The sequence below is a fragment of the Aegilops tauschii genome, chromosome 7 (genome assembly GCF_002575655.3).
Source record: "Aegilops tauschii subsp. strangulata cultivar AL8/78 chromosome 7, Aet v6.0, whole genome shotgun sequence".
Lineage (NCBI taxonomy): Eukaryota > Viridiplantae > Streptophyta > Magnoliopsida > Poales > Poaceae > Aegilops > Aegilops tauschii.
Window position 1 is genome coordinate 42,844,180 of NC_053041.3, and position 60,948 is coordinate 42,905,127.

The window sequence follows — 60,948 nt, forward strand, 5'->3', positions numbered from 1 at the left end:
CAATGGGTTCTGGCTTATTCAGAGGTTCTATCCATAGAAGTGCAGAGTTTGCCTGAATCCTTCTCGTGGAAGTTGTGCAGAATCCAAGACAATTTCTTCTCCTCATAATCACTTTGGTGCCCTACTATTGAACCAACTATATACACCACTCTGGTACATCCACTGTCCACTTATCTTCTATTCCTACATATTTGTTCGTATCTAGTTCTTAGGTGGCTCGTAACTGGAAAGCACTGACAAGACCCTCTTTCTGATATCTCCAATTTTGACCCACACTCAAGAAAGAATACAGGTAGAGCTACTCTTGACTACCTCTCTCTATATATGTATTGCAGGGGTTAGTACTGTTGGACTTTTTTGTTCAGTTAACAAAAAATGTTAAAACTATGTGTATGGATGTCCAGCAGTGCAAACGATGATATGAGCTATGTATATCTTTAGATATCGCTTTGTGCTTCAGTATAAAGCATAACATCCTGATGTACTAAGTAATATGGGGCGTATATTAGAAGTGGTTTATGGAGCAAAATAATTTCTATGCAAGCATGCTGTATTTATTACATTATCGTGAGATTTTGTTCTGCCCTGCACATGTGTATACAATAAATGGTAAAAAGAAGTGTACACGTGTTGCTAGATATTCTATTGGCATGCATGACCAGCAATTCGAGAATAGCGTCAAAACAACCTATTTATTGTATATTTTTATTAGTGGGATATTTTATATTCTATATTCTAATTGTGTGCCTTCAATAACTAAAGGTGGAACCATTGACCATGATTTGATTGTATTCTCACCGCATTCTTGATTTTCAAAGATGTGCTTATCATTGTAATTTGGGAAATGTATAAACAAAATCCACGTAACTGTTGGCCCAGACGAACTCTGATTGCCACACAGGTAAGTACCGACCTAGCATATAAAATTCAGGCTGTTAGCTTTGGAAATGAATTGTCAGCAATGTGTAATGATCCACATTGGAAAAATATGTTCAGTTGATACGGCAATAAAAAATGTCAAAATTATTGATCATACAGTTGGATTAGCTATCTCATGGGCTTCAACCTTTGTATGTTGCTTCTCTTTAGATTATATTGCTCTATTAACTTCATTTTCTTCTTCTTCTCTAATGATATACTCATGTCAGCATTTTGCTGATGTTCTAGATTGCCGAGATGAATGGATGGTGCATGGCTAAGTTGATTGCAAGGTGGAAAATGGGGCTAGTAGCAGATAGTTGTCCACTAATGTTATATAATTTCGTTGTCATGGTCAATGTATAGAAATCATGTATATATACTTTGGATTGTGTCCATGTAATGCAACCTATTCTATTTAATATATGAGATCTTTCTTTTTACCGGATCTGGGTTCATGTGTACTATCAATTTTCGTGTAGTAATTATTGTTAGTAATATATAAAATAATAATAGAGAACGTTTGTATGAATTTGTTATGTGCATTTCAAAATCTGTGTGTGTAGGTTCCCAGCAACATGTAGGGTATGCACCAACGCATACTAAGTGTTGTTAGGCTACAACTATATACGTTGCTATCTTGCAACGCTTCCTCACATCGATTACCAACGCAACTATATCCGTTGGTGTAGGCCCTTGCAACGCCACCAACGGCAACACATAATAATCCGTTGGTGTAGACCTTAGCAACGACTATATGGGCATACAACAACGCATCGATGCGTTGCTAAAGGGAGGTTCCTGTTGTAGTGAATATATCCTTTCTGAAGCATCTCATCAAGCTGTTTCTTTAAGGAAAAAGTCTAAAACAAACCCTAAAACTCATGGAGAAAAGCTAAATGGAACCCTGAACTCCTAATCCCTGCAACCAGCACACTCAACTCACTAATCCCGGTCTAAATTAAACCCTGAGACCGTTTTAGAGCAAATAAGCTGACGTGGCAGGGATTTCACCAGGATTCTGACTTGTGGGCCACGGAGAGGTTGTGTTGACCGGTGGACCACGCATTTGGATAGAGAGAGGGGAATCTGAGCTGAGTGTAAGGTTTATGGCGCGGGGCGGCGATCTGAGCATGGTGCGGTGCGGCAGCGGGGGGGTGTGATATCGGGGTTCTCAGGGGCATCTTCCGCTCCCGGATTCCGTCGAGCTAGCTAGTGGAAGGGGGGAGGCTGAGTCGAGGTCGCCGGTTCCATACCGCGAGGGCGCCATGGTGTACAAGCCGCCGAAGTACTGCCACTGCAATCCGCCAAGGAAGGCGTCGAGGTGGATATCGTGGAGCCGGCAGAACCCCGGCAGAAGGTACTACGCCCGCGTCCATGCGCTGGTGAGCTCCATTTTCCATCTCCAAGTTCCTTTCTTCTTCCACTGCTCATTTCGTCCTATCTTGTCTCAGTAAATCTGATTCATTTGTGTTCATTTGATAGAATGGTGGTTGTCGGTTTCTTGAATGGCATGATGATCCACTGCCCGAGTTTTTTTTTCTGATTTGATTGGAGATTTGAGAGATGAAGTTTGGAGACTAAAGGGTGCTAGGACTGAAGATGAAGTTGAAGAGCAAACAATGACTGAAAGTGTGATTCTGGCTCTGCAGGAATAGTTGAAAGAGAAAAGTGCTGAGATAGATGTAGTGAAGACCAAATATATGACAGTTGTGGTTGCTGTCTTTGTGCTAGGTTTAGTGTTAAGGAAAATTCTAGTGCACTAAAGATGTGGTCAGGTTGATCCTTGTATGGAGAATGGTTGCTTAGTGTCATGTGTTGCTGGAACTGAATGTTTGCAGATGTGTCAGGTGTCTTTGTAATAAAGATTTGGTATGTTGATCCTAGTAATGATGTATGTGGCCATTGTGGCATTATCATCCAGTTTGTGCATTTACCTTGTTGCTTGATATCTTGAATAATGAACATGATCTAAACTCATCTAAAATGTTGAATAATATTGGCAGGAGCATGGTATGTTGACAAATGACCAAATTTATGAGCATGATATGTTGATAGGAGCATGTTTGCAACAACACAAAAAGCATCGAAATGTTGAATAATGACCAATGACCAAATATTGCAGGCATAATATGTTGACAGGAGCACGATATGTTGACAAATGACCAAATATTTCAGGCATTTTCATTTTAGACATAATCTTCCTGTTTGCAACAACACCAAAAGGATTCAAATGTTTGCAACAGGAAATGATCTATGATCATGACAAGCACATAGTTCAGTGCATAGAACTGATCACCAAAAGCATAGTTTTCATTACATGGTCACTAGCATAGAAGACATGCTCTACTCATTGCCACTAGCATTGAAGTACTTATAGGTAGGTAATGAAGATGCTGGAGCTCTCTTCCTCCTTTTGTTGCCAGCAGATGTTCCAGCTTGTGCATTTGGAGTTGTCTTCCTGGGAGGTTTAAACTTTGAAGCAGTTCCAGAAGTTGGGGCTAATCTTGCTGCTGGTTGAGAAGTAGTTGCACTTCCAGCTTGTGTAGTACTAGCCTACAGTAGAGATTCATGTATAATTATTTGAAGGAAAGTAAAATGACTAGTAAGCAACCATATTAATTCACAGGTACTAAACTCATCTAAAATTACCTCGGTGCTTTTTCTTTTCTTGGCTGCCTTCACAAGATGTGCATTTTTTTTCTTGCCCTTCTCTAGATTCTTCTTGCAACCAGATTTGTTGTGGCCTGCAGTGCCACACATTGAACAAACAATAACAATGCCATGTTTGCTCATTTTTTTGCCAACTGGTTTCTCATGGTCTTCCCTCCTCCTAGCATTTTTCTTGGGTCTACCAGGCATTCTAACTTTAACATAATCAGGAGCTTCTGGCCTAGGTTTTTCAGAAATAGGCCACATCTCCTCACCTTCCACAGGTTCCAAGCAATGCTCATAAATTTTGTTGAATGTGTCAATGCTATAGCAAGGATCAATGTAATCTTCCACTTGTTTCCCACACTTGTATATTGTTGTTATGGCATGAGAACAAGGAAGACCTGAAAGTTGGAAATAACCACAAGAACAAGTTCTTTTTTCAAGACTTACAGTGTATTGCCTTCTTCTCCCAGTTACCAGTCTCACTTCAAACCCATCTTTTCCATTCCAAAGGACCTCCATGAACTGAGTTCTTTCTATGCTGGCTTTCAACTTTCTAAATATGCCAAGGCATATTTTTCCATGAAACTTCACACCTTTGGTCCTCTGTTCTTGAATTCTAGCAAATATTTTCTTCCTTATTTTCTCTAGCATTAATGGATAAAACCTTGCATCCACAATTGCATGATTGAATGATTCACACAAGTTGTTATCCACTGACGCACAGTTGGAACCAACTGCAAAATATGCCCAGTGTACTGGTTCTGTTCTCATGATATCTTTTGCACCCTCTGGTGTTTCTTGTGCAATTGGCTTTATAACAATTGAAATCTTGGATGTTTGCTGCTTTGGCAACAACCCAGAATTTCTTTTGCCACTCGTGTGCCCTGTGTTTCTTCCTCCAGTTGGCATAGATATGCCTAACACACATCCTGTGCTCTGCTTTTGGAAGATAGCCATTCATGGCATTGAGAATTCCCTTTTGTTGGTCAAATATGAACACCCACCATCTGCATTGTTGTTAATGTTCAAATCTTTAATGAACAAACCAATAAACCATTTCCATGTCTCATTTGTTTCCTGCTCAACTACTGCCCAAGCCAGTGGATACATTTGATTATTTGGATCCCTAGCTATAGCACACAACAGCTCCCCCTTCACAACTCCTTTAAAGAAGCAACCATCTAATCCTATCACTTTTCTGCGGCCAGCTTTGAATCCTAGCTTCAATGCATTAGAGCAAACATAAAAGCTCTAAAATATATTGTTCCTCTTGTCAGTTGGATCCAAACAAACTGCCACTGTACTTCTAGGATTACTTCTAAGAAGCTCAAGCTGGTAATCAAACACTCTGGTACATTCATTCTTCATGCCACATAGCAATTTGTCCATCACAAGTTTCTTTGCATGCTTGCACTTTGAGGTGGACACATCTGCAAACATATCTTGCAATACTGTAGCTTTCATACTCTCTATCTTCCACATTGGATTTGCAAGAATGAAGTGCTCATACCTCTGTGCAATAACCTTTGCAGTCACTAGCCTATTCTCTCTGTTTTGGGCCCAATGATGTTCATCATTATATGTGATGACTTGGAATCTGCTTGTCCTGCTAGTTTTTGCTACATATATCATCCAAGGGCATCCAGGCCATCCACACTTGGCTCTAACTCTATTTATCTCTGATTTTTGGAACACAATGCTTCTTTTTGTCACTAGCCCATATCTCTTCAATGCTTTGACTAGCTGGTTCTTGCTTTTGAAGACCATTGACAACTGGAAGTTTGGAATTTCACTGTCATTATTGAATCTAGGAAACTTGCTCTTCATCTTCTCTGGCTCTCCATCAGAATCCTCACCATAGGAGTATTAATCCTCATCAGATGAATCGAAGTTCCAGTCCTTCTCCTCTCCTTCTAGATGCTCCTCCATATTTGCAATCAAATTTATTGGAAGTGCTTCACTTGTATCTCTTCCAATCCGGCTTTTTGTTTCTCTCATCCCGTGGCACCCCGGCTCAGAGAAAACCTGAACGCCCCGTATTCCAGCCCAGAGATCGAGGAGAAGTCTTCTGGAATACGGAACTGCTTAGCATAGAACAAACCAGCTTACTATTATTACACGAATATGATTACAAGGTCTTCGATATTACAATGAATAACATCGGCACGGCGACACTACGCCATCCTCAGTTGCTCTATGCAAGCAGCAGAACAACTCGAAGCAGCGGAAAACTACTGGCAGCGGAACAACGAGGACGGTGGTGAACTCCACTCCGCAGGGACTCTGGCTGGAACGCTTATCCTAGCTCGAAAACAAAGAATCCACGGCAAACCAGCATGCAATCTAGGCACGACCTGCAAGCTGGCATGACACGCCAGGTCAGTACATTGAATGTACTTGCAAGCTCACAATAAACAGAAGCATTCAAGACAAACATCAGCATGGCAATTACAGGTTAAGCAGGAATTATCAGGAGATCATCAGAATAACATGGCATGAACAACATGGACATGATACAGGTAGAACAACATGAGCATGGCATGAACATATAGATCTGACGATACTAGCATGCAACATGATGACACTATATGCACTATTTATTCTGCTCGGGTTACTACGTAACCATCACATGCATCACTTACCAACCTCGGACATCACACAATCATCTCAGGATCATATCAAGCTTGGTATATACAATACCGTAGTAATCATTAAATGACCACAAGGAGCTTGATCTTTACCCATGATTCTCGCACAACATCACGAATATCCAACAACTCGGTATCCTCGATACCACAGTGATCATTCCGGCGATCACAACCATGACCAACACTTGGTCTCAAACGGTGATCTTTCCGACGATCACAACCAACTTATCTAATCATCGAACCGGAGTTGTCATTAATCAAGTTATTATTAATATTGTTGACTCACGGTGGGACCGACACGAACTGGGCCCTTATCCGCGGGCGCGGCTATCGATAGATTTAATATACACTCTGCAGAGGTTAATACACTGTACCCACACCACGGAACCCATGGCCTCGCACTCCCATTCGGGTGGACCAACGGCGTTCCGACAAAACCGATCTACTGCCATGACCCTCTCCCGGCCACTCCGACTCACTCCCCATTGGGCTAGTCCTGGGTGGCCCCGTGTCTACCAAAGACACAACGACCACCGTCGTGGTCCGTCCCAAACAGGGACACAAGCGCTTATCATCCAACCTACGGGCACACAAGGTTATGTCCGCCTACCTGATCAGGGTAAGCACGCCCATAACCTTCCCTAGTTGGAGGCACCGGCGAGAGGCACGACAATAGACCCAGTTAGGACCTTCCCATATCGGCAAGTGTGGTTGCACTGGTCAGTTTTGATATGGTGGCACCATGACTCAGCCAACAGTTGTTCAAGTTCAATTTAATCCGGTTAAACTTGAATGCAATATGCTGAGCCATGATAAAATAACATGATGCATATACAAAGCATGAGCATGATATCAACATAAGCACGGGATGCAACATAACTATCCATCATATCAACTATGAAATAATCTCAAACTGAACATGGCATAATGACGAGCATAAATATTACAAGTGCAACACTACTCATGGTATAACATGACCACTAGCATCAACCATAAATACCATGCAAGAACTCATCAATAACATTACCAAGTAACACTTAACCAACTAACAGCAAAGGAACAACGCACATTAACAGTACTCGATAACCGACGTTAGTCATGCACCGAAGAACATGACCAACCCAACATGTACTACTATAAAGCATGGCAATATAAAGTAATACTAGAAACTAGCAGGGCATGATAACCAGGTGCATAACAACATAGCAAGTAAGTAAGCACTAACCCAGAAGCATTACCGAAACAACGTAACCATGTTTTAAACAAGTAATCATTTAGTAAATATTCAAGTTGAAAACCATGGCTACTGCATGACTATCATGCAAGTGGGTATTGTGGCTTGCCTGGGGGTGAAGAAGGCACCGGGAAGGAGTGCGGTGAAGCCGCGAAAAGATTTGCCGGAAACAGTTCTCTCTCTGAGGGGCTGTTTATGTGCAAGGGCAAAAAAGGTCATTTTCACAGTGTCAAACCATAGTGAAAATGAAACCAACAGAACGGGCTCGACGAAACAAAGACGTGGGCTTTGGAATCACCTCATTTGGAGTTGTGGTTAAAAATATATGAAGGGTTGAAGTTCAGGGACTTTTCTGCAAAAATATCATCACCAACAAGTCTCTGAGTGGATAAGGCAGAAGCGCAAAGTTAGAAATACGCTTTCTGGTTAAGAAAATGCATTCTGGGCTGAAACAGAGAGGAAATACGCTTTCAGAAACAGTAAACGTATTTTGAGCTGAAACAGAACGAAACTATGCTTTCCAGATGGGAAGACGTATTCAGGGGAATACGTCTCCACTTATCAAGCGTGGCAAGGCGGGACCGGGCGGCTGTGAGACTTACAGGCGGGGCCCACTTTATCCTTTCTCTCTCCCCTCGGTCCTTCTTCCTCTTCCCGACGCCGGCTGAACAGGGGCGAGGCAGAGGCGAGGCTCGGGTACTGCCGGCGCCGGCCCTGGCGACTCCGGCCAGCTCCGGCGGAGCTCGGACCACCGGAGGGCTCGCCGCGGGACGCCGCACCCGAGGGGACCAGCAGGGATCGCGGGGAAGGGCCGTGGCACCCGCCACAGCAGAGGACAGAGGCGGGGCTCCGGCCACCGTTCGGAGCGGCCGAACCACCGGCGTGATCAGGGAATCGGAGTGATCTCGCTCAGATAGGTTTCGGCCACCGAAGAGCGCGGGAGAGGGCGGAGCTTCGGCCGCAGAGGACGATGGCTTCGGGCGAACTTGGGCACGCGGCCACGGCGGCTCCAGCGGCCAAAGGAGGGGTGGGGGAGGCTTGTGGTGGAGAAGGGAGGCCTCTGGTGGTGGTGGAAGAGAGAAAAGAGCACTATCCCGCCGGAATCGAGGACGACAGAGGCGGCGGCCATGGCGGCCAAGGGCAGCGAAGAGGGGCTCTGGAGCTCGTTTGAGTAGCTAGGCGGGGCACTGGGAGGTGGGTGAGACGAATGGTGAGCTCTAAGAGGCTCGGGGATGGCTATTTATAGCCGGGCGAGGGAGGCAGTGGCCGAGTGCCGCCGCTCGAGCTAGGACAAAGCTCTGGCGAGGCTCAGCGAGGACGGGAGGGCGCGGGAAGGCGACGAGGAAGGCAACGGACGAGCTACAGAGGCGCACAGGGTGAGGGGGGGCCGAGGGCGCAGAGGAGAAGCGGTCGAACGCCATTAAAGGCTCGGTCGGCCATAGTGCGTCCGTGGGCGCGCGGCGACGAGAGCTGACGGAGGGGCTGACGGAGGGGAAGAAGGCTCCAGGAGGACGGCGACGACGTGGTAAAACAGTGAGACATGCTCAAGAGCGCGAAGACGCCGAGAGGGAGAGGGGCCCGAGCAAGAAGCCATTCTGGACGCGCCCACTGCATGCCAAGTCGGTGGTCACCGCGCGCACTGGTGCACACAGTGCCACAAGTGATGCCAAACAATGTCTGGGTTGGAGCCCTTCCTGGGGAGGTTGCAACTGCAGTGGTAGTTTGGTTAAAAATGACATGGTTAAATGGTAGTTACCACCTGAAGTTTACTGCAGTAAACTTGATCGCGTACTGCTGATCAACAGGGAGGTGATTGGTGACAATGGATTTGTCTGCGAGGTTGAGGTAAAGAAGGACTTACATCCTGGTAACTATGGAGGGGTTTGGATCAAGATTTAACAGAGTTGCTTTGCAACTGCCAAATATGGTCCAGAATCAAGATTTGGATGATGCACTCATATACTTGATCTTTGTGAGATGAAGTTTGGAATAGAGGGGTTATATGATGGTATGAAGCTGCTGTAAAGATTTCATGCCATTTGGAAATACCAAAGTGGCACTTGCTTCACAAAGCTCATTCTGGACAGAAACTTGCAAAAATTCTGGAGGAATAACGGCTCGATAAACCATGCCCAAATTGGGTGGAGGTAGTTATATGGATAATAGAAGGCCTAGAAAAATTGGCAGCCATAATGGAGCAAGATAAAATATACTTGCTTCACAAACTGAAGTTTTGGACAGAATCAAAGAATTGAATATGAGCTCACATGGAGGCATGACATGAGCTCTACTTTGGTGGAGGGCTATGATATGATGATATGAGGGACCATGCAAAATTGCAATTCATTTGGGTATGCCTAGTTTGCACCTCCTTCACAAAGCTTCTTTCTGGATAGAAACTTTGGAAAATCATAATTAAATAATTACTAGGCAAATGAGGTTGCATTTTGGCATGTGGCAATGATATGGACAGGAAACGGTGTCCAAGGAGTTTGAGGTCAATTGGGAAAAGTAAAATAGCACTTGCTTCACAATGTGCCATTTAGGGCAGAATAGGAAATGAATTATTTTAGCATGATGATAAACATGACAAATGAAATATTTTGCCATATTTGAGAAAGATATGACCCAAAAAATTTATGAGAATTATTTGGGAATTTTAGGAGTGATGGAAATAAAGGTTGCTTCACAACCTAGGGCAATTTGAGTTATTCCTTTAATAGAAAAGGAATATTCCCAATAAAAAGAATATTGGGATTTGGGCTAGGATGAAAATGACAGGGTCCAGGGAAGGATTTGGGTATGACAAGCCACTCTGGAAGCAAAGAAGAGTTCATCTTCTTCACTTTCCAGACCACAAAGCCACGGAAAAAGAAAACTCAAGCAAAAACCACAGAAAAACAAAAGAAAAAGAAAGGGCCAAAAATCAGGCTGTCACACATCCTTTTCTTGAATTTTCTTGCATGCCTTCTAAGCTCTACCACTTCTGAATCTTCACCACTGTCCTCTCTGTGTGGCATATATTCAGTGTCAGTGTCATCATCTGAACCTTCACTGAAATCAGTTGCATCTGGATTTGTTTCTGCAGGAGCAGCAATTGCTTGTGAAGTACCAGCCACATGTTGTGAAGTAGCAGGACCAGCTTGACTTGGGTTGCAAATTTGTGACACTGCAAATTCATCTTCATCTAGCTCACTGTCAACTAGATTAGTTCTTCCCCTTTTCTGCTTCACTGGACTGACAATGATTTGGGAGATGACCCCTGTGTCATCAGGAACCATGACATTCTCAACAACTACCACTTCTTCACTGTCAGTAGCTTCAGCAGTGACATTCTCAACGACTCGCACTTCTTCTTCACTGCCAGTAGCTTCAGAAGTGACAATGGCAGGCGGAGCATCACTTAACTGCACGAGTTCATCCTCAAAATCACTACAACTGTTGTTGTCTGCACTGTCCTACTCCCCATGGTACTCAACATAAATATGTGCAACATCACCAACACAAATATAATCCCCCATCTTCACACATTTACTGTCATCATCCAAGAACACCAAACCATCAGCCAATTCAGTCCCAGGAATATGAAAGTAGAATTTCATTGATTCCTTCAGTTGCATATGATCTTTCAAAAACCCTTTGACCTCCTGCAAAGAGAGCTTGTCTCTCTCAATCTCTGACACCTCCTCATCACCCCCAACATAGTCCAATTGTCGACCAATTCGGATGAAATCCCCTCCAAAATGAAACCTAACATTTAGTATCTCTGTTGGGTCCATGGTGTAACTGAAAAAAGAAGAAAAAAGAACACATAGATCACTACCTTGTGCTATTACGAACTAAGATCAGTAACTAATCTAAACAATAGAACCTACTTTTTCCCACTTAAAGATGATCCTTTTCACCCATAAACCCTAACTCATCCATGTTCAGAGAGGTCAAAATGCGGCGCCATAGGAGGAGCTCTTCGGGGACATACCTTAATCTGTTGCTCGTTGTTGCGCGCCGGCCAGATCGTCGCCCCTGGAGTAGATCAGCCGCCTGTCGCCATTGCCATCGCCAGAGCAGAGAGGAAGACAGGGGGCGGCTCCTCGACTCCTACGGTGGATGGGCTGGACTCCTCCTCTCAACTGATAAAGTGGTCGATCTGGCGCATTGGGCCGGCCCAACTTGAACGGACCTAACTGTTGGGGATCGTTGCAGAAATTTAAAATTTTCTACGCATCACCAAGATCCATCTATGGAGTTTACTAGCAACGAGAAGGAAGGAGTGCATCTACATACCCTTGTAGATCGCGAGCGGAAGCGTTCAAGTGAACGGGGTTGATGGAGTCGTACTCGTCGTGATCCATATCACCGATGACCGAGCGCCGAACGGACGGCACCTCCGCGTTCAACACACGTACGGTTGGGGAAGACGTCTCCTCCTTCTTGATCCAGCAAGGGGGAAGGAGAGGTTGATGGAGATCCAGCAGCACGACGGCGTGGTGGTGGAAGTACCGGGGATCTCGGCAGGGCTTCGCCAAGCACAGCGAGAGGGAGAGGGAGGCGCCAGGGGCTGTGGTGCGGCTGCCCTCCCTCCCCCCTCCTATATATAGGCCTCCTGGGGGGGCGCCGGCCCTGGGAGATCTGATCTCCAAGGGGGGCGGCGGCCTAGGGGTGGCTTCCCCCCCAAGCCAAGTGGGGGGTGCCCCCACCCCTAGGGTTTCCAACCCTAGGCGCAGGGGGAGGCCCAAGGGGGGGGCACCAGCCCACCAGGGGCTGGTTCCCCTCCCACTTCAGCCCATGGGGCCCTCCGGGATAGGTGGCCCCACCCGGTGGACCCCTGGGACCCTTCCGGTGGTCCCGGTACAATACCGGTAACCCTCGAAACTTTCCCGGTGGCCGAAACTGGACTTCCTATATATAATTCTTCACCTCCGGACCATTCCGGAACTCTTCGTGACGTCCGGGATCTCATGCGGGACTCCGAACAACTTTCGGGTTACCGCATACTAATATCTCTACAACCCTAGCGTCACCGAACCTTAAGTGTGTAGACCCTACGGGTTCGGGAGACACGTAGACATGACCGAGACGACTCTCCGGTCAATAACCAACAGCGGGATCTGGATACCCATGTTGGCTCCCACATGTTCCACGATGATCTCATCGGATGAACCACGATGTCGAGGATTCAATCAATCCCGTATACAATTCCCTTTATCAATCGGTACGTTACTTGCCCGAGATTCGATCGTCGGTATCCCAATACCTTGTTCAATCTCGTTACCGGCAAGTCACTTTACTCGTACCGTAATGCATGATCCCGTGACCAACCACTTAGTCACTTTGAGCTCATTATGATGATGCATTACCGAGTGGGCCCAGAGATACCTCTCCATCATACGGAGTGACAAATCCCAGTCTCGATTCGTGTCAACCCAACAGACACTTTCAGAGATACCTGTAGTGTACCTTTATAGTCACCCAGTTACGTTGTGACGTTTGGTACACCCAAAGCACTCCTACGGCATCCGGGAGTTACACGATCTCATGGTCTAAGGAAATGATACTTGACATTGGAAAAGCTCTAGCAAACGAACTACACGATCTTTGTGCTATGCTTAGGATTGGGTCTTGTCCATCACATCATTCTCCTAATGATGTGATCCCGTTATCAGTGACATCCAATGTCCATAGTCAGGAAACCATGACTATCTGTTGATCAACGAGCTAGTCAACTAGAGGCTCACTAGGGACATGTTGTGGTCTATGTATTCACACATGTATTACGATTTCCGTATAACACAATTATAGCATGAACAATAGACAATTATCATGAACAAGGAAATATAATAATAACCATTTTATTATTGCCTCTAGGGCATATTTCCAACAGTCTCACACTTGCACTAGAGTCAATAATCTAGTTACATTGTGATGAATCGAACACCCATAGAGTTCTGGTGTTGATCATGTTTTGCTCTAAGGAGAGGTTTAGTCAACGGATCTGCTACATTCAGGTCCGTATGTACTTTACAAATATCTATGTCTCCATTTTGAACACTTTCACGAATGGAGTTGAAGCGACGCTTGATATGCCTGGTCTTCCTGCGAAACCTGGGCTCCTTGGCAAGGGCAATAGCTCCAGTGTTGTCACAGAAGAGAGTCATCGGGCCCGACGCATTGGGAATCACCCCTAGGTCGGTAATGAACTCCTTCATCCAGATTGCTTCTTGTGCTGCCTCTGAGGCCGCCATGTACTCCGCTTCACATGTAGATCCCGCCACGACGCTTTGCTTGCAACTGCACCAGCTTACTGCCCCTCCATTCAAAATATACACGTATCCGGTTTGTGACTTAGAGTCATCCAGATCTGTGTCGAAGCTAGCATCGACGTAACCCTTTACGACGAGCTCTTCGTCACCTCCATAAACGAGAAACATATCCTTAGTTCTCTTCAGGTACTTCAGGATATTCTTGACCGCTGTCCAGTGTTCCATGCCGGGATTACTTTGGTACCTTCCTACCAAACTTACGGCAAGGTTTACATCAGGTCTGGTACACAGCATGGCATACATAATAGACCCTATGGCTGAGGCATAGGGGACGACACTCATCTTATCTTCTGCCGTGGTCGGGCATTGAGCCGTGCTCAATTGCACACCTTGCAATACAGGCAAGAACCCCATATTGAACTTCTTCAATATCTTGTCAAGGTACGTACTCTGTGAAAGACCAATGAGGCGTCTTGATCTATCTCTATAGATCTTGATGCCTAATATATAAGCAGCTTCTCCAAGGTCCTTCATTGAAAAACACTTATTCAAATAGGCCTTTATACTTTCCAAGAATTCTATATCATTTCCCATCAATAGTATGTCATCCACATATAATATGAGAAATGCTACAGAGCTCCCACTCACTTTCTTGTAAACACAGGCTTCTCCATAAGTCTGTGTAAACCCAAACGCTTTGATCATCTCATCAAATCGAATGTTCCAAATCCGAGATGCTTGCACCAGCCCATAGATGGAGCGCTGGAGCTTGCATACCTTGTTAGCATTCTTAGGATCGACAAAACCTTCCGGCTGCATCATATACAATTCTTCCTTAAGAAAGCCGTTAAGGAATGCCGTTTTGACGTCCATTTGCCATATCTCATAATCATAGAATGCGGCAATTGCTAACATGATTCGGACGGACTTCAGCTTCGCTACGGGTGAGAAAGTCTCATCGTAGTCAACCCTTGAACTTGTCGATAACCCTTAGCGACAAGTCGAGCCTTATAGATGGTCACATTACCATCCGCGTCTGTCTTCTTCTTAAAGATCCATTTATTTTCTATGGCTCGCCGATCATCGGGCAAGTCAGTCAAAGTCCATACTTCGTTTTCATACATGGATCCTATCTCGGATTGCATGGCTTCAAGCCATTTGTTGGAATCCGGGCCCGCCATCGCTTCTTCATAGTTCGAAGGTTCACCGTTGTCTAACAACATGATTTCCATGACAGGGTTGCCGTACCACTCTGGTGCGGAACGTGTCCTTGTGGACCTACGAAGTTCAGCAGTAACTTGATCTGAAGCTTCATGATCATCATCATTAACTTCCTCCCCAGTTGGTGCAGGCACCACAGGAACATCTTCCCGCGCTGCGCTACTTTCCGGTTCGGAAGGGGTGACTATCACCTCATCAAGTTCCACTTTCCTCCCACTCACTTCTTTCGAGAGAAACTCTTTCTCTAGAAAGGACCCGTTCTTGGCAACAAAGATTTTGCCTTCGGATCTGAGGTAGAAGGTATACCCAATGGTTTCCTTAGGGTATCCTATGAAGACGCATTTTTCCGACTTGGGTTCGAGCTTTTCAGGTTGAAGTTTCTTGACATAAGCATCGCATCCCCAAACTTTTAGAAACGACAGCTTAGGTTTCTTCCCAAACCATAATTCATACGGTGTCGTCTCAACGGATTTCGACGGAGCCCTATTTAAAGTGAATGCGGCAGTCTCTAAAGCATAGCCCCAAAATGAGAGCGGTAGATCGGTAAGAGACATCATAGATTGCACCATATCCAATAGAGTGCGATTACGATGTTCGGACACACCATTTCGCTGAGGTGTTCCAGGCGGCGTGAGTTGTGAAACTATTCCACATTTCCTTAAGTGTGTGCCAAATTCGTGACTCAAATATTCCCCCCCCCCATGATCTAATCGTAAGAATTTTATTTTCCTGTCACGTTGATTCTCAACCTCACTCTGAAATTCCTTGAACTTTTCAAAGGTCTCGGACTTGTGTTTCATTAGGTAGACATACCCATATCTACTCAAGTCATCAGTGAGAGTGAGAACATAATGATAGCCTCCGCGAGCCTCAACACTCATTGGACCGCGCACATCAGTATGTATGATTTCTAATAAGTTGGTTGCTCGCTCCATTGTTCCGGAGAACGGAGTCTTGGTCATTTTGCCCATGAGGCATGGTTCGCATGTGTCAAATGATTCATAATCGAGAGACTCTAAAAGTCCATCAGCATGGAGCTTCTTCATGCGCTTGACACCAATGTGACCAACGCGGCAGTGCCACAAGTATGTGGGACTATCGTTATCAACTTTACATCTTTTGGTATTCACACTATGAATATGTGTAACATCACGTTCGAGATTCATTAAGAATAAACCATTGACCAGTGGGGCATGACCATAAAACATATCTCTCATATAAATAGAACAACCATTATTCTCGGATTTAAATGAGTAGCCATCTCGCATTAAACGAGATCCAGATACAATGTTCATGCTCAAAGCTGGCACTAAATAACAATTATTGAGGTTTAAAACTAATCCCGTAGGTAAATGTAGAGGCAGCGTGCCGACGGCGATCACATCGACCTTGGAACCATTCCCGACGCGCATCGTCACCTCGTCCTTCGCCAGTCTCCGCTTATTCTGTAGCTCCTGTTTTGAGTTACAAATATGAGCAACCGCACCGATATCAAATACCCAGGAGCTACTACGAGTACTGGTAAGGTACACATCAATTACTTGTATATCACATATACCTTTGGTGTTGCGGGCCTTCTTGTCCGCTAAGTATTTGGGGCAGTTCCGCTTTCAGTGACCACTTCCCTTGCAATAAAAGCACTCAGTCTCAGGCTTGGGTCCATTCTTTGGCTTCTTCCCGGCAACTGGCTTACCGAGTGCGGCAACTCCCTTGCCGTCCTTCTTGAAGTTCTTCTTACCCTTGCCTTTCTTGAACTTAGTGGTTTTATTCACCATCAACACTTGATGTTCCTTTTTGATCTCCACCTCTGCTGATTTCAGCATTGAATATACCTCAGGAATGGTCTTTTCCATCCCCTGCATATTGAAGTTCATCACAAAGCTCTTGTAGCTCGGTGGAAGCGACTGAAGGATTCTGTCAATGACCGCGTCATCCGGGAGATTAACTCCCAGGTGAGTCAAGCGGTTGTGCAACCCAGACATTTTGAGTATGTGCTCACAGACAGAACTGTTTTCCTCCATCTTACAACTGAAGAACTTGTCGGAGACTTCATATCTCTCGACCCGGGCATGAGCTTGGAAAACCATTTTCAGCTCTTCGAACATCTCATATGCTCTGTGTTGCTCAAAACGCTTTTGGAGCCCCGGTTCTAAGCTGTAAAGCATGCCGCACTGAACAAGGGAGTAATCATCAGCACGTGACTGCCAAGCGTTCATAACGTCTTGGTTCTCTGGGATGGGTGCTTCACCTAGCGGTGCTTCTAGGAAATAATCTTTCTTGGCAGCTATGAGGATGATCCTCAGGTTCCGGACCCAGTCCGTATAGTTGCTGCCATCATCTTTCAGCTCGGTTTTCTCTAGGAACGCGTTGAACTTGAGGGCAACGTGGGCCATTTGATCTACAAGACATATTGTAAAGATTTTAGACTAAGTTCATGATAATTAAGTTCATCTAATCAAATTATTCAATGACCTCCCACTCAGATAGACATCCCTCTAGTCATCTAAGTGAAACATGATCCGAGTCAACTAGGCCGTGTCTGATCATCACGTGAGACGGACTAGTCAACATCGGTGAACATCTTCATGTTGATCGTATCTTCTATACGACTCATGCTCGACCTTTCGGTCTTCCGTGTTCCGAGGCCATGTCTGTACATGCTAGGCTCGTCAAGTCAACCTAAGTGTATTGCGTGTGTAAATCTGGCTTACACCCGTTGTATTCGAACGTTAGAATCTATCACACCCGATCATCACGTGGTGCTTCGAAACAACGAACCTTCGCAACGGTGCACAGTTAGGGGGAACACTTTCTTGAAATTATTGCAAGGGATCATCTTATTTAAGCTACCTTCGTTCTAAGCAAATAAGATGTAAAACATGATAAACATCACATGCAATCAAATAGTGACATGATATGGCCAATATCATTTTGCTCCTTTGATCTCCATCTTCGGGGCGCCATGATCATCTTCGTCACCAGCATGACACCATGATCTCCATCATCATGATCTCCATCATCGTGTCTTCATGAAGTTGTCACGCCAACGATTACTTCTACTTCTATGGCTAACGTGTTTAGCAACAAAGTAAAGTAATTTACATGGCGTTATTCAATGGCGCGCAGGTCATACAAAAAATAAAGACAACTCCTATGGCTCCTGCCGGTTGTCATACTCATCGACATGCAAGTCGTGATTCCTATTACAAGAACATGATCAATCTCATACATCACATATATCTCATTCATCACATCCTTTTGGCCATATCACATCACAAGGCACATGCTGCAAAAACAAGTTAGACGTCCTCTAATTGTAGTTGCATGTTTTTACGTGGCTTCTATAGGTTTCTAGCAAGAACGTTTCTTACCTACGTAAAACCACAACGTGATATGCCAATTTCTATTTACCCTTCATAAGGACCCTTTTCATCGAATCCGTTCCGACTAAAGTGGGAGAGACAGACACCCGCTAGCCACCTTATGCAACTAGTGCATGTCAGTCGGTGGAACCTGTCTCACGTAAGCGTACGTGTAAGGTCGGTCCGGGCCGCTTCATCCCACAATGCCGCCGAAACAAGATAAGACTAGTAGTGGCAAGAAAATTGACAACATCTACGCCCACAACAAATTTGTGTTCTACTCGTGCATAGAAACTACGCATAGGCCTGGCTCATGATGCCACTGTTGGGGATCGTTGCAGAAATTTAAAATTTTCTACGCATCACCAAGATCCATCTATGGAGTTTACTAGCAACGAGAAGGAAGGAGTGCATCTACATACCCTTGTAGATCGCGAGCGGAAGCGTTCAAGTGAACGGGGTTGATGGAGTCGTACTCGTCGTGATCCAAATCACCGATGACCGAGCGCCGAACGGACGGCACCTCCGCGTTCAACACACGTACGGTTGGGGAAGACGTCTCCTCCTTCTTGATCCAGCAAGGGGGAAGGAGAGGTTGATGGAGATCCAGCAGCACGAGGGCGTGGTGGTGGAAGTAGCGGGGATCTCGGCAGGGCTTCGCCAAGCACAGCGAGAGGGAGAGGTGTCACGGGAGGGAGAGGGAGGCGCCAGGGGCTGTGGTGCGGCTGCCCTCCCTCCCCCCTCCTATATATAGGCCTCCTGGGGGGGCGCCGGCCCTGGGAGATCTGATCTCCAAGGGGGGCGGCGGCCAAGGGGTGGCTTCCCCCCCAAGCCAAGTGGGGGGCGCCCCCACCCCTAGGGTTTCCAACCCTAGGCGTAGGGGGAGACCCAAAGGGGGGCGCACCAGCCCACCAGGGGCTGGTTCCCCTCCCACTTCAGCCCATGGGGCCCTCCGGGATAGGTGGCCCCACCCGATGGACCCCCGGGACCCTTCCGGTGGTCCCGGTACAATACCGGTAACCCCCGAAACTTTCCCGGTGGCCGAAACTGGACTTCCTATATATAATTCTTCACCTCCGGACCATTCCAGAACTCCTCGTGACGTCCGGGATCTCATCTGGGACTCCGAAAAACTTTTTGGTTACTGCATACTAATATCTCTACAACCCTAGCGTCACCGAACCTTAAGTGTGTAGACCCTACAGGTTCGGGAGACACGCAGACATGACCGAGACGACTCTCCGGTCAATAACCAACAGCGGGATCTGGATACCCATGTTGGCTCCCACATGTTCCACGATGATCTCATCGGATGAACCACGATGTCGAGGATTCAATCAATCCCGTATACAATTCCCTTTGTCAATCGGTACGTTACTTGCCGGAGATTCGATCGTCGGTATCCCAATACCTCGTTCAATCTCGTTACCGGCAAGTCACTTTACTCGTACCGTAATGCATGATCCCGTGACCAACCACTTAGTCACTTTGAGCTCATTATGATGATGCATTACCGAGTGGGCCCAGAGATACCTCTCCGTCATACGGAGTGACAAATCCCAGTCTCGATCCGTGTCAACCCAACAGACACTTTCAGAGATACCTGTAGTGTACCTTTATAGTCACCCAGTTACGTTGTGACGTTTGGTACACCCAAAGCACTCCTACGGCATCCGGGAGTTACACGATCTCATGGTCTAAGGAAATGATACTTGACATTGGAAAAGCTCTAGCAAACGAACTACAGGATCTTTGTGCTATGCTTAGGATTGGGTCTTGTCCATCACATCATTCTCCTAATGATGTGATCCCGTTATCAGTGACATCCAATGTCCATAGTCAGGAAACCATGACTATCTGTTGATCAACGAGCTAGTCAACTAGAGGCTCACTAAGGACATGTTGTGGACTATGTATTCACACATGTATTACGATTTCCGTATAACACAATTATAGCATGAACAATAGACAATTATCATGAACAAGGAAATATAATAATAACCATTTTATTATTGCCTCTAGGGCATATTTCCAACACTAACCGCCAACTCTCTCTGTTTCTAAAAAAATGCAATCCCGGCCAGTCTGTTTGGAACAGTCTCAGGGTTTAATTTAGACCGGGATTAGTGAGTTGAGTGTGCTGATTTCAGGGATTAGGAGTTCAGGGTTCCATTTAGCTTATCTCCAAGAGTTCAGGGTTTGTTTTAGACTTTTTCCAATTTAAAACCAGGTTGGCTTGGTGAAGACACAACAATTTGGTAGACCAGTTCCAGTTGTTGTATCAACTGTACGTCTGGTTGAGGTGGCTGAGACGAACTCAGAGGACACACAGTCCTCATCATATTCCTCTTGAGCCAAGGTCACTTAGACCTCGCCCAATCACTCGTGGTAAGTCTTCAAGGTATACTTCCAAAACCTTCACATACTTATTCAACGGCACGCCACAATTACTACTGGGTGCTCAGAACATGACGCCTAACCGTCTGCAAGAATGACAGTCTTCAAAGGTAATAGGCGCCAGATCACACAGATCAATCTCTTCAGTGATGCTCAATCACTTTGGCTCTGGTTTGAATTTTTCTCACTTGGATTCTCTCAAAGTCGTCGGAGGATGGGTTGCTCTCAAATGACAAGTATCAAATTCTCTCTCGAGCAGCCAACCAACTAGTGGTTGTGTGGGGGGGGGGCTATTTATAACCAGGGGCAACCCGACATGAATTGTCATAAATGCCTTTCTCAGGCATGACCGTTGTCAGGATAAGGATCCACTAGACAGCTGGCATGCGGCGCAGCAACGGTCAGAAATTAAACTCTCAATTTCGTCGGGGCACTCACACTACTGGAATCAGGGATTTTGCCGTCTGCCAGTTCTTTGCCATCCGCTAGCAGACGGCAAAGAAGGTCTTTGCCCTCAGCTACCAAAAAGCAGACGGCAAACAACTGGCAGACGGCAAAGAAGGTCTTTGTCATCTGTCAATTCTTTGCCATCTGCTGGCTGACGGCAAAGAATCTTTGCCGTCAGCTGGCTGACGGCAAAGAGAGAGGTGGCCCCCACTAACGAGCCGATTAGAAAAAACTTAACGGCCCCCCTCTTTGCCGTCTGCTAGCAGACGGCAAAGATAAAAAAAGCGGACGGCAAAGGCTTGGCCGACGGCAAAGGCTAACTAACCTAACCTAACTAACGGCCGATCGAGCCCCCCCCCCCCCGCGCCCGTTACTCCTCTCTGTTTCTCTCCCTCTCTCCTCCCCGACGCCACGCCACCAGATCCACCCACCGCCGCCCCCGCCCCCGCTTGCCCCGTCGCCCCACCACCCCGCCGTCCCCACCCCACCCGCCGACGCCCCGTCGCCCCACCATCCCGCCGCCCGGCGCCGCCCCCGCTTGCCCCGTCGCCCCACCACCCCGCCGTCCCCCACCCCACCCGCCGACGCCCCGTCGCTCCACCATCCCGGCGTCCCGGCGCCCCGGCGCGCCACCACGTTGCCGGCCCACCCACCCTACTGCCCCGACCGTCCCATTGCCCCGGCGCGCCACCACGTCGCCGGCCCACCCGCCCCACTGCCCCGACCGTCCCATTGCTCCGGTGAGTTATTTTTTTCTTTTTTTCTATTTTTTCATTTTTTTTGTTGTTTAATTGTTAGTGATAGATTTAGTGCTAGATATGTGTTATATAGTGTTAGTGTTAGAAGAAAAGAAGAAAAGAAGTAGAAGAAAAAAGAATATGTAGAAGAAAAGAAGAAGAAGAAGAAAAGAAGTAGAAGAAGTAGAAGAAGAAGAAGAAAAGAAGAAAAGAAAAGAAGTAGAAAAAAGATGAAAAAAGAAGAAGAAGAAAGAAGTAGAAGAAGAAGAAAGGAAGAAAAGAAAAGAAGTAGAAAAAAGATGAAAAAAGAAGAAGAAGAAAAGAAGTAGAAGAAGAAGAAAAGAAGAAACGGAAAGAAGTAAAAGAAGTAGAAAAAAGATGAAAGAAGAAGAAGAAGAAAGGAAAGAGGAAGAAGAAGAGAAAGAAAGAAGAAGAAGGATAGAAGGAAACACCCCGACCCCCTGACCCCGACACCCCGACCCCCTGACCCCGACACCCCGACCCCGACACCACACCCCGACACCCCAACCCCCTGACCCCCTAACCCCGACACTCCGACCCCGACACCACACCCCGACACCCCGACCCCGACACGACACCCCGACACCCCGACCCCCTGACCCCGACACCCCGACACCGACACCACACCCCGACACCCCGACCCCGACACAACACCCCGACCCCCTGACCGCGACACCCCGACCTCGACACGACACCCCGACCCCGAAACAGCACCCCAACCCCGACACGGCACCCCGACACCGACACGACACCCCGACCCCCGACACCTCCCGAAAAGGTGCTCTTTGGCCGTCCAGAGGCCGACGGGGTCATATATTTGTGAATTATGAGTTAGGTCATATATTTTCCAATTTTGTTATGAAAAACATCATATATAATTGTGTTGATCGGGTAGATTTAAATGTGCAATTGTTTCATCGCTGCGAGGTTTGGTGTTCGACGACCTCGCCGTGCGTTTGACGAGCTCTGCCCCTTCGTTCGTGGGCGAGCACAAATGACATGTCCTCCTCCCCCATTAATTATTTGCTCTATTCCGGTGTTCGTGCCGATGAAACTTGATAGCTAGCTATTTATGTGTCTTGGATCATCAGTATGCGTAACCAATATGTGTCGCCCGTTCGAAAGCGTTATAGTTATAAATATGCATGCATTTGCATATTTATAACCTTGATTCTTTCGAATTGTCCAACACTATCCATGGACAGCCCGAGTATGTGTAGATTGGGTTCATTTTCCCATATGCTTTGCTCCGGATCCGACGCATAAATTTCGTCAGTGCCTCCCCTGTTGTTCTCCGGGTACACATCCTCTCTGTTTATTGCAGAGACGTGTATCAGGAGAACAGCGGGGAGGTGCTGCCAAAATTTTGCGTCGGATCCGGAGCATAGCATGGGAAAATGAACCCAATCTACACATACTCGGGTGGGATTAGGACCTATCATTACCTATTAGAGTGTAGCTTGCATGGACGTAATAAAATTGACAAAGTAGATCAACTGATGAATATATACATGGTGAATTATATATATATATATATATATATATATATTTGTTGTGTGTCCAGTAGCTCTGAAAGTCAAGATGAGTGATCGTGTGTGGATGTATACCGGTCACACTAGTCAGAACAAATGGAGCGCTGAATGGTTCACAAAAACCAAGGGGTTTGTGCAAGCCGCATTTGCAAATGGCCAGAGGAAAACCTGGTGCCCCTGTTTCCGACGCGGCAATTGGGAAAAGAGGACAGAGGATGAAATGGGCAAACACCTGCAGAAGAGTGGTTTTACGCCCGATTATACGGTGTGGACATATCATGGTGAGTCTGCCCAACGTGACAGAGCTGAGGTGGATCGTCGTCGCACCGACGAGCATGGTACCGGGATGGAAAACATGGTGCAAGACTATGATGATGCTCGGGATTCGGATGAGGATATGGAGGAATCTGCAAAGGCCTTCAATGAAATGTTGGAGTCTTCAAAACGTCCGCTCCATGAGCACACTGAGCTTTGTCAGTTGGATGCCATCTCACAAGTAATGGCTCTGAAGGCTCAGTTCAACTTGGGCAGAGAATGCTACGACGCAATAATGACAGTATTTGGACGCTTTCTACCCAAAGGCCATGTAATGCCTGCAAACCTGTACCAGTCGGACAAAATCCTCCGTGCACTGAAGATGCCCTATGAGAAGATACATTCCTGTGAGAAAGGATGTGCCTTATTTAGGCTTGACTATGCGGACTTGAACTATTGTCCCATTTGCAAGTCTTCCAGGTATGTTGTGGTAGAAAACGGTATGGGTGAGAAGACACAGACCAAAATCCCCGTTAGTGTTCTTCGGTATATGCCAATCGTACCAAGACTTCAACGTCTTTTCATGGTCGAAGAGACGGCCAGACAGATGACATGGCACAAAACAGGCAAAAGAACCGAACTAGATGCAGATGGGAATCTGATGATGGTACACACATCGGATGGTGTTGCGTGGAAAAAGTTTGATGAATTGCATGCTGACAAAGCGGCAGATCCGAGGCATCCTCGAGTCGGCATCAGCACGGATGGGTTCAGTGTGTTTGGTATGACGGCAGCCCAATACAGTTGTTGGCCCGTATTTGTCTTTCCACTCAATCTCCCCCCCGGACAGATTATGCAAAGAAAGAACATTTTCCTGACGTTGATAATTCCAGGGCCCAACTATCCGGGGGAAAATATGAATGTGTACATGCAGCCGCTTAAGGACGAATTGCAAGAAGCCTGGGATAATGGGTTCAAGACATACGACGCCTATAGCAAACGGAACTTCATAATGCGTGTCTACTACATGTACTCGACGCATGACTTGCCAGCGTATGCGCTATTCGTTGGCTAGTGTGTGCATGGAAGGTTCCCATGCCCCACATGCAAGGGAGCTCTTGAGTTTCGTTGGCTTCAGGCCGGTCGCAAGTTTTCTTGCTTCGACATGCATAGACAGTTCCTGGATCCTCGCCATAAGTTCAGGAAAGACAAGAAGAACTTCATCAGAGGTAGAGTTGTGAAAAACTCTGGACCACCTGCGTTGACAGGCCAACAGACCCTGGATCAGTTAAACGCTCTCGAGCCAGATCCAGAGCGTCTAGGGTACTTCAAGGGGTATAATTCTAAGCACGCCTGGACTCACAAGACATGCTTATGGGATCTTACTTCAAAGACCTCCTTTGCCCACACAACATCGACGTGATGCACACTAAGAAGAATATCGCCGAGGCACTTTTTGGTACATTGTTCGGCATAGATGGGAAGTCAAAGGATAATACTAAGGCTAGAGTCGATCTAGAGGCGCTATGTGATAGGCCATTACAAAACATGAAAGAACCGAAAGGAAAGCAGAACTGGACGAAGCCAAAGGCATGGTTCAATCTTGGAAGGCCAGCTATGAGGGAAATTATCTTGTGGGTGAAAATGCAGTTGATGTTCCCCGATGGGTATGCAGCGAATCTAAAGAGGGGAGCGAGTCTTGATAAATTAAAGATATTTGGTCTCAAGAGTCATGATTGGCACATATGGATTGAGCAGGTAATGCTGGTGATGTTGCGTGGCTTCATCCCTGAGGATGAATGGCTAGTACTGGCAGAACTCAGCTATTTCTTCTGTGTTCTTTGTGCGAAAGAACTATCGCCTGGCGTGCTAGAAGAAATGGAAGAGTTGGCGCCGGAGTTGATCTGCAAGTTAGAGAAGATCTTTAATCCAATGCAGCATTTGATTTTGCATCTCCCGACCGAGGCAAGATTGGGGGGCCCATGCAAAATCGTTGGTGCTACCCAACTGAGAGGATGCAGAAGACGCTTCGACAAAAATGTAAAAATAAATGTAGAATTGAAGCATCGATGGCTGAGGCATTCATCACTGAGGAGGCGGCAAACTTCGTGACAGCACACTACGAAGCCAAAAATCGTCATTTGCATAATCCGAAGCCTCGGTACAATGCTGACGAACCTCAAAAGGGTGGATCCAACCTCAGCCTACTCAAAGGGAATCTCGCACCAGCCAGTGGTTTGAAACCAGTATCTTTGGATAACGAAGAATGGCGGACCATTACGTTGTATATCTTCAACAACCTGACAGAAGTGCGGCCGTACATCGAGTAAGTTCTCGGTACATTGTTTCGCAACTTCTATTTCCTTTGAACTGCTCTTATTCCTGGATATTTCATACAGTCGATACGTCGCCATATTCTCGTATGGAGCGGTAATCCAAAAGGATTCCGTCGAAGAGTATGAGCTTCTCGCAAAGCAAGGAGGCGACTATCCCGGTTTCATCTCTTGGTTCAAACAAACGGTAATTTCTATTAGACCATTTCATTACATTCGCTAATTTCTGCCTAATGCAACAATCCTTTCATATTAAACTTGTAGGCTAATTCAGAGTCTATGGACGCCGAATTGAGACAAGTCGCTAATGGTTTTGACTATAAGGTCCGTTCATTTGACAAATACGACATCAATGGGTATCGCTTTCGTACCTATGGCAAAGAGCTATCTATGGCCGACCGAAAGTCTACAAATTGTTGTGTATCTGCTATCGGCGAAGGAGGTACCGAGTATTATGGGAGAGTTGAAGCAATTTATGAACTTATATTCTATGGTGACAACCCACAGAATGTCGTACTCTTCAAATGTTATTGGTTTCAGCCGAAGGAGACTAGAAGGACTCATGAGCATATAGGGCTAGTTGAAATCAAACAAAGCACCCATTTAGATGTTCCTGGTGTCTATATTACGGCTCAACAGGCGACCCAAGTATTCTATCTACCGTGGGCCTGCCAAACTAATCCAAATCTGAAAGGTTGGGATGTCGTTTATGAAGTGCCGCCACGTGCTAGACTATCTCCCCCAAAGGAAGAGGATTATGAACCTCACATTAACCCAGACACATATGAAGGAGAATTCTTCCAAGAGACACGTCTTTCCAAAAAGCGTTTCAAGAACCGCTATACTTCACCCCAAAATATTGAAGTAGACAGCGACAGTGAATCCGACATCAACCCAGAGGAGGAACAAGAAGAGCCGGAACAAGAAGAGGTTAATTACTGCTGCGGATGACCTGTCAATGCTTGACCGATTACGTCAAGGTGGCCTCCACATGTTGATGCCACTGAACCCTATGAGCCCGTCATTGATTATAGTGATGATGATGATTATGCATTTATTGATGATAGTGATCGATATTATTAGTAGTGTCAGGTATATAATTTTTTTATGTTGTACTTGATGATGATACACTTAAGTGATATACATATTATTATTCATGTCGGTATTTTTTTATGTTGTACTAATTTCGTTTACTCTTTGTCATGGCAGGTGTTGAAAGATGGTGGGCGCTGGTAAGTTTCTTCTAGTGTTTTGCTTAACAAATGCATAAAGACCTAGACTTAGCCTTATTTCCTCCCATATGCTTACCACAATGACCTAGAGTTAGCTTCTTTTCCTCCAAAATGACTTAATAAGCTTACTGACCTCCAAAACTATCCATTTTACCTAAGTTAGCTCTAAAACGATCTATACTTAGCTTTGTTTCCTCCAAAATGACCTAAGTTAGCTCTAGTATGCTTAGTTAACTAGGTTTGCTCAATAATGACATGTACTTAGCTTACTTATGTCAAAATGGCATAATTAGCTTAGTTAGCTCATAAACAATCCATTTTACCTAAGTTAGCTCTAAAATGACCCATTATACCTTAGTTAGCTCATAAATGATCCATTTTACCCAAGTTAGCTCTAAAATGACCCATTTTACCTAGACTAACTCCAAAATGATCCATTTTACCTAGGTTAGCTCCAAAATGACCCATCTTACCTAGGTTAGCTCCAAAATGATGCATTTTACCCAAGTTACCTCTAAAATGACCCATTTTACCTAGATTAGCTCATAAACGATCCATTTCACCTAGGTTAGCTCACAAACGATCCATTTTACCTAGTTTAGCTCCAAAAATGACCCATCACACCTAGGTTAGCTCTAAAATGATGCATTTTACCAAAGTTAGCTCATAAACGATCTATTTTACCTAGGTTAGCTCATAAACGATCCATTTCACCTAACTTAGCTAAAAAATGATCCATTTCACCTAGGTTAGCTCCAAAATGACCCATCTTACCTAGGTTAGCTCTAAAATGATGCATTATACCTAAGTTAGCTCATAAACGATCCATTTCACCTAGGTTAGCTCATAAACGATCCATTTCAACTAAGTTAGCTCATAAATGATCCATTTCACCTAAGTTAGCTCATAAATGGCATATACTTCTTCTTCTAGTCACCTTTTTCTAACTTTCTTATTTGCCTTTTTGCAGATTTCATTCACTTCACGGAAGCTAGCTTGCTATGATGGAGTGCTTGTTTTTTCTTTCATTCTCCTCTAGTATTCTTCTAGCTTGCTATGATGGAACTTGCTATCTTGATGAAACTTTGCATTGTAATATGTATGGATGGAACAATGTGTATGTGCAACTTGCTATGTATGAATGGATGGAACTATATATGTATGCATGATGAAACTTATGTGCTCGATATGTCATATGTTTGCTGTTAAATAGCCCTGTGAAATATATATATATATGTGTGTGTGTGTGTGTGTGTGTGTGTGTGTGTGTGTCATATATTTGCTGTGAAAATTGCTGGATTAAAAACAACAGAAAAAAAGAGGCACCTTTGCCGTCAGCCGCTGATGGCAAAGGCGCCTTTGCCGTCCGCCGCGGACGGCAAAGAAGCCACGCGGCGGCCACATGTGCTCCCTGGGAGCTGACCCATTTGGTAAGTTTGCCTACAGCGGCGAACAGCAAAGGCTTTGCCTATAGTAGCACACGGCAAAGACTTGTCCCGCAGTGACGTCCAGATGACGTCATTCGGCGGACGGCAAAGGCCGGATGCTCTTTGCCGTCAGCGGCGGACGGCAAAGGCTGCCGTTAGCCGCCTAATGGACTAACAGCACATTTATTGCCGTCGGCTTTCTTTGTTGTCCGCCGCTGATGGCAAAGGCTCCTTTGCCGTCCGCTTCAGAAAGCAGACGACAAAGAAGCTCTTTGCCGTAGCCTACTTTGCCAGAGCCTTTTGCCGTCCGCCATCCTTGCCTTTGCCGTCTTCCGTGGCAGACAGCAAAGTAGCTGATTCCTGTAGTGTCAGTTTCCTCACAATATGCAGATTGAACTGACGAAATCCTAACTCCTCAGTCTGACCAAATTCGTCAGTGATCAGATGAACTGCGTCGCTATCGCTAGCAAATTCGTCAGCTGTTCGAGGGATTTCCAAAGGCTTCACTCGAAGCGGCTTGTATATGTATAGGTTTGAGCATCACTTTTGGAAATGTGAACTATGATTCAGGTCACCCCCCTTTAACAGTACGTTTTTCCTATCACTCAAAATAAGAAGAGAGAAAATACGAAAACAAAAGTCTTCAAGCTTCAAAGTCTTCACATCAATTTCTTCAGGAGTCGTACCAATTTCATCACCAAATTCTTTACTTGAATAAATATATTTTTAGGGGTCGTCTTCCATGGGTTAAACCAAATCTTCATGGACTGTAACTCCTGTGTACACTCACGACCACATTAGTCCCTCAACCTATTTGTCTTCAATACTCCAAAACCACTAAGGGGCACTTGATGCATTTACATGGCCCATTAAACAATTTTTTCTCTTTTGTGTTAAATAAACTTAAAAAATCACGGGTTGTTTTGACTACCGCATAAATTGTGGATTCCACTACCCAACAGGCAAACAAGAGGAGTGACAGATATTTCAAAAAACTGATCAACATGGGGAGGAATTTTTAGCTGTGATTTCAATTATTTTATTTTATTTCAATCTCTTTAAGTACATAATTATTTTATATCGTTCTCTCTCAGTTCGCGAGCGATGCTCCCCTCATGTCCCGTCTCCTGCCAGTTGCTCCGTGGTGGCGATGAGGCAGGAAAAGGGGGAGGGGGTGGAGGAGGGAATTAAAGCGGCGACGGAGGAGTGTGTCCCCGCTAGCAAGTGGGTCTCCGATCTTGAGTGGGTTCGAGAAGGCCATGGGTTGCCTTTCGTTAGTTAACAGGGTACCAACAAGCTGCTCGGCCCATGCAATCGAAACCCACAACTTGGCCCACGCATGACTGGGCTGGTTCTGGACAAGAGAAAAGTTTTTTCTAGGGACTCCACATTGGGCATTGGAAGCCATTTCCTATAAACGCCATAGGCTAATTCCCCAACCGGCGCACACCCCCTTTCGAGTTGGGTCGGCCCATTTACCTTTTTTTCTCTCTCTTTTGTGTTAAATACAAACTTCAAAAAGAAACACGGGTGCCGTGAGTCGAACTCATGAATTCAGTTAGAATCGGTCCAACCACTGTGACGCTTCAATGGGTCTGCCACTTACCTCTTTATAGCTTTTTATCCTTTCTGGTGTTCGTGGTTCATTTGTTGGTTTTCTGAAAAATTCTTACATGGTTTTTCCTTTTCTTTTTGCTTTTTAAAAATGCGTTATGTTTTTAAATTCAATATATATTTTTCAAAATCAATGAATCCTTTTTCATACCGATGAACTTTTTTCGATTTTGATGACATTTTTTTCAAATGCAATGAACTTTTTCCAAATTTGATGAACTAATTTAAAATTTGTGAGATTATTTAAAATATGATGATCTTTTATTAAAATTTGTGAACTTATTTAAGTTTGTGTACATTTTTCTGAAACCCATCAACATATATCAAAATTTGATGAACAATTTTCGTAAAATTGAATTTTTCTGAAAACGTGAATAATGTTGGAAATTTGGATAATTTTTTTGAGTAAATGGACAATTTTTCAAGTTTCTGAACTTTTTGCAAAATACGAGCAAATTTTAGAAACACTGACGTTTTTTGAATTTGAGAATAAACTTTGTAAGCACGAACATTTTGTTAACAATTTTTCTAGTACCAAACAAAATTTAAAAAATACTTGGTGGAAAATATGATTTTTAAAAATTATAATTGTTTGAAAAAAAACAGAGAGATAGAAAAAAGAAACAGAAAACCAAAAACAGGGAAAAGGAAACCCCTCGAGAAGGTTTTTCATAACCAATAAAACAGGAAACCTGCTTAGCGCTTTAAATGGGCTGGCCCACTCGCTCCTCCTGTGCGAAATGTTGCCAATTGGATGCAATATGTGTCCGATAGGATTATTCCGTTCGAATCCCACGTCTCCTGGGGCCCCCTTATCTCTCGCTTTAAGCGAGACAGGGGCATCCGCTCGCGTCGGGACGAGCCCGCTGGGCCAACATTTGTTTTTTCTGTTTTTTGTTCTCATTTTTGTAATTTTTGTACTTTTCTTTATACTTTTAAATACTCTTAATATATATATTTAAAAATATTGAACAAGAATTTGAAAAGTGTTGAACAAGTATTTAAAAATGTTTTAATAATTATTAAAAATGTTGAACAAGTATTTGAATAATGTTGAATAGGTATAAAAAAATGTTGAGCAAGTATATGAAAAGTGTTGAACAAGAATTTCGAAAATGATGAACATGTATACGAAAATGTTGAATGAGTATTTAAAAATTTTAAACACCTATTTGAAAAATAATATTTATTCAAAAATGTTGAACAAGTATTTAAATAATGTGGAATATGTATTTGAAATTTTTTGAATAAATATTCATAAATATTGAATAAGTATTTGAAAAATGTTGAACAAATATGTGAGAAATGTTGAATAAGCGTTCGGGCAATGTTGAACGTGTATACAAAAAATGTTGTTCACTTATTTAAAAAATGTTTTGACATATACAAAAATTTAGAGTAAAAATAAAAACAAAATAAGAAAAACCAAAGAGAAACAAAAAATGGAGAAGAAAAAAGAAAATCAAATAAAAAGGGAGAAGAAAAAAGAAACCAAACAGAATCCGAAGGAAAAACGAAGAGAACTTGTCAAACAAAAAAAAGAAAAAAACCGTGAAAAAAAACAATGAAAAAACCGTCTTCGTTCGCCTCAAGTATATTACACGCCTAGTCGTGACCACGTGCGAGACATGGGCGCAGTTAAAAAATTAAAACAAAATAAACCAAAAAGAGATAAATGAAAAATAAAACCAAAGAAACAAATGTAGAAAGTAGAGAAAAAGAATGAAAGCACAACAAAAAAACGGAGAAGAAAAAAAGTAGAATAAACAAAAGAAAACAAAAAACATTGAAAACCAAAGAAGCAAATGAAAAAAGAAAAAATTAGAGAAGAAACAAGAAAAGAAAAAAGAAAAAAAGGTGAAGAAAACAGAATAAAAAAGAAGAAAATGGAGAAAATAAAATAAAAAATACAAAAAAAACCAGTGAAAAACCAGTTCATTTTCTTCTAATAGGTTGCGCCCAGGCGAAACAACGTGTTTGGATGGTTAAAGGGACAGTGTTATCTCCAGCCCACAAAGTTTCAAATCCTGATGCTCGCATTATTTCTAGATTTATTTCAGGATTTCCGGCGATGCGTTTTCAATGGGAGGAGACGTTCCCATCGACGACGAGGTGCCTAAAATGACTTTGTAAATCTAAGTTGATATGCCGGCTCAATCTCTCAAAGGTGCTAATAGGGATAGATTGTGCGTGTGTGCGTTCATAGGGATGAGTATATGCGCGTATGTATTAGCGCTTGCGTCTGTACTGTATTCCAAAAATAAAAAAGGTTGCGCCCAGATAGTTTTAACACAAACTTGATATTGTCCTAGTGGCTAGTAGGGCAACGACCTGGACGTTCGAGTTTCAAATCCCACGCACTCCTCTTTACTTTTTGAAAACAAAGTCGCTAATGGGCTGGCCCGATCGCAGCGAAGAGCGCTAAGCGGCACAAAAGGCGCAGAATAGGAGCTCCCCATTGCATCCACATGATATGTTTTGCTTTTCTGTCATCATTTGATGCACTCGGCTAAAAAGCATGATGAGCTTCCAAGAAGAATCATCTGGCATGCCATCGGGTACAACACCGCTGCTTGAAGCTCGTTCAAGCATTCAAAATACAAGCAACATTGGCTGATCAGAAGAACCACCAAAAACAATCCAGCAGAAAACGGAAACACGAGAAGAATTGAAATCTTACGGCTCAACACAAGGACAAAGGCAATTTCAAGAATTCTGTCAAGCTTGTGGGCGACGTGGATGTAATAACCATTCTACCAGGAACCATCCTACTCCCAACTTAGCAAGCATCAGACCGGTACCACCTGGATTGTGCTGTCTGTAAATCAAACCCATACCTTATGTTGTGTACAGGATAAAAAAATTCAAAACTTGAGGAACCAAATCATCACCTTAGTCACCGCTAAGGAGACACTTGTATAAAAAATAGATATGGGAAAACAAATTCGTCTAAAAATGATGGGAGGAGAAAAGGCCTTGATTGAAAAATTTATAAACGCCAAGTGGAAACGGGCAAGAGCTACCAACAAAACCAACGAAATCAATAATGTATTTTAACATTCTGCCCACCTGGGCAAAATCTTCACCTTTGGTTTCTCTCATAACCTGTAAATACAAGACTTTGTATGACATGTTTTATTCCTCTGAGTCACCAACTACTTCATATCGCCCATAAAAAATGGACTACTTCGTATTGTTCTCCTCGCCCAATAACTTCACTATTCGCTGTGATTCACCTAGCAGACCCTGCATCTGCGGTGCATCCGAGATGTCTGGATCGTGCTGAACAATAAGCGTGAGGCTGTGCAAGCATTTTAGGTAGTGCTGCCTGAGGGCTTTCGACACCACGTTTCTTGTATGAGGCTGCAACAATTAGATATCGTGTCACAATGGCTGTTTAGTTCTTGTGCACTACAGATCCAACTGAACAGAAAGGCTGATGCTTCGTTGCGTGATTTTTGACAAATGTGGAGAAGGGTCTGACACAAACCTCGTTGTAAAGTGAAATACACCTGCGCAGAGCTTGTTCAACGTGTTGATAATCAAACTGAAATGAAGCAATCCAAGTCAGCAAAAATAGAACTGATAAAATTAAGTGATACTATAGGTAAATTAAGCATGAATTAACACAATGCAGAGGAAAGTTGATCAAGTACAGAAAAAATAAAACTATGTCTCGGTACCATTTCCGTATTGAAAAAAGCATCAGTGTTATATAGGACCTTTTCAAAATTATCTTTAAAATGGATGCACAATTTAGTATATCGAGCATCTATGAGAGGTTTATCTGGCCATATGAATAGCCGACATGTGTCTGATATGCGTACATCATCAATGTAGAAGTATCCATGCATCATATGTTCCAGAGGAAGCCTTATCAAGGAGTACCAACTTCTAGAGCAGGCATTGTTATATTACAGGCAAACAAATAAACAGTACAACATATAATTAGGTCATTGCCATATTAATAAATGAAGTATTGGAAAAATACCGCTGGTGCCTGTATTCTCTTTCTTGCAGCTTCAAGAAGTCCAACAACTTCAAGTGCTTGCAACTATAATAGCAAAGTATCAATAAGAAAACTGGGATTCATGCATCTACCTAGTCAAGAAGATAACAATAATAATAGTGTTAATAAATCAATTTCCAATGTTTCACAATCCTAGGTACAGCACTGCGACATCAGGTTACAACTAAATTCACGTATGGTGGGAGATCATTCTTATGCAGAAATTTTCAGATACGATGCTAGTTATCTCTTCATGGAACATGGGGTTGACATAACATTCTTATCGTACAAAATCCCACAACAAAGGTAAAGGCAACCTGATGTTACATGGGAGCTTTATGATAACTTTGATCAGCTTGAAAATTTAAAGCACCAATGGCTTAAAAATGCAATCCTGAGAGTTACCAACAGAACTAATTCTTAACTGATGGAAAGAAAAATAAATAAACATGAAAGCAGGTGAAAATTGTAAAAATGGCAGTAGAAGGGGTTGAGCATCATGAACAGGGTAGCATATAATAAGATAAATCCCTCAGGGTGAGTAGGAAGTAGAAACATACAAGTACAACTATTGCCCCAATCTTCTCTCTTTCCATGGCAAATGTGCTATTTAATTTTTTCCGATTCTCCCTTGAAGGATTCAATATTCCTTCCGTTATCCTACCATGATGAAATATTGAAGACTTCAGTAACATTAAACAATTCATTGGGCTACTTACCAGTATTCTAGGCAATAAATGTAATAAACATGTACAATGCAACACCATAGAAGGGATAACTCAAGTATAGAATAGCAATGAAAGCAGGCTTCAGTCAAACAGACCTGTGAATTAGATACCACCATTTTTTTATTTGAAATTTTGAGTTGAAATTTCACCAATGAAACGGTTCAGCTAATCTTTATGGGTAACACAAAATATGCCACCAGCAAGTTTAATGGTGAAATCATAGAGGCCAATAAGAAGAATACCTTTCAAAGGGATTAATCCTCAAATTTGAGAAAATCCTCGAGATTTCACTACAGTAATCTATGACATATGAAAACAAAACCACCTTTTGATGTGCTTCATGGGTTTATGGAGATAGAAACTCGGAACACACAAAAAAATGGAGCTAAATGGCAATACCTTATTGAATCATTGACAAGTTGTTTTGCCTTGACAAGGTGAGGCGTAGACAGATCATTGTTTACCTTGATATCACTAGTAATTTTAAGCAAAGTTAGCCTTGCCAAGTGTACCAATATACCTGCTACCTATAACAATGAGACCAGCATACAATAGGTAATCAATCACTGATAGAATGCAATTGTTCAACATAAATATATCTTTAGATTTCAAAAGCCAATTCAGATTGGCCGCAGCTATGTGGTGGGTATCAGGCTCCAGGGTTATAGGCCACGTGAGCCACGCCATCCTAGGCAGGCCATATGGGTCAATCCCATCTACATATATCAGACTTAACAACAAAATCTTAAGATGCATGCAACTTTAAGAGTTTCCGTGTAACAAAGCTTGTGATATATACTACCAAGTGTGACCATTAAGATAAACTGGTCACGATGCTTTCATTTGGTAACACGATGACATTCTGTTATAATCGAGAATCGGCTCAAAAGCCAAATACAAGGAAATGGCAAACCTCAAAATGATCTTCAGAGAGAATTTTCCTTCTGACAGTGAGGCATCTGAATATCATAAACAATTAAACCTGTAAGTAAGAAAACTTTAAAAATAGCCAAGGAGCTTAACGAACAACCTTTTTACCTTTCCAATAGTTCTTCTGATTCCTTCAAATTCCCTATGTTTTGAAGAGTAACACTTAAGGTTTCGGCTGCGGCTGTAGTATCCAATGAATTCCATCCCTACCAAACAGTTCCACAGATATATTTCAGTAGTTTACGTGTCATGGACTGATCACTGATGTCTATGGCAATATGGTTTCATGCTCTACACTGGGCCACTTAATCATTTATACACGCAGATCGTACTGAGTACTGAGGCAGCATTCCACATGACAACTTTGAGATGTTCGGATATAGAAATGAAAGTAAAATAGTGTCCCCTCATTTTCTGGATTCATGTCAACTTCAGTCAGTTTGGTATTTACTAAAACCAAACAGTATTTCGGTTTCATACCGTATTTACCGAACTAAACTAACTGGATGCACAAGCCTATGATTTAAGGCTCATATCAACTTCACATGACAGACCACTGAAGGAAGTATATGTTTAAAGCTATATAAGCATACCTTTGAAAGCTCCAGATTATGTAATATCTTCCTTTGCAAATTTTCAGCTTCAGCCAGTTGCTTTGACTTCACCAACTCCTAAAAAACAGTATATTAAACAAGAGCAAAAAATGCGCTCAAGGATGAAGTAAAATCACAAACAAGAATCACAGAGCAGAACTGGTCAGAGCATGCCATAAGAGAACTTAAGAAGAGTATGTACTCATTGCAGGGAACTTAAGAAGAGTGATCAGCAAACACATTTTTTAAGTTTAGTATGTCAATATCTGCATTTAGATAGAAGAAATGCTTTCAGCAAGGCAGATTTAAATAAGAGAAAGTACATCAGAGGCTGTTGTTTTTTATTGAATACTGCAGAAACTAAGAATTAGGAATCTGAAGAATAATTTAGCATATCAATTGGGGACACTTTAGGTGTCATCTAAAATTTCCACTCTCTGCCCACCTCTAAAATGTTCTTCCAACTGATTGTACATAATCACACTAAATATTTTACTAAAGGATCCTTGAACCTTGAAAGGAAGCCGCGATAAAAGAGACCTCTAAATTGGACGCTAGCCTCATGCTTTGACGTATAAACCCGTCCAAGCTAACCCTCTCCCTCTCTCCCCAGGTGAAGATCAAGGTGTGCCTGAAAGTGTTGTTTTGCTCACCGTCAAATATCAGTGTCGCATTGTATTTATATTTTAAATATGCAACTTCTGGCATTCATGGCATGTGTTTGTTTTGTTTCCAGTTTCCTACCCTGACGATGCTTTTGCCCTTGTTTGTTTTGTATTCAGTTTCAAATCTGTCCACATGGGTGTGTAACTCTGTTCCTGCCTTTTCAATACAACAGAACACAAAGCTTCTGCGTTTTCTCGAGAGAAAAGAAACATCAAAGAGCATGGCTACAGCATTTCTTTTATAAACATCAACATAGTAGAAACCCCTATGCATAAGTTTGGAAAGCATAGTGGTTTATTGAGAGCTATAACATATTTGATAAAGGTGCTTACCAAAGAGAGAAACTTCATTCTTTGTATGCACGCAGGTGATTCGCCAAGTCCAGCTTCCTAATTAGCCCTCGTTAAACCCTTTCATGCACAAAAAAGAGATTAAGATCTACTCCTAAATGATAAACATACCTCAAGTATCCTAATAGACTCTCGAATAAGAGCTTCTGCATCTTTTCCTTTTCCTTGTTGACTTAAAACCTACGAACAGGAAAAGATATGTTTAGCCTTTTTCTGGCACAACACAGTTAGAAAGCTTGAAAATGCATTTCTCTGGTAAATAGTTGCAAATGGTTCCATCTATTTAGGAGACTGTAAAAATTAGGGAAATGCTCAAGAAAACACAGTTTAGAGTGAGCTCAAAAAGGGCATAAGCGCTTCAATAAGGGTGAAAGTGTGAGCCTTGAAGATAGAACATTTAATATTTACTCGATGACATGTGGGGTCATTAGAATAAGGCACCCGCATATCAGTAATATCGTCCAAACCACCCTCATCCATTTATTCACCCATCACTTGTGTCCTCGGTCATGATTAACAAAGCTCGCAAAAAGGAAAATTTTAAAACTACGTGACTCTCTCGCACCAAAACTGTTGGACTCTCGCCTAGCTGCCCCGTTCGTCCGCGAAAAAAAAGAGGTCACATGTTTTATTTCCTGTGAAATTGATGGCAATAGGGTATGGTTCACTGTTCATCTTTTCTCCATTCCAAACAGCAACTTGAAAAGAGTTTTTCCATAGGAATCAGTTCCTTCGGAGTTTTCTTTGAAATTCATTGAAACAAAATGGGGCCTAACTAATATCCATGTAGTTTACATAGTTTCCGCTTCCAAAAAACAGTCACCATGTCAGATATGCTTGGTTATGTTTAGCTAGGTGAGTGTGTCGTATCTGGCTAAGGGGCTAGGAAAGAAAATACATAGTTTCCACCAAACAGTGTCATAGCTTTGGAGTGTGGCCTGTGGGGCTCAGAAGCTAGTTTAGCTTAGGTGTATGCCTGCTGTATCTGGTTTCCGTTAATTAACTCAAATGAAATACAAAGCTCCTGCCCTTCCAGAAAGATGTCTCTGAAAAGAATAAGAGAATATAGAACACTAACTTATACAGTAACAGAGCAGTTGTACCTTGGCAAGAAGGTACATTGTATTTGCATAGTCTGGGTTACCAAGCCCCATAACACGTCCTTCTATCTACAAAAAGTTCAAAATTATGAGCTAGAGCTACAAAACATAAATTACCTTACCGTGAAAAATTTATCCAGATATATTATTTCTGAACAAAGGATAGCACATACAATTTTTACTCATCAGTAACTGGTATGTACCACTAACAAATACTCCCTCCGCCCATAATATAAGATCGTTTTGCAAGCTGTTTTAGCTTGTAAAACGATCTTATATTATGGGACGGAGGGAGTATTTGATTATTCAGAGAAAACAAATAAAGATAAAGTCAGCAGAATACATACTACACAAGAGGGAAAAGGACAGTACAGTAGCTCTTCTTGGATGAAACATTAACACAGTATTCACATGGAAGAATAGCTAAAGTTTGTATTCATACAAAAGACCAACTGATGCTTGGTCATACTGGCCTTCATAGGTAAATTGGAAGAGCTTTTGATGTACATATCATCAATTTACATGCACATATTTTCTAGTGCTTTGCCGAGTGTGCCATGACACAATGTCGGATATATTTCTCTCACAGTTTATCATTTTGTCTGCTTGTGTGCCATGTGTCAAACAATAGACAATATTGAAGTAGTGTACTGCCTTACCCAAATGTTGTACTATTCAATAATCTTACTGGCATAGACACACATGATATTAAAATAACGAATGTGAAACATGCAAAGGAAAGGGAGGGTAGAGAATTAATGTTCAGTACCTTCAAAGCACGCTGCAAAAAGAAACAACAGAAACAGAAAATAATATAAGAAGCAAGTTTAAACTGAAGAAAACATGCATCAAATAATACAAAATGATGCAATAAATATATTGAAAATTAAAATGGCTAAACATGTTTTCCTTTTCAAGATTGTATTGTAATATTGTTCCACAAGCAGTTCCTTAATTTTTTATGTTGCACATGGTTAGAACAAGCACAACTCAAATAAGTAGAGAAGCTTACATTAGTGAACTGTAACAGCAAGACAGAAAATGGGCACCATGTGCAACCGAAAATGAGTATCCAGATGATAACTTTTGCAGTGTTGTGGGTGCTATGTTTTTTTTAAGAAATTCTATGATGTATAAACTGGTATGTTTCTCTGAGAAATCCTTTGATTCCTATCTGTAGACCGAGGAGCGGCGTACCAGCGATGTGTTCCTGTGTTGTGGCGGCGCTCAGAAGCAGACAGCTTCAAGCCTCTCCTCTAGGTCAGCGAGCCACTTGATTGGTACGGGCCTGGGCCACATGGGTCATTAGTGATGGGCCGTACATACAACACTCCCCCTCACGAGTGATAGATATCTATCATTCCCATCTTGTCACACGCTAAGCTGCATTCTCTGGTTCTAAGTCTTTCAGTCAAACAATCTGCAATTTGAACCACATGCTCTATCTTGATAATCCCAAATCCAGCTTTTCTTTGATAAAGAATCTGTCTATCTCCACATGTTTGTTCTATCATGTTGAACTTGTTAAGCTTCATGCACTAGCCAACGCAACCAAAAGTCTGAACTGATGGAAAGGGCTAGGAATCCACATATACACTTCAACACCCCCTCTCAGTGTGATGCGGGAAGTCGACACATGGATAGACTCACGTATGGCTCAAGAGGCCTATACATGGACACAAAGGGGGGAAGAACAATTTTTTGATAAACTACGAAAGCCAGGACTTGAACTTAAGACCTTAGGCTCTGATACCATGTCCAGCTTCATGCACTAGCCAACGCAACCAAAAATCCGAACTGATGGAAAGGGCTAGGCAATCCACATATACACTTCAACAGAACTAGGTTGTTTGCTATATTAATTGCCGACTTGTTGTCACACCATACATTCTAATAGATTCCTTGTCTATAGCAACTCACTCAGTCCCTAAGACATATCTCTGTATTTAGCCTCTGCAGTTGATTTCGAAACAGCGGGTTGTTTCTTGCTTCTCCAAGACACTAGATTTCCTCCTGCGAAACCACAATGGCCTGAAGTTGATCTGTTGTCATCAAGCAGCTAGCCCAATCAACATCATAATAACCATCTACAACAAGGTGTCCATAACTCTTGAACAACAACCCTTCCCCAAGAGTACCTTTCAAGTATCTCGAGATTCTATGTACTGCCACGAGATGTTCACTTCTAGGCTCATGGATGTAACTAGTCACAGCACTTACCGCAAATGCAATGTGTGGTCGTGTACGACACAAGTACAACAAATCTTCCCACCAATAGCTAATATATTTTTTTAGCCACAAGATCACCAACTTGGGCAGTCACTTTATAGTTTTGATCAATTGGGGATGAAGCTGCTCAAAAGCCCAACATGCCAACATCACAGAGAAGGTCCAAGGCATACTTTCTTTGAGAAAGAGCTATTCCTTTTCCAGACATGACCATTTGTATACCAAGGAAGTACTTGAGTCGACCAAGATCTTTAACTTCAAAGGCCTTACCCAGACACTTCTTTAATCTTGCTATCTGTACGTCATCCTTCTCCGGTGATAAAGATATCTACATAAACTACACGAATGATTAATTTCCCTTTAGAGTGTCTATTAAACAATGTATGATCACCATTGCATTGTCCATGCCCCATGTGACACACTGCCTGTCTATACTTGTCAAACAAAGCTCTTGGAGATTACTTCAGCCCGTAAAGGGCTTTCTTGAGCCTACATGCCTTGCAAGCAGTCTTAGAAGTAAAGAACCCAAGTGGGATCTCCATGTAAACCTTCTACAAGTCCCCATGCAAGACCACCCAAAATTTAGTGCACAGGAGATCAGAATCCTCATAGCATTCATCTTCGCCATTGGAGCAACGGTCTCATCATAGTCAATGTAATGCACCAACGACGGTACATCAGTGGGCCAAACCAAAGAAAGACCATCTCTCTGATGACGTGGTCATGCGGATATGATCCAACAAAAGAGATGTTGAAGAATATGCCCTACTCAAGGAGTCAAGCACTTGATCAAAACTAAATCATCCCACGACATGAGCACATAGGAAAGATGAAGAGAAGGATAATCAACACTAACAAAAATATTTCCTACCAGTAAGCACCCCACTAACTCACACGTCATTCTTGCATCTCACTGCCACTATGCCCGAGAAATGGTAGAAAGCAAAAGGTGTGAACCTTGTAATCTTTTCTATACAGGAAAACAAACCCTCTTCAAAGCTAAACATTGTGGGGTACTGCTGTCAGCAGAACATTCCCTAGTGTGTAAGCGAATTTGAAGGTGATAAAAGGCAGTGAAGTATTCCAACGGTCCGCCACGACACTCGCCCCATGGCAGAGAAACCCTTCACCAAGCAGCGGAGCTCAGCATTTCCACCACACCGATGCCTCCGATCTCCCCCACGGTCCCCTTTCCCGAGAAGCAGCTTATCTTGGCCGTTGGACCGCGTATAAATAGCCACAGGCATGCAAGGCAAGACCCCTATTTCTTCATCTTCCTCCCCTCCCACATAGGCATGCGACCTTCTCCATAGTGTTCGGCAGCAAGGTCTCCCCGCCCATGCTCAGCATCATAGCTCCCATCCTTCGTGTCACCGTCGAGATCGCGCCCGAGCACCCCCGATTTGCTTATCTCTGTGTGTGCATTCGTTTTCATGGGGATACATATGATGCACTTCACATGGTGTTTTGATGCGTTTGGTTTGGTTTTTGTGGCAGAGATAGCGCCCATGGTGAACCTTTTTTGGCGCCGGAACAATGTCGCATAGGCTGTGTGTACTTGGAAAAGTTTTGTGCTCCCACGTAGAGAAATGTTTGTGCTGCGAATTGTTGTGTGGCGCATGCACGCCTCGCTTCACGGTTTTCTATGATGTTTTCCTTTTGATTCATAATCATAAGTCTATGTAGAAAAACAATTAATGTTATCTCTTCTAGAACTTTTTCGGCTTACCATTTTTACTTGCTTTGAAGAGCTAATTTTGGAATATGTTCGTAAGCATCCAACAACAACAACAACAACAACAAAGCCTTTAGGCCCAAAAGCCATAAAAGCTCCAAAAGCAGAAGCAAAAGCCCAAACAAACAGGGTCTTAGTCCCAAACAAGTTGGGGTAGGCTAGAGGTGAAACACATAAGATCTCGCGACCAACTCATGGTTCGCGCACATGGATAGCAAGCTTCCACGCACCCCTGTCTATAGCTAGTTGTTTGGTGATACTCCAATCCTTCAGATCTCTCTTTACGGACTCCTCCCATGTCAAATTTGGTCTACCCCGACCTCTCTTGACATTCTCCGCACGCTTTAGCCGTCCGCTATGCACTGGAGCTTTTGGAGGCCTGCGCTGAATATGCCCAAACCATCTCAGACGATGTTGAACAAGCTTCTCTTCAATTGGTGCTACCCCAACTCGATCTGTATATCATCATTCCGGACTCGATCCTTCCTCGTGTGGCCACACGTCCATCTCAACATACGCATCTCCGCCACACATAACTGTTGAACATGTCGCCTTTTAGTCGGCCAACACTCAGCGCCATACAACATTGCGGGTCGAACCGCCGTCCTGTAGAACTTGCCTTTTAGCTTTTGTGGCACTCTCTTGTCATAGAGATGCCAGAAGCTTGGCGCCACTTCATCCATCCGGCTTTGATTCGATGGTTCACATCTTCATCAATACCCCCATCCTTCTGCAGCATTGACCCCAAATATCGAAAGGTGTCCTTCTGAGGCACCACATGCCCATCAAGGCTAACCTCCTCCTCGCGCCTAGTAGTACTGAAACCGCACATCATGTACACGGTTTTAGTTCTACTAAGCCTAAACCCTTTCGTTTCCAAGGTTTGTCTCCATAACTCTTAACTACCCCGTCCGACTATCGTCAATTAGCACCACATCATCCGCAAAGAGCATACACCATGGGATATTTCCTTGTATATCCCTTGTGACCTCATCCATCACCAAGGCAAAAAATAAGGGCTCAATGTTGACCCCTGGTGCAGTCCTATCTTAATCGGGAAGTCATCAGTGTCGACATCACTTGTTTGAACACTTGTCACAACATTATCGTACATGTCCTTGATGAGGGTAATCTACTTCGCTGGGACTTTGTGTTTCTCCAAGGCCCACCATATGACATTTCGCGGTATCTTATCATAGGCCTTCTCCAAGTCAATGAACACCATATGCAAGTCCTTTTGCTCCCTGTATCTCTCCATAAGTTGTCGTACCAAGAAAATGGCTTCCATGGTCGACCTCCCAGGCATGAAAGCAAACTGATTTTTGCTCACGCTTGTCATTCTTCTTAAGCGGTGCTCAATGACTCTCTCTCCCATAGCTTCATTGTATGGCTCATCAGCTTAATTCCACGGTAATTAGTACAACTCTGAACATCCCCTTGTTCTTGAAGATTGGTACTAATATACTCCGTCTCCATTCTTTTGGCATCTTGTTTGTCCGAAAAATGAGGTTGAAAAACTTGGTTAGCCATACTATCGCCATGTCCCCGAGGCCTTTCCACACCTCAATGGGGATACAACCAGGGCCCATCGCCTTTCATCCTTTCTAAAGCCTCCTTGACCTTAGACTCCTGGATCCGCCGCACAAAACGCACGCTGGTCTCATCAAAGGAATCATCCAGTTCAATGGTAGAACTCTCATTCTCCCCATTGAACAGCTTGTCAAAGTACTCCCGCCATCTATGCTTCATCTCCTCGTCCTTCACCAGGAGTTGGTCTGCTCCGTCCTTGATGCATTTGACTTGGGCCAACATCCCTCGTCTTCCTCTCGCAGATCTTGGTCATCTTGTGAATGTCCCTTTCGCCTTCCTTCGTGCCTAGCAGTTGGTAGAGGCCCTCATACGCCCGACCCCTTGCTTCACTGATAGCTCGCTTTGCGGCCTTCTTCGCCATCTTGTACTTCTCTATGTTGTCTGCACTCCTATCCAAGTATAGGCGTCTGAAACAATCTTTCTTCTCCTTAATCGCCTTCTGGACATCATCATTCCACCGCCAGGTATCCTTAGCTTCGCTTCTCCTTCCCTTGGATACTCCAAACTCCTCTAAGGCCACCTTACGAATGCAAGTCGCCATCTTCATCCACACATTGTACGCATCCCCTCCTTCCTCCCAAGGGCCCTCCTTAATGACCCTCTCCTTGAACGCCTGAGCTACCTCCCCCTTGATCTTCCACCACTTCGTTCTAGCGACTTTGGCACGCTTATCCCGCTGGACACGGATCCGAAAGCGGAAGTCAGCAACCACCAGCTTATGCTGAGGGACAACACTCACCAGGTATCACCTTACAATCTAGGCACGCACACCTATCTTCTCTCAAGAGGATGAAATCAATCTGGCTAGAGTGTGGGCCACTACTAAAAGTCACCAGATGTGATTATCTCTTTTTAAAGAGGGTGTTAGCTAAGATCATGTCGTAGGCTAGAGCAAAGCTCAAGACATCTTCTCCTTTTTGATTCCTGATGCCATAGCCAAAGCCCCCATGCACCCCTTCAAAACCAGTGTTAGATGTACCCATGTGGCCATTGAGGTCTCCTCCTATGAAGAGCTTCTCGTCAATCGTACACTCCTAACCATGTCCTCCAGGCCTTCCCAAAACTCCCTCTTGGTGTTCTCATTGTGGCCTACTTGCGGGGCATACACGCTGATAACATTGAGAACTAAGCCCCCAGCTACCAGCTTGACCAGGATAATCCGATCGCCACGTCTCTTGACGTCTACCACTCCATCCTTGAGGCTCTTGTTGATCAAGATGCCTACGCCATTTCTATTTGCAGCCGTCCCCGTGTACCACAGCTTGAACCCTGTATCCTCCACCTCCTTCGCCTTCTGACCCCTCCATTTGGTTTCTTGGACGCAAAGGATATCAACCTCCTCACCGCTGCATCAACTAGCTCCCGAAGCTTCCCTGTCAGAGACCTACGTTCCAGCTACCTAAGTGAATCCTCCTAGGCTCGGCTAGCTTCCTCCTATGTTCGTAAGCGTCCGCATTAGATTTTACATTTGGCAATCATCCACACGTATTACTTCATTTCAGAGCACCTTTGCGTTTAACATTTGAGGGGGCAGAATAGGTGTACTAAATAGTGGTATTTCTGATACTTTCCTCGTTTTGTTGAAATTATGCTGCAATCAGATAGTTATGGTCAATGAATTGGCTAGAATAATTTCATGTATCTTAAATGGGGACTCGGATAATTGGTTTCTAGTTTTTACTGCATCCTGCAAAGGAATTAAAGTTTCTACCATTTTAGTCACTTAATTTTTAAATTTTTTTGCAGCGAACATATGTTGGTTTTACGCATTCGAGAAGGCACACCGGCTGGATCAGAATTCTATCGGTCGCAGAGTCAAGTGGTTCAAGACGGCTCTGCTCCAATGACTTGATATGGTGAGACACAATCTCTATGGCTCCATGTATTTTGCATGCTCTTGCGTATATGGTGAACCGAAATGAAGGAAACACTACATACGCTAGAGTATGCAAAATGCATAGAGCCATGGAGATTGCATCTCACCTTCTCAAGTCATTGGAGCAGAGCAATCTTAAACTGCTGACTCCGTGACCAACAGAATTGTGATCCAGCCGGTGTGCCTTCTTCAATGCGTAATACCTACCTATGTTCATAGCAAAAAAGTAATCTAAAAATAAAACGAGCAAAATGCAAAAACTTCCATTTACTTTGTAGGATGTAGTAGAAACTAGAAACCAATTATTTGAGTCCCCATTTGAGATATCTAAAACTACTCTAGCGAAACCAATTGACCATAACTATATGATTGCAATATGATTTCAACAAAACAAGTAAAGTATCGGAAATACCAATATCTAGTACATCTAACTGCTCCTTCAAGTGTTAAACACAACCGAAATGAACAAGTAATATGTATGGCTAATCGCGAAGCAAAATCTAATGCGTAAACTACGAACATACTCCAAAATTAGCTCTTCAAAGCAAAAAAAAAGACAAACCAGAAACTTCCTCTAGGAAATCACAAACTATTTTTCTGCATTGACCCATATGATTGTGAATCAAAAGCAAAAACATCCTAGAAAAACACGAATTGAGGCATGCATGCCCCCCCCCCAAAAAAAATCTCGGGACAAATAATTTTAAATGTGTGAAGACAAAAAAATTCCATGTACACACAGCCTACGCGGCATTGATCCGACACCAAAAAATTCACTGGGAGCACTCGATCTAGCACAAAATCCAAACCCAAACGCATCAAAACAACATGCAAAATGCACCATATGTATGCCCGCGAAAACGAATGCACGTACAGAGGTAAGAGAATTTGGGGGCATTCGGGCTCAATTCAGTGGTTATGCGCAGGATGGGCGCGATGCTGCTGAGCGTGGACGGAGCGACCTCTTCGTGGAACACCTACATGGAGAAGGTCGTCATGCCCAGGTGGGAAGAAAGGCAGCTGAAGAAATAGAGGTTCAGCCTTGCGTGCCCATGGCTATATGTACGTCGATCCAACAACCAAGATAAGTTGCTTCTCGGGAAAGGGAACCGCAGGGGAGATCGGAGGCGTCGATGTGGTGGAAATGGTGAGCTCCAGTGCTTGCTGAGAGGTTTCTCTGCCTCGACGATGGGGCAAGCATCATGGCTAGCTGCTGGAACACTTTTGCTGCCTTTATACCACCTTCACTTGCACACTAGGAAATGTTTTGCTGACAGCAGTGCCCCACAAGTTCACCTTCAAAGACGGTCAGTTTCTCTGTATGGAAAAATTACAATGTCCACACCTTTTGCTTTTTGCTGTTTCTCGGGCCCTGAGATGCAAGAATGACGTGTGAGTTAGTGGGGTGTTGGCTGCTAGGAAATATTCAGGCCCTTCTCACCCGCAACGCGATACCGGAGGTATACATTTTCCAGGTAGAGTTTTGTCCTCTTTTGCTAGAAACACTACAACAATAGAAGCACCCTTCTAGAGATAAGAATAGCAAATGTTTTGAAGCACTGATGGAAGCATGCCATGCTAAAGTTGGCGATCTTGTTTGTTTATCCTTCTTTTCATCTTGCCCTATGTGCTCATGCTACGAGTGCATCAAGATGATTTAGTTACGATCGAGTGCTTGACCCCTTGAGTAGGGCATATTCTTCATCATCTTTGTTGTCGTATTGTATCCCAATGACCACGTCATCAAAGAAACAGTCTTTCTTTGGTTTAGTCACCAATTTACCGTCGTTGGCCTGGTTATACTTGCCACAAGCCTTGCTTTGTACCTTCCAATCTTTCCTTCTACATTCTGTTTCACAGTGTATACCCACTTGCAGTTGATTGCGTTCTTTCCTGTTTGGAGGTGTTACTACCCATGTCTTGCTCTTACACAGAGCCTCCAGCCTCCAGCTCCTCCACCAAGGCCATATGCCATTTTGAGTCACCCGTTTGCCTTCATATAAGTCGGAATTGACACAGACTGAAGAGAAGCAACAAATGCTCTATAGGTTAGACTAAAGAGAAGCAACAAATGCTTTGTAGGTTGGAGATAATGCCTCATACAAAACTTAATTTCCAATATCATTGGCATCGAACCCATACCGATTATCGGGTACCCTTGTTCTTGCTCGAGTAGTTCTCCCCAAAGAAATTGGCCCAACAATTGACCCTTCGGTAGCCACTGACCCTTCAGCCTGGTCCCCATCATAGGAGATGGAAATCACATTAGTACTACCCTATTGTTCCATCAGTGGCTGATCTAGTTGCTCCCCCTGATGTGTAACACATTACCACTCTTCCATGAATACACCTTGAGCTGCTTCGCTTGCTCTGCTGTCCACCTCGGCACACTACCAGGCATGCTACCAACTTGAGCCAGTGCACCAACCTGCGCATCACTAGTGTAGGTCGATGCTTGTGTCACAGGAGCCACATGAGTTAATGTGCCACTACTATCCCCCTCTTAGACCAATTTCACCAACCCGAGATTGGTCAAGGCCTTCAGACATGATGCTTAGATCATTTTTCTCACCATAAGAAGGTTTTGACACACGGAATGTAACATCAATGCTCACAAATGTCATCCTCTCCTACAGATTCTAGCATTTGTACCCTCTTTGTCCTGAAGAATACCCAATAAAGATACACTTGACTGCCCGAGGATCCAATTTGTTGATGGCCTATGATCACGAACAAAACAAGTGCAATCAAACACCTTGGGAGGAACTAGAAATTTATTTTCTGTGAAACTTAACTCACAACAATTTCATACCTTTCAACCGGGATGATGTGCGATGATCAAGAAGGTGGCCATCATGACAGCTTCACTATACGAAAACTTGGGCACATTCATGGTGAACATCAATGCCTGAGCCACGGTTCAGCTTGCTCTTGTCCACACCATTCAATACATTAGGAAATATTTGATACATTTTGTCAAAAGACACATGTCCCATCCTGGATTAGGGCTCTAATTTCCTTATCCTCGACAATTGCAGCTAGCATGTGCATTCCCTCCTGGTCCGTCCTGTTGCGGTCCATGTACCACAGCCCCCTACGCCTCGCCTTGGGAGCATGTCCCATCCTGGATTAGGGCTGTAATCTTCTTATCCTCGACAACTGCAGGTAGCATGTGCATTCCCTCCTGGTCCGTCCTGTTGCGGTCCATGTACCACAATCCCCTATGCCTCACCTTGGGAGCATTCCAATGAGGAGCATTCGAAGAACCACCACCCCGATTCCGACAACATCTCCCATTCCGACCACCTCCATTGCTACTACCAACACCTACCTCCGCCTTGGGAGCATTACAATCAAGGAGTTCAACATGCATGCTAGTATCAGTGAGTCAATAACACTCCACTTCTTCCATTCTGAGCTTTCCTTGTTATCATGTTCTTCAACCGTCCCAAGAACATATCCCATCAGATCCTTTGGCTTCAAGATCAACAGGGCCCACCTCGACCAGCTTAGGTAGCTGCTCCCGCCATTCAGATTCACGTCATTTGGCATGAGCTCAAGCTTCAAAACCCGATCTGCTTGGAACACGACAAGTGCACCACCTTCTGCATCGTGTGTTGGAGATGACCCCTCAACAGTTTTCACAGTCATGGGCTATGCCAATTTCTCCAGAGCAGAGGCCAGTTCAGACCCCACCCCATGACAGACTCCATCTCTTCTTCTCCTAGTTGTACCACCTCCAGTGTTGCCTCCTTCCTCTGCAATCAGCAGCCACACCACCACCAGGATCACTCACTTCAGCTACTCACTTTAGCTATGAGAACGTCTTCTACATGCGTCAGCGCCAAGCTTAGCCATCAGTTCCAACAACACCAACCTCAACAGCAGCAACAACTCCGGCAGTGCCTCCCGCTCACACTCCGCCACCTGTGCGCCGCCCAACCACCAGTCAATCCGCGCCATCCCATGACACACCAGCGTGCTGCCCTTTGCTGCAGCCACCGCGCAGCTCCAGGCTACCACGCTGCTCTGTCGCGAGAGGGAGAAAGATGAGCCCTGCTGACGACGCTGCCATCTCCAGGGCCCTGGCCTCTGATACCATGTAGACCGAAGAGAGGCAGACAACTTTGAGCCTCTCCTTGTCTAGATCATGGGCCAAAAGTGATGGGCCACACATACAACACTATTTGATTTTCCTGGCTATTCCAATGTGATGTTGCGCACTATTCAGGTTTCCAAAGATTATTGAAAAATGGCCATCATTGTGTCCAGCAAGATTAAAGAACTACATATTAAGGTAGCAACAGAAAATGTATATTCATTCCTTAGAATTATTGCCTAGATGACATTTCAATTAAAAGCTTGTCAAACATTACAAGATAATACAATTACAAAAAACATAAGACATTAACTCAAAAAAAATCATGAGGTAAAAACAGGTACCTCAAAACATGTCTGAGCTTGATCAAACCTGCGTTGAATATAATAGTATTGCCCAAGATTACGAAAAGCTGCTCCAACCCTACAAGAGGCATGTAAAGTATCTTTATACAATTCCAACATTAAGGTAGTTCTCCAACACAGGGAATTTAGATGAAACACTGTATGCATTGACAAGTGCAGTCAACCACGCAACACACACAGGCAACACACACAGCCGGAAGTGCATACCATCCTTCCACTCACCAACAATGGTATACAATGAGCAGGCAGGAATGTGTAACACATACTAGAATGTAATGAACAAAAATATCTGTCACATATACTCTTATTTATCCCAAAAGAGTGGTATTTTGCTCCTGACTAGAACTTTCTTTTACAAAATGAGCCGAACCAAAGTCACTGAACAAGGATATAGAACACAGTATAATCTAAAAATCAAAGTACCGTATATCATCAGGTCCAAATGATTGCTCCAAGATTTCAATCGCTTCCAGATATAACGGCTCAGCTTTCTCATACTCTTTCCTTAGCCTATAAAACTCTGCCTGCAAAACTTAGGATAATAGTTAAATAGGGGAACAAAAAGGAATGCTGCTTCATGCAAGACTTGTATTAACTTTTAAGGTAGGTTTACGAAAGCCTGCCACAAAAGAGAGCATGGCCTGCCTATTCAAATTTGTAGACAAAACCTATTTGAGTGCCAGTGTGTCAAATGCAACCCGTACAACTTAACATAGGGGGGATAATACAGTGGTATTTGTACAAGAAACCAACAATTCCGGTCTTTTGAAGTTGTTTGGTTGAGAGAGCTTAAATGGTTACGGGTTTAATGGAATCACATGATATTGGACTTCACATGCAGATTCATAAACATATGGAATCTAAAATACAGTGCGCAGAATCTATTCCTGAATCCTGATACACACAAGTATTTTAAATTCTATAAAGCATAAAAACTAGCAAACAAGAGTTCTCTAGGTGACTTATCAGACACTTTGATTTAACTGGTAGCCTTACGTTGTCAGTACCCCCACGCGGTTTAAATATTACAAAATAGACATAATTAAGCATATAATGGTATGGTATTAAATGCAGCTGAGTTTACCAGTTTAGTTCAATGTCTAACCTGTTCAAACTTTTCCACATATTTCTTGCTGAACTTGCATAGGTTAGGACAACAAAATCTGTGTGCACTTTAGCATCCCTAAGAGAATCTGGCACACCTTTTGAGTCTATGGTTGTATGGCCCACTGTCAAAAAAAAAGAGGAATCTGGCCAAATATGTTACTACTTACTACGAACAAAACCTATTCCTAACTCGGTTAAACTTGCCTAGCTTACAGCAAAGTGTGGTAATGTTTGACTATGAACCCAAACAGATCTTAAACCTCATAATCTAGCTTATGGACTTATATGGGTACTGCAGTTCCATACATTAGAAAGGCAAATAGAATGCTACTTCAATCTTCAGTTCATAATCAACAGTAACACATACCAAGTTGTTCAGAGCTGATGCAGCATGTGGATCTCTGAGTCCAAATCCTTCTTTAGCTTCTTGTAAGGCTGCCTTGAATAACTTCTCGGCTTCATCTAGTTTTCCCTAGAAAATTAATATAAATGGATATGATAGACTAACAACAACTGTAATTTAACGGTCGAATGAAGAGTAGGAGTAACTAAAGAGACACGCCTCCTTTCCTCCTCTCATACAGTTATACTCCAACCAAACATTATGATGTTAAAAAATTGTAATGCACAGGGTATATGGTCCAAACAGTCATACTTAATTTAAATGTTCAATAGTTGCATGATTTTGTAACTGAAGCAAGGTCTTGGAATATGTACTTACAATACGAGAAGTTGCTAAACCCAAGCTTTCAAGAAATACCAATAAAAAATATCATGGCAAATTACCACCCAGTTCCCATATATCAACATGAAACGGCACATAGTTTAATACTTTAATTACAGGCTAAACCTTCCAAATCCACATGGTTTAATGAAGAAACTGAAGAGCTATCCCCATAGTAAGAGTTGCAGCAAGTGACCAAAAAGTGTGGACCAAACAGGTTATATGAAAATCAGTCAGCATCAGGGGACTAAGCACTGGAGTTGTTCTTTCTAGGCTATGATGTATCAACATGATTGTGGTTAAATTTCGCATCATTTTCGGGAAACACATATAATAAAGAGAATTATGTTTGAACAGAGGAGGAAACTATAATGTAGTACTAAGATTATTTTTCTCAGAAGGATAATGCCAAAAGGTGGTTCAGATGAAGGTAAGGATAATGAGAAACTTACTTCCATGAAAAACTCTCGTGCTTTATCAGTGCACATTCTCCATTTGATCGTGTGTTCATTTGAGATCACTGAACCATCTTCAATACGACGCAGGCCAGTAACATTTACATCAGCGTGCTCACTTGTAGCTGCTGGAGCAACCAAATCATCCTGAGCCAATACAGAGTTGCTGCTCAGGCCAAGAACAACAGCTGTAACAAGACTGGAATTAGGATTGCCATGGTATCAAATATGATATTTATTTCATTAAATCAAATGGAGGAGGCTGCATATGCAGAGAGCGGACCTGCTTGCCCAATCAGTATGGCGGCATATGTTGAACCCTTACAACTGAAGTGACCATCACTAGAACCTGTGAGAGAAAATCATTAATTTCACTCATCTTGTTAAAATGGTTATGATGACAAGAGAAATACCACCCTTACTGCAATAGGAACAATACCCGCGGGACAGATTAAAATCAGATCACTAATCTAGTCTTAGGCCCTCACGACCCTCGCCTATCTCTCAGTACATCCGCCCAAGCAATCAGAGGCAGCATCATCGCAATCTCACGATCTAAGACACTACCAGTCCGCCTCGCTACAGCTATTCCACCGCCAAACTGAACGCTACCGACCCGGCGCGGGGATCCTGTGAGGGGTGGAGAGTAGAGGCACGGGGAAGCGCTCACCTGAGGTGGAGGCCGCGCCGACGGCCGCGCGGGGCAGGCTGAAGCTCCTCGAAGGCGGCGCGGCGGCGAGACGACCCGCCGGGGCGAGGAGAGCGTGCCGCAGGAGCGAGAGAAGCCTCCGCCGCGAGTACATGCTCCGATATTTTGTCGCCTCTCGACCGGCGGCAGGGGCCGGCGGCAGCGGAGGCGCCGGGGACGGTGCTTGCTTTCTTCGTCGGCGGCAGCGGCAGGGAGGCGGCCAGCGCAACTCGAGAGAGGAGGGAGGGGTTTGGTTGGGCCAGGGCCAGGACCAGGCGGTCAGTTTTTTAGTTCGGCCACGAGGCCGCTGCAACTGGGGGCCCAATAATACCCAACAAACGGCTCAATAACCACAGTGAAGCAACAAAACCCAATAGTTCGCTGGACTAGTGGACTCGGTTTTTTTTTTTTTGAGTTGAACTAGTGGACTCGGTTTTATTTTTTTTGAGTTGAACTAGTGGACTAGAGGCAGTCTCGCTGAAGGATTCGCTCAAAGAAAAAAAGGTCTCGCTGCAGGACCACGAGAATGGCCGGCCCAGTGCGCGGGATGCCACTCACTCATTTTAAACATTTTTTCACGATTTTTGTTCTCATTTTTTATTCCTTTTTTTACTTTCATTTACACTTCCAAATATTCTAAACATATATATTAAAAAATATAATTTACATAATGTTTTGAAAAATGTTAATCATGCATTTAAAAAATAATAAATGTGTATAGAAAAAATTTACTATGTATATGAAAAATATACAATGTGTGTGAACAAAGTTGATCATGTATTTAAAAAATATTCATCAAGCATTTGAAACAAATAACTAAAGAAGTATTTAAAATGTTAATCCAACATTTGAAAAATGTTAAATGTGTATAAATTTTTTTTACCATGTTTTGAAAAAAAATGTTAATCTTGTATTGTATTAAAAAATGTATAAAAAATATTTGAAAATTGTTAATAAAGCATTTAAAAATTAAATATATAAAGACAAATTGTTGACCATGTATGTTAAAAATGATAATCTTGTATTGTACTAAAAAATGTTAAACTTGTATTTGAAAAATGTTAATCAAGCATTGAAAAAATGTTAAATGTCTAAGTAAAAAAGTGACCATGTATTAAAAATGTTAATCTTGTATTTAAAAAATCTTAATCAAACATTTGAAAAATGTCAAATGTGTATAGAAAACATGTTGACCAGGTATTAAAAATGTTGATCTTGTATTCTAAAAATGTTAAACACGTATTAGAATAATTTATTAGATATATACAAAAAATGTGTATAGAGAAACAGTGAAAATCGATGAAAAATGAGAAAGAAACAAACAAAAATGAAGAAAAAAGAAATGAAATAAAAAAAAGGCAATGAAAACCGTGAAAGAAACATAGAAAACAAACTAAAACAAAGAAAAAAAGTAAAAATAAAGAAAGAAACGAAGAAAACCGGTGTAAAAACAGAAAACAAAAAAATCGAGAGAGAAAAACCCAATAACAGAGAAATAGACAAAGAAAACTGGTGAAAAAATAAATAAAAGACAAAAACAAAAAGAACTGAAAGAACCCGTGGAAAAAACCGACTCTCTTTCCTCAATTATGTCGTGCTTTATATTCTTCCAATACACAATAGTACCTCAGTGGCTAGCAGCTATGCGCAGCGTCGAGGAGACCTGGGAGTGATCCCTGGTGAGCTTGTTCCATCTCACGTGAAGCGAGATATAGCTCTCACATAGTTCGATGGGTATCGTTCGACCAGTTCACTCGACCCCGACCAAAACTCTAGCCTATGGGAGCGGAGACCAACGTGCACACCACCGGTGACACCTCCGTTCTCCCCGCACCATAGATGTGTCGGGGTGCGGGGGAGGCGTCATTGGGCGGCGGCCACTCGAGTAAGGGAACTGAACTACTATCGGGGTTCGTTTAGTCCCATACTACTCGGCGACGGTGGATTCGATTGCATTAAAAGACGTGGGCCTTAGCAGGGTTGTCACCAAGTAGCAGTACATGGGGAGTAGAGCACTTAGTGTAGGGTTTAGGATTAGGGGTTGTATAGGGTTGGGAGAACCTCCCAATAAAGAAAATAAAAAATTAGAACTAAAATTGTGTTCCTCCCTTGCCTTCATTTTTTAAGTAAAACTAAAACTCATTATTATTTTTAAATGCAGCAACCATCTGGTCTGTTAGTCTTTATTAGTATTTGTTACTATGTGATTTGCAGAAATTTGCTCTCTTTACAGAAAAATATCAATTGGATTTGACTAGTGTGTGTTTTCTGCAGAGAAGTACTCTTACATCTTATATTTGTTGACACCATTGGTTGGCTGGGCTCTGGTTTACTCGTGTAACTCTCCCTAAGCTGACAGATGCTTGCAACAATCATTTACACAAAACTGACCCAGGCAAATCCAGACTTGCTCACTAAAAGTTTCTATGTTTCAGCCAAATCCCATATACAACAGAAGGATGGCACCAATACTCTTCTGTGCAAAAACATACATGTTACAAAATATTTATATGTGTCAAGGAGAATCTAGTGGCAGAATCCCAGCAAATACACAACAAAACTGTCGCTCCACTGAGCTTCCAAGCACTGCGTGGCTACTCGAGCAAATCACTTACGGTCATCATGTGTTCGAAGAAATGATGTTCAAGGGCATCGCTTCCTTTCCTTTCAGGCACATTGGGCAACCTCAGCAACTGATCCAGCCAGCATGCCATCGGACATGTTCTTGGGACAGCTGCGGCGCTCACATATCTGCGACGGACCAAAGGTAGGCCTCCTGCTCCGTGGCCTGCTTGTCATTCTTTAGCTTGTACATGTCCTTCTCGTATCCTGGAAACACATGTACATGGATTTAGTGATGGCTGCCACACACCCATGGTGGCAAAAGCGCATTACAACTGAACCAGAACATATATCTGAACCAACAGATGATGGACGGAAAGTTCTATAAGTTAAAATGCACCCAAGACAAGCTATGTGAATTCATATAGAGTAGCAGACAAATTAGTATAGGATTACAATGAGCAACGGACAATGTCTGTGAACATGTTCTCTTCTTTGCCGACACGATATATATTAGTAATCCCTCTGTAAACTAATATAAGATTGTTTAGATCACTATAAAGTTTACAGAGGAAGTACCGTTTTTCTCATCTCATTTTGTAACCATAACCAGGTTTCGAACAATTCGCCCAGAGAAACATATCTTGGCTATGAAAAACATGATATGAAAACAAATGAATGGACCAACTGCAACAACTGTATCAGAAACATGACTAACAGTTTATACAGTTGTTGAGCAGGTTAAAATAATGTATTTTTCACCTATCATCCACCAACACAACAAAGAGATGGCACTCTTAAAAGAAACACAAATCTTCAAAACAACGAAGGTATGAAGTAAAACTCAAACAATCCTAGTGGTTTATTTAAATAGCAGCATCCACACATACTAGGTAGCTCACACAGGAAGGTGCTATATTTTCATACCAAAAATTTAAGCCAACCTGGTTCTTTTGCCATGGCCAAGAGGCACGCAGTTAAAAAAAGAAAGAAAGGGAGACTGAATAAATTTGAAAGGCACATACCATTGCTGCGGTCCACTCCATCCCAATGACGGCCTGGTTTTATGCCATAACGGTTTGGAGGAGGATCTACCCCACGCTTCAGCCAGCTGTGAGCAGGTACATTTTGAGGAACTATAAATCCAGATTCCTTCATCTTTTCATCATCTCCCAAGTCATTGAGAAGAAAGTCTGTATCTTTGCGCTGCAATGTATTAGCACACATATCAACCATTAACCAGAAGAAATAGCATCAACAGATTCAATTAAGCAACTCCAAATCAAAAGCTGCAGTTACCTTGACAAGATGAGCCATAGGATCACCCCATCGGAGTCTGTTTTTGAGCATGCCGTCAAGCTCAGGATCATCCCTGCACGTAAACAAACTCAACTTTAAATACTTCTAAGTCAGTTATAAAACTCCATGTTCATTTCAACATAAAAAGCAGACAACACAGACACCAAAAATAAAGAGTACACTGTTCAAAGCAGGTACTGTATTGTCGATTACACAAATTCTCAAATGAACTCAACAAGGATCATGCCCCTTTATAAGCAAGTTCAATAAGAAAAAGTACCTTGTTCTCGCAAATGGCTGATCCTTCACATCTTCAAGCTCCTTCACTCGAGCCTCGGCTGCCCGTTTCTGCACCAAACCTTTACCCCATTCTATATGTTTTTCCTGCAAATAAGAACACCAGCTATCATGTATCAGCTATAGGCAGCGGCACCCAAGATAGAGATCATGTATTGAAATGACTTCAGATAAGCGAGGAAGAGGAAAAGGTATGATGAGTGATTATTCAATCATTTGCTGCATTTTGTTCCATTCTACGACAAACTTACAAATAAGTGAGATGGTTTCAACTAATTGATCTCCCTCATATCCATGTGTCTTATCTGAATTTGTATGGATCAGTAGTTCACAACCTGAATAGAGAACTTACAGGGAACAGGGGAACTTGACATAAAAGGAAACCAGATTTTGGTTATGCAAAAATAACAATTTGTATGAGAGTGAATAAAGTTGGTATTAACAAGCCCTGTTCCTTTTAATGTTGTATAATCTTTATAGTACTAGTGGGAGCTTTCATAGCTTTTCTGTTTGCTGATCAGTAGTTATCCTTTTATATGTAGTGCCTATTTTGTTTCTACACATAGAAGAGGTGTTCGTCTAGGCACCCTGCACATTGCACACCCTCTATTCTAACAATCCCAAGGTAACAATTTATCCAAAGAAGTTCACAAATGTTGGTGCTTGTGGGCAAAGAAAAGTGTGTGGCATAGTGCATTTTGCCATTTTCTACAGTTTTGCCACAAGAACACGACACAATATCAGGATAAGATAATTAGCACAAAACAATTGCTCAAATCTATATTCTATACTACTAGAAACATATGAATTTTCATGTCAATTAACCAGATGTCCAGATAAAACACAAAGATGGCTAATTAAAAATCCAGAGCAAGAGCATATATTTACCTTTGGCTTCTCGTCTTTCTTTGCCTTCTGTATGTCTTCTTGATTTATCCTTTTTCCTGGGAAACGTTACAAAGCAATGTTACCACTGAAACTAGAATGTCTACATAGGTAACTACCACCAAAATGACCAAAACATGATAATGCACAGTTCATACCTTCCTTATCTCGGAACACTACCTTTGCCCCTTTACCAGTGAACGAAGGGTCCTGTGCTGCAAACCTAAAAGACAGATATCATACAACATATTACAAATCTTAGCAAAAGGAGTAAGCATATGTATTCGAAGACATGAAGTATCACTCACTTGAGCTTCTCATCCTCCTTAATCTTTCTGATGTCCTCTTTAACTTCCTCTGCTGACATCAACCCAGCTCTCATTGTCTCTTTCTGAGCTCCTTCCTTTCTAACCTTCCTTGGAGGAGAAGTGTCTCTCTCCTTACGAGGTGGAGATAAATCATCTGATGCAGACTTCCGACCCTTCCTTGGTGGAGAAATATCCCCATCCCCCAGGCTCTGTCCCAAATTTTGTCTTCTTGCGAGTGACGGGTTGTCCAGCTGTGCAGAGTCCTGGCGTTTCCGTCTTCGTGGCGGAGAGATGTCTCCGGGCTCCTCCGAGTCATGCCGTGTCCGGCGCCGAGAGGGGGAGCGGTTCTGAGGCTCCTCCGAGTCATGCCGTGTCCGGCGCCGAGGGGGGGAGCGGTTCTGAGGCTCCTCGGAGTCGTGCCTCGTGCGCCTCCGTGGTGGTGAGATGTCCTGGGGCTCCTCGGAATCATGGCGAGCTCGTCTCCTTGGAGGAGAGGAATCGTCTTGCCGCCTGGACTTCCGTGGCGGTGACAGATCGCCTCCCTCTCCTGTACCCTTGCCCTCCGGCGAGGGCGTGTCACGCCGCCTTTGCCTCTGCCTCGGCGGCGAAATATCGCTCCCCGCAGCACCTCCACGCTTAGGAGACGGCGTGTCCCGCCGCTGCCTTCGCCGCGGGGGAGAGAGGTCCTCCTTCCTCCCGGCGGCACCGCCGCCCCTCTCAGGCGACGGAGTGTCGTTACGACGGCGGCGGGGCGAGCCACTGCCCTCAGGCTCCGGAACGGGCAGAGTGACCCACCCGCTGCCGTCGTTAGCGATGGAGTTGTAGGGCCGGGCCGCGCGGATCGCCTCCATGCGCCGCATCCGCTTCACCTCGATGTCCTCGTCCACCTGAGGCTTCTCGTCCCCTGCGGACAACCCACCACACGCCCGATTCCAGTCAAAACTCACCGCGGATCTGGCGAAATCCTCGCCAATCAGGCTCGAACCACGACGAAGGGAAGGGGTGGGTTGGGGGCGGAGATGCATACCTGACGACGGCTCGTCCTCCGGGATCTGCACCGGCTTCTGCCACACGGGGTCCTCGTCGACGATTAGCACCCCTCCGGCCGAGGGCTTGGGGTTCTTCTTCTTCTTCTTGGCCTTCTTCTGGTCGCCGGCGGCGGCGGGGCCCGACTGGTACCGCTTGAGGTAGTCCTTCATGGACACCGCGGCCCCCGATGTGGAAGAGGACGGCGGCGGCTGCTTCGTCGCCATGGGTGGCGGCGGCGGCGAGCCCCAAGGGCACGGCGCGCCGGCGGCTAGGGTTCGGCTGCGGCGAGGACGGCCGGGGTGGACCTGACGGGGACTGTCTGAGCTTCAGGGAAGATACGAGGGAGAGAGGTGAGGAACAGAGTTGTGGGGATCGGGCTAGGTTTCGTTTCCAGGGAGGCTGGCTGGGCCTGGTGGGCCGGTTCGGAGACTAGGGAGAGAGAATATTTGGTGCTGAACAGTTTTTCTATTAATAAACCGGGAATCCCTAAAAAACAATTAATAAACCAGAAAACTTCATGGGACCAATTTTCCTAGACTCCCAAGATTTATACTTGGTTCCATAAAAAATTGTCCCACAAATGTTTGGAAGGTTTGAATTCAAAAGTATCTGAATTTGATTCAAATTGGCAACATGAAAAGTAATACAAAATCCAATCTTTATACCTAATCTTTATCTTTATCTTTACCTAATAATAAAGCGCTGATTGCTTCTTGCTTCTGTAATTTCGTCCGTTTTCATTCGTCGTCGCTCGTCCGTTCGTTCGTCCGGTTCTCCATTTGCAGTATCGTAAGTCAAACGGCTAGAATTTTAGTCATGGGCCGCTAAAAAAGTTCAAACTTACCACCTGACCTCCCCTCCCTTACGCCTCTACTAATTTTTTTTCAGATTCTAATTAATCCCACCCCGCCCCTTTATAGCAAATCCTAGCAACTTATATACGTTTAGACTTGCGAGGATCAACGAGCCAACAAAAAGCAATCAAAAATGTTGAAGCGAGCCCGAGAGGAAGATTGTGCCTGCATCCA

General features: G+C 43.6%; 2 protein-coding genes across 2 annotated transcripts; both read right to left on the minus strand.

The window, feature by feature from the left end:
* Window positions 1-33,316: 33,316 nt before the first annotated feature.
* On the minus strand, window positions 33,317-53,788 carry LOC109783123 (uncharacterized). Its single transcript, XM_020341725.4, has 18 exons — window positions 53,523-53,788; window positions 53,136-53,201; window positions 52,850-53,040; window positions 52,041-52,145; window positions 50,990-51,090; window positions 50,546-50,624; window positions 39,442-39,453; window positions 38,676-38,741; window positions 37,684-37,752; window positions 37,555-37,611; window positions 36,557-36,634; window positions 36,072-36,169; window positions 35,947-35,992; window positions 35,433-35,560; window positions 34,866-34,965; window positions 34,288-34,350; window positions 33,787-33,843; window positions 33,317-33,659 (listed from the first exon to the last, which is right to left on the minus strand). Exons 1-18 carry the CDS (start codon window positions 53,653-53,655, stop codon window positions 33,480-33,482), a joined length of 1,629 nt encoding a protein of 542 aa, XP_020197314.1. The 5' UTR covers window positions 53,656-53,788; the 3' UTR covers window positions 33,317-33,479.
* A 2,139-nt stretch (window positions 53,789-55,927) lies between these two features.
* Window positions 55,928-60,331, minus strand: LOC109783124 (uncharacterized). Its single transcript, XM_020341726.4, has 8 exons — window positions 59,919-60,331; window positions 58,892-59,795; window positions 58,742-58,806; window positions 58,587-58,642; window positions 57,682-57,785; window positions 57,402-57,474; window positions 57,128-57,308; window positions 55,928-56,369 (listed from the first exon to the last, which is right to left on the minus strand). Exons 1-8 carry the CDS (start codon window positions 60,142-60,144, stop codon window positions 56,284-56,286), a joined length of 1,695 nt encoding a protein of 564 aa, XP_020197315.1. The 5' UTR covers window positions 60,145-60,331; the 3' UTR covers window positions 55,928-56,283.
* Between the last annotated feature and the right edge of the window lie 617 nt (window positions 60,332-60,948).

Excerpts from the sequence above, each read along its gene's own strand:
- LOC109783124 (XM_020341726.4), bottom strand. The coding sequence starts at position 60,144 with ATGGCGACGAAGCAGCCGCCGCCGTCCTCTTCCACATCGGGGGCCGCG. Across the intron at positions 58,807-58,891 it reads AAGGAGGATGAGAAGCTCAA|GTTTGCAGCACAGGACCCTT; the intron begins GTGAGTGATACT and ends TCTGTCTTTTAG. Across the intron at positions 56,370-57,127 it reads TGGAGTGGACCGCAGCAATG|GATACGAGAAGGACATGTAC; the intron begins GTATGTGCCTTT and ends ATGTGTTTCCAG.
- LOC109783123 (XM_020341725.4), bottom strand. The coding sequence starts at position 53,655 with ATGTACTCGCGGCGGAGGCTTCTCTCGCTCCTGCGGCACGCTCTCCTC. Across the intron at positions 52,146-52,849 it reads CACGAGAGTTTTTCATGGAA|GGAAAACTAGATGAAGCCGA; the intron begins GTAAGTTTCTCA and ends TTAATTTTCTAG. Across the intron at positions 35,993-36,071 it reads TCAGAAGAACTATTGGAAAG|ATGCCTCACTGTCAGAAGGA; the intron begins GTAAAAAGGTTG and ends TATGATATTCAG.